At 39.5% G+C, this 72,089-nt stretch overlaps 1 protein-coding gene across 3 annotated transcripts; it reads left to right on the top strand.

Annotated features, from left to right (window-relative positions):
• The first annotated feature begins 13,045 nt into the window (after window positions 1-13,045).
• On the top strand, window positions 13,046-44,988 carry TIPARP (TCDD inducible poly(ADP-ribose) polymerase). 3 transcript variants are annotated; one of them, XM_069473051.1, is made up of 6 exons: window positions 13,046-13,252; window positions 16,075-17,033; window positions 32,787-32,955; window positions 34,325-34,485; window positions 41,963-42,241; window positions 42,911-44,988. In XM_069473051.1, exons 2-6 carry the CDS (start codon window positions 16,114-16,116, stop codon window positions 43,356-43,358), a joined length of 1,977 nt encoding a protein of 658 aa, XP_069329152.1. In that variant the 5' UTR covers window positions 13,046-13,252; window positions 16,075-16,113; the 3' UTR covers window positions 43,359-44,988. The 3 variants fall into 3 exon arrangements, with proteins under 3 accessions (XP_069329152.1, XP_069329153.1, XP_069329154.1); XM_069473052.1 differs by lacking the exon at window positions 13,046-13,252 and adding an exon at window positions 13,370-13,836; XM_069473053.1 differs by lacking the exon at window positions 13,046-13,252 and adding an exon at window positions 15,066-15,089.
• The last annotated feature ends 27,101 nt before the right edge of the window (window positions 44,989-72,089 follow it).

Here is a 72,089-nt window from a genome sequence, read left to right as displayed (position 1 = left end):
TACCCTCTATATCCCCTTTTTGAGTATTTTTATAGACTCATGGATTTCCTTTTAATTTGCAATTTTATAATGAATTACCATCATTATTCTTTTTATCATTCAAATTGCCCTATTTTGGCCAGTAGGAGGACCTTCAATCTGTTTTCTATATCCCTAGAAGCCAATAACTTGTCCCATCAGTTTGTGAATGTTTACCTGGTCCTTTTTTTTTTTTAATTCTTTTTATTTATTTATTTATTTATTTTTAATAAAATTTGTTTCATTTCTATTTCTTTTTTCTTTTCTTATTTTTCTTTCTCAACTGCTAACGGATGCATACCTGGTCCTTTTTCATTGAGGGCCAGATATTGCATTTGGATCATTGAATAGTTTGATACCAAGAAGTATGTTATCTTTCTCCAAAGAGTATTTACATTTGCTTTTGGCAAAAGTTTAAGGCCAATAGCAATCCTACATCACCTTAATCCAATCCAATTGGAATTTGGCTTATTCTTAGTTTACCCGTATTCTCAATGTAATCCTCACTGCCCTTGAGCTTCCTTGAATTTCAGTTTTATACTCCTATCCCTGCTAGTCTATCAAAAATTCTGTTAAGCTTCTCAGCCACCTCTTTAGGAAAAGTGGTTCTAAATGCTCTTCTCACTTCTCCAAGTTTTCTTCTTCCAGATCTTGTTCATTGTCATGTTAGCTCTCAGAGTGATTTTAAAAATATTTTGTCCAATTTTTGTGGTTGTTCTTGGTAGGAGTGTTAGCCTGCATCACCTAATCCATTACTGGAAGCGAAAGTTCCCCTTACTACAGATTGACCATTTTTTGTTTTTGTTTTGCGTGTGTGTGTGTGTGTGTGTGTGTGTTTTCCAGAATATTATGGGGTACAAACGCTTTGGTTACATATATTGCCTTTGTACCACTTGAGTCAGAGCTACAAGTGTGCCTATCCCCCAGACAGTGCACATTATACCCTTTAGGGGTGAATTTACCCATCAGCTTCTCCCCACCTCCCACCTGCCCAACACCCAATGAACGTTACTTCCTTATGTGAACATAAGTGTTGATCAATTGGTGCCAATTTAGTAGTGAGTACATGTGGTGCTTGTTTTTCCATTCTTGTGATACTTCACTTTGAAGAATGGGCTGCAGCTCCATCCAGGATAATACAAGAGTCATTAGTTCACCATTGTCTTTTATGGCTGAGTAGTACTCTATGGTATACATATACCACATTTTATTAACCCACTTATGTATTGATGGGCACTTGGGTTGTTTCCACATCTTTGCAATTGTGAATTGTGCTGCTATGAACATTTGAGTGCAGATGTCTTTTTAAAAGAATGTCTTTTTTTCCTTTGGGTAAATACCGAGTAGTAGGATTCCTGGATCAAATGGTAGCTCTACTTTAGTTCTTTGAGGTCTCTCCATACTACTTTCCATAGAGATTGTATTAGTTTGCAGTCCCACCAGCAGTGTATGAGTGTTCCTATCTCTCTGCATCCACACCAATATTTGTTGTTTTGGGACTTTTTGATAACAGCCATTCTCACTGGAGTTAAGTGGTATCTCATTGTGGTTTTGATTTGCATTTCTTTGATGATTAGAGATGTTGAGCATTTTTTACAGATTGACTTTTAACAATCAAAATATGGTCATATTGTTTTCCTAATTAAAATACTTCAATGATTTTCATTTTTCTTTAGAATCCTTAATTAGACCTGAAGGTCTACATTCTCAAATCAACTCTAGCCACTCTCCTTCTCACCTTCTATTTTCCAGACACACTGGCTCTCTTTTGCACACTGCAGCTTCACAATTCTGGCTTTACACTTGCCATTCTATCCCCTGACCACTATTAACTGCTTCCACCAATCTCCCTTTGATCTAGTTGATACTTATTTAATCATCAGAGCTCAGCCAAATGTTTCTTCACCAGAAAAGCCTTCCATGGCTCCCCCAGTCTAGGTCAGTCTCAGTCATGGCACCCTGCACCTCTTCAAAGTGCTTATTAAAGATTATAATTATATGTTGATTTGAGTGGTTATTTGAGTAAAACGTCTTCTATATGCTACATGAAGATAGGAATCATGTTCATTCTGCTCGCCAATGTATTCCCAGCAACTACTTGTAGCAGGCATTCAACAAAATAGGGCAATAAATAAAAAAGATGTTGATCAACAAGTTCTTTTTGGAGTCACTTATCTGTGCTACTACCCCATTTGTTTCCTCCAACAGGTCTGTACCCAGGGTTCTGTCGATGCAGCCAAAAAGTCCTGGCTTTTAACTTTGAAGTCTGATAAAACAGTTTTGGTTTCCATTTTTCTCATGTTCACATTGATTTCATTTCAAGAGAAAGTTATTTTTAACCAAAGAAACATTGCTTTTTGGTGACTTTGCAAAACTTTCAAATCAAGAGGTTACCTTAGTTTCGATGTAAACACACTGATAATTGAGAAAAAGCCATTCGGATCCTTGATTTCTAATTTAGCCAACTCTTTAGAAAGTAAAAAAATAAAAGGCAAGAGACTCAGCCAGGTGATGAAGTCAAATTAATGCATGCAGTACATAACATTGCAAATATTTTCTTTTGCTTAATGTAGATTTTCTTGGTAAATTTCCATCTGTTTTGCATTGGAAAATAAAAGACAGCTGCTTTTTTCTTTAAAGTCTGTAAGCCAGAAGCCAATAAATAATGGGAACTCTAATCAATACTATAAGTTTTAGTTTTAAGGCCAAATTTAGACTTACATTACTAGAAACTTGCACGAGCCTATACCAATTCATTATTTTCATATTTCAATATGCTTGACCTGGCTGTTTTTCTTTCTTTAGACTTATACAAATGTCAACTGTTTCACTTCTTTAGCCTCAAAGTCATTTCTTATTCAGTCAACTTCCCCGAATGGAGTCATCCAGTCACAGTTGGGTAATGGGAATTTTAAATTAGCTCTTGTTTATAAGGATTACAATTTGTCTCTGAGGGACACTCTACTTGGCAACACCTCACTTCCAGACTTTGTGAAAATAAATCTCCCTCCTCTGCAAATGTGGAATACAGCCCACTACTCCTCTTTTAAAAGACACAACTTTAAGACTTCCTGACTAACCTACATGGCAAATGGAGGAACCAATGTGTTTGCTATGTAGCTTTAGAAATGGAGACAGCAGCTCCAATGTCCCCCCTAAACTCTAGACTTCATCATGCAATTGTCTACCAACCTTTCCACTTGGATATCCAATAGGTCTCAATCTTAACTTGTCCAAAACTACATTCTTGTTTCTCTTTGCTCCCAAAAGCCTTTTCCTCCCACAGTCTTCACCATCTCAATGAAGGACAACTTCCTTCTCCCAGTTGCTCAAGCTAAAAACTGAGGAGTCATCCCTGGCTCTTCAGCTTCCCTCATGATCTTTATTCAATTCAACAGCAAATCCCCTCAGCTCTACCCTCAGCATGTGTCTGGAATCTAACTACTTACCATTGTCACAGTCCAAGCCACCATAAACTCTTGCCTCCACTGTCAACTAATCTTCCTGTTTTCACTCTTTCCATTCTATAAGGCTCTTCTAAACACAGCGGCCAGAAGTGATCCTTTTAAAACATAAAGTGCATAGATTTCTGTCTCAAGGTAAAGTTTTACTAAAGGCCTTACTATGGGCCTAAAGGATCTTACCAGATCTGACCTCCGGCCACCTCTTCAACCTCATCAGCAGCACTCTTCTGTTCATTCCACTCCAATCAAACCAGCTTCTGTGATTTCCCTCTAACGTGCCAAACTTGCCCCTACCTCAGGGGCCTTGCATGTGCTATTCTATCTACCTGGAATGTTCTTACCCTAATATCCTCATGACATGCTCCTTCATTTTCCTCCAGGCTTCTGCTTATACGTTTACTTTTTAGAAAGGTCTTCCCTGAACAGCACATCATTTTTTTTTTTTTTAAAGCACCTCATTGCCTTTCCCACTGCACTCTCTAACACCTTATGTGGAGTGACCACACATCTTGCTTTATCCAGGACAGTCCTGGTTTCATCTGTATTGTTCTGACGTAATTGTGAATGATTATTCTCAAAGTGTCCTTGTTTAATAAAGTATGTGGTTGTCCTATCCTTACCATGTTTATTTTATAGCTTTCATTGCCACCTGACAACACCTGTCTTCTCCCATTAGAATGTTGGTAAGAGTTGACCATTTATTTTATTCTCTGCTGTATCCCTAGCACTTAGAAGAATCTAGAACACAAATGCTCAATAAATATGTGTTGAATGAATAAAAGGAATCATTGATTATCTGATATATGTCAAGGGCTCTACTAGGAACTGAGGAGGAGAAGACAAATAAGACACAGTTCCTATTCAATGCACAGCTGCCACCTGAGAAATTCTGATTTGATTGCTCCTGTGTGTAAGGCTGGTGGCAGGCACCCCTCCCTTCCCTAATGAGAAAAGGAGAAGCCCCTCCTATCCCTCAATACCTGCCCCCAAACTGAAACAAAGAAATTCCTTACTCCTCCAGCGCGGACATCTCCTGGCCGAAGAAACTCCCATCTCCCAGCCCTAAAAACCTATATAAACCCACTCAGACTTCTGGGCAGGGCGGCTTCTCTAGTTCCACTTGTGGGACTGTGAGGCTTGCCCGGGTCCCTCTCTCGGGGACTTGTTAACCCCACCCGGGAGCACTACAATAAAGCCTCTTTACTTATCCCTTTCAACTCTGCTCGTCTTTCTTTCTCTGGCGCCGACTACTTCAAAAAAATCTTACACTGTGTAGAGACTGAAATGTATATATTCATATATTTAAAGTCTCATGTACGGACCAATTTAAAAACCTGTAGTTTAGGAGCTATCTATCTAGTGGCGGAATCAGAGATGAAAGGCAGGTAAGCATCAGAACAATCTCTCCTCCGTGAATGACTAGGACATCAAGTCTGCCAAAATCACCATATTGAATTAGGACATCAACATGAAAATGCATGCTGTGTACACAGCCTGGGCCGTGTGGCTGGCCAGTGCTGGGAATAAATATCTTTACTATAGAGTATTGGCTTTGTAGAGCATGAACAGCAAAAATGGGAACTATTTATGGTCCAGAAGGTTTCATGACAGTCTGAGAAGCAGGAAAAGGAAAGCTGTCCCACAGAGAACTGGGTCTGGGCCTGGATGAAAATGTGCACTCAGACACAATTTATTTGCTTTAGGGAAGAGCTTTGTAACCAAACCTGTGCACATAAACTCTAATTATATCCTTCAGCTAAATTCACACAAGTAGAAGTGCTGTTAACTCTATGATCTCTGCATGTGATTATCAAGATCTTTAATTTTACTTGGGAATTGACTTTTTTCAAAGTAGAGTTTTTAAATTTTTTGTTTATTTGTTTTTTTTCTGCCAGATCAGAAGTAAAGGTTTCACTGAAGAGGTTTTTAATTTTTGAAGGTTTTTCAAAACCTTAAATTTTAGACATACTCCAAGGAGAAACCACTGAGTTTCTTAACATTCTAAGCAATAATACTTCTAGATACTTTAAGAAGTCTGCTACCAGTAATCCTCTCCTCTGATAATATACTTAGGCTTACTTCCCTCTCACTATACAATGATCCCTTGGTATTCTCAGGGGATTAGTTCCAGGAGCCCTCAGGATACCAAAATCCATGAATACTCAAGTCCCTTATATAAAATGGTGTGGTATTTGCCTATAACCTACATACATCCTCCTGTATATTTTAAATCGTCGCTAGATTACTTATACTTCTTAAAACAATGTAGATGCTATGTAAATAGCTGTTATACTGCATTTTTTATTTGTGTTACTTATTATTGTTGTATTGTTATTTTTTATTGTTTTCTCCCCAAATATTTTCGATCCATGGTTGGTTGAATCCATGGATGGACAGAACCCTTGGAAACTGAGAGCTGACTGTATTCTTAGCACCTTGTATGTATATTTCTATTTGGGCACTTACCACATTAGGGTGTTTTTATTGTTTCCTATTTGGCCACACCCTTAAGCCACCTCCCCCACCTCAAGTGTTTTAAAAGACTGAGCTCTTAAAGCAGTAGTACTTAGGGAATTTCTTCAAAGTACAGAATCCCCTGCCCTGTTCTTTGAGATGCTGATTCAAGAGGCCTAGCGGGGGCTGGGGAATCTGCAGCAGACTTTCCTGGGTGATTCTGGGTGGCCAGTTCACAGACTTCACCACAAGATACTGACAGAGAATGGAAACTGTCTTAGTCACCATTGCATAACTAGTGCTAGATAAATGGGTGTTGAATCAGTTGAATGAATGATCAGGAAAACATCTCGGGACTTCTCTGAGGGAATCATCTTATATAGGCCCTAAACCAGTTAGATCAGACAGCACTTTCAGTATGTGTTATGAGAATTATTCAATAGTTTTAAAGCTGAAGGGGATTAAAGAGGCTACTTGGCTGTCATGGATTCTGTGAAAACAAGAACAGTCCAGCAGACAATTAGGAAATTTACAAATGCAAATCTTAGCTAACTGGAATAGCTTGTGATCTTGTTTAAGCATTTTAGAAGTTATATCCTCTTCATACTTTGTCTGTTTCATTTTCTCCTAGGCCTCATACCCTCACCTTTCCCAGAGGCACTCTGCTGCTACCTCATGACAGGCAGAGAAAAAAATGAGTTTCAAGAGGGAGGCGATTATAACTCAGAAATATTTTTTAAACTTGGAAATAGTCTGCAAAGTGAATATTACATCACTTTATGAAAATATGAATTTTAAGTTTACATTTATCAAAGTCTGTTCATGACAAGCTCTAAACCAACCTACCTCTGAGCATTGAATTAATTTATCCTTAATTCATGCTGATTAAATTCCCTACCTTTAGTTGCTCTGACACATTTTCCAGTAGCATTTTCCAATCTTTTCCCACCAACACCATATTTAAAACCCCACTTGAGGTAAATAAATTACAGCCCAAATCTTATCTAGCTCTAGAATCCCAAGAGTGCAGAACTCCCTCTCAGGGAAATAAGAGATCTTCCTTCAGGTTAGCTCCAGGAGTTGGCTCATTAGTAACAACATCAAGACAGTATTTTCTTTCTTTTTTTTTTTTTTTTTGGAAACAGAGTGTCACTCTGTTGCCCAGGCTAGAGTGCTATGGCGTCAGCCTAGCTCACAGTAACCTCAAACTCCTGGGCTCAAGTGATCCTTCTGCCTCAGCCTCCCGAGTAGCCGGGACTACAGGCATGCACCACCATGCCCGGCTAATTTTTTCTATATATATTTTCAGTTGTCCACATAATTTCTTTCCATTTTTAGTAGAGACGGGGTCTCGCTCTTGCTCAGGCTGGTCTCAAACTACTGAGCTCAAATGATCCACCCGCCTCAGCCTTCCAGAGTGCTAGGATTACAAGACAGTATTTTCAATAACAGATTCTATATGATTAAAAACAGCAGTAATTCAGTTGCCTAATAACAGTTTGACTTTTCTTTCACTTTAGATATATTAGATACATACATATATGAACTTTGGAGTTAAAGAATAAATTACCCTTACGTACACATTATAGCTCAGCCTTAGTGCTCATAGATAAGGACTTCTCAATCTGCCATTTATGCAAGCTGGTTGGATTCCCCACATAATTTCAGTACAGTATTGCTAAAAGACAAAGCCTCTATTTTCAAATCTCAGGTCTTTCATTGTGGCCTCTGAATTACGTGAGTCACTGTTTTCTTCTTGGTGTAGAAACCAAAAATGATTATCTTTTTACCAAAAGGATGTTGGGGAATTAACTAATAATTATGAATATAGAAAGCAACAGAATATGATATTTACAATTGATATCATTTACTGTTAATGAAAATGAAAACTGGAGGCGTTGGGTCACTTGAAATTAATGTAACAAGTCTTAGCTTTGTTTTTTTTTTTTTTTTTTTAGAGAAACAAGGTCTTGCTCTGTGACCCAGGCTGAAGTAGCTCTATCATAGCTCATTGTAACCTCGAACTGGCTTTTATTATATACTAATAAATTATTCATTCAAAGTATTTTGCTGATCAGTCATGCTAAGGCAAATCCATCAGACAAGAATAACAGAAATTAGGAATAAATGGATTATTTGGAACTTAAAATATTTCTCTCTTATAGGCATATTTAAAAAGAATAAAATGGCTTAGGGCCACATATAAGAAGTATATACATATATGCTGTATATACTGAATGTATAATGTATGTGGTCTTTTGTAGTTTTGAAGAGTGTTCAGGCAGGAGCCACATCTTTATTTACAGATGTGTATTTATATATTTAATTCAGTGACTTTTTTTTTTTTTTAAGAGACACAGCCTCACTCTGTCACCTGGGCAGGAGTGCAGTAGCTCACTGTAGCCTTGAACTTCTGGGCTTAAGTGATCCTCCTGCCTTAGCCTCCAGAGTAGCTGGAATTACAGGCTTGAACCACCACACCCGGCTTAATCCAGTGACTTGAATGTGTAAAAGCAGATATTCAGTGAATAAACTATGAAAAAAAAGTGAACTGAGATGTTCAATGACAATGAACCAGATAAGCAAAATATAGTTATTTGGAATATTAAACAGCTATTTGAGGCCAGGTGTAGTGGCTCACACTGGTAATCCTGGTACTTTGGGAAACTGAGGTGGAGGGATTGCTGAGGCCAGGAGTTCAAGACTAGCCTGGGCAACACAGCAAGACCCCATTTCTACAAAAAAAATTTTTAAAAAATTAGCCAGACATGGTGGCATGTACTGTACTCCCAGTTACCTGGTAGGCTGAGGTAGGAGGATTGTTTAAGCCCAGGAGTTTGAGGCTTCACTGAGCTACGATTGTGCCACTGCACTCCAATCTGGGCAATGTGGCAAGACCCTGTCTCTCCCTAAAAAAAAAAAAACAAAAAAAAAACACCCCCCCCCAGCTATTTATTTAAAAGACTATGTTAACATGGAAAGCTGTTTATAATATAATGTTAAGTAAAATAATATGAAAGTAACGTTATAATGATAGGAAAAAAACATTAAATAATATAAGACTGAATATAACTATATCTGTTGAACCATATCTATTAACTACATAATGTTAGAATGATACTTTAGAAGGTTCAACTATGGGTGTTATTTCTTCTCTCTACTTTCCATTTTTTCTTTAATAAACATGTTTTTAAATCTTCTAATAATTTGGTATACCTATGGAACTACCAGGAAACGCTGTAAAAATTGATATATTGCTTTGTGACAGCTCTTGTATTTCCAACATACCAAGTCATGTTAGTTGTTAAAGCCTACAAGTAAGAAGACTAGTTAGGAAATAACTTATGATACTTTATGTATTACCCAAGAACAGGTTCAGCTACACATAACAGAAAACAGTTTAACAAAATTGGGGAGTTTTCTTAGACATAATAAGTCCAGAGGTAGCCAGTCTAGGACTGCTGCAGCAGCTTCAAGATGTCATGAATGACCCAGGTTCCTTCTATCTTTATGCCCCAACATCATTAGCTTGTGGCTTCCATCTTCATATTTTCCACATCATGTTCAACTTCATTTTTGTCATGAGATTCTATCTCCATCCTCATGTTAGTATTCTAGAAGGAAAAAGGGATAAAGGAAAGGGGTGGCTCTATATTATGAAAGGAAATGCTTTTCTAGAAATCTTGAGCATATATCTAGAACTATATCCCATGGCCACCATAACTGCATGGGATCTAGGGAAATGAATTTTTCAGTTAGGTACACTGCCACCTTTCCTTCAAAAAAAAAGATGGGTCACATCTGATGTGGACAGTATGGAGGATACCTTTTCTGCAGCAATAAAACTTTGGCAGTCTGAGGAGCCTAAATCCAAGAATGTTGAGCCCAGAATTTGGTGCCATTTTTCCCTTTGAGGCAATTAACACTCGAAAGCAGTAGTGGAGAGGGTTGAGAAACTAGCTAGATTTTTTGATTGCCTCAAGGGGAGTGGGTGAGAGGTAAAAAATTTGAGTTCTGGATCTGAAGAGGAAAGATTTTAAGGTGGAACTCCAAAGAGCTACCCTGTGGAAGTAAACTTTTCACTATTCCCTGGTTGCATTAAAGTGATATGCCCCTAATCTAAGCAACCTCCCAATGAACCACAACTCCCAATATTCACAGTCTTGTGTAATCCCCTCCCATATTGACTCTGAGCTTGGCCATGTGACTTGCTTTGGCCAGTAACATGTCAGTAGTTATGATGCAAATAAAGGCTTGCACATTGAAGCTTGTCCTCTTGGAATGTCCCCTCTTGCAACTCTAAGATCACCATGTTGTCAGGAAGCCTAAATTAGCCATGTGGAGAAGCCATGCAGCCAACAGCTTTCTCTCTTTCTGCTCCAGCACGCTTAGCTTGTGGCTTTCATCTTCATATTTTCCACAGCATCTTCACCTTCATTTTGTCATGAAACTCCATCTACATCCTTAAGTCCCAAGATATAGGGCCCTAGCTGAGCCATCCCAGCCAGACCCCATCCATCTGATCCACCCTAATTGAAGCTCCAAATATCATGCAGCAGAGATGAGCCATCTCTACTATGCTTTGACTGAATACCTGAGACACAGAACCTGGAATCATGAGCAAATAAAAGAATTATTGTTTTAAGTCATTATATTTTGAGGTGTTATGTACACAGCAATAAATAACTGAAACACTACTAAAAGAATAAACAACGTATAACAAATAATTGTTGGAAGAGAGTGGAATTAAAAAATAATCTAAGGCCAGGTGTGGTGGCTCACGCCTGTAATCCTAGCACTTAGGGAGGCTGAGGCAGGAGGATTGCTTGAGGCCAGGAGTTTGAGACCAGCCTGAGCAAGACCTCATCTCTACTAAAAGTAGAAAAATTAGCAAGGTGTGGTGGTGGGTGCCTTTAGTCCCAGCTACTCAGGAGGCTGAGGCAGGAGGATTGCTTGAGCCCAGGAGTTTGAGGTTGCTGTAAGCTATGATCAGCCACTGTACTCTAGCCCAGGCGACAGAGCTAGACTCTGTTTCCAAAAAAAAAAAGAAAAGAAAAGAAGAAATTCTGGCCGGGCAAGGTGGCTCACGCCTGTAATCCTACCACTCTGGGAGGCTGAGGCAGGCGGATCGTTTGAGCTCAGGAGTGCGAGACAAGCCTGAGTAAGAGCAAGACCCCATTTCTACTTAAAAAAAAAAAGAAAGAAAGAAAGAAAGAAAGAAAGAAAGAAAGAAAGAAAGAAAGATAGATAGATTAGCTGGACAGCTAAAAATATATAGAAAAATTAGCCGGGCATGGTGGTGCTTGCCTGTAGTCCCAGCTACTTGGGAGGCTGAGGCAGGAGGATTGCTTGATCCCTGCAGTTTGAGGTTGCTGTGAGCTGACCCCATTGCACTCTAGCCGGGGCAACAGAATGAGACTCTGTCTCAAAAAAAAAAAAAATTCTAAAAGGAGGAAAAGGAACGTAGAACAGATGAGACAAATAGAAAGCAAACAGTAAGACGGTAGATTTAAACTCAAATATTTACTTCTAGGCAATTCTATGTGTGAGTAGACACAGACCAAGATCTTGTCTCAATATAATTTCTTTTCTTTTCTTTCTTTCTTTCTTTTTTTTTTTTGAGACAGAGTCTCACTCTGTTCCCCGGGCTAGAGTGCCGTGATGTCAGCCTAACTCTCACAGCAACCTCAAACTCCTGGGCTCAAGCAATCCTACTGCCTCAGCCTCCCGAATAGCTGGGACTACAGGCATTCGCCACCATGCCCAGCTAATTTTTTCTATATATTTTTAGCTGTCCAGCTAATTTCTTTCTATTTTTAGTAGAGACAGGGTGTCCCTCTTGCTCAGGCTGGTCTCGAACCCCTGAGCTCAAACAATCCACCCGCCTAGGCCTCCCAGAGTGCTAGGATTATAGGCGTGAGCCATCCCGCCTGGCCCCTCAATATAATTTTTTAAATGTAAAGATTCTTGTCTTTAACTATTGTCTCCTGAATTCCACCCATATCATTCCCACCTTAGTTTAATGGCCCTGCCTTGATGAAATTTGAAATGATAAGCCTCCTGGGGATATACCACCCTTAACCTATTCTTTGCTGGTGTGCTCACCTAGTCTGGTTTAAAACGTTCAATAGAGGCTTAGAACCGCAATGTCTATTACTGTCTCCTCTTCTCTATTTTTACAGGCTTCCATGTCCGGAATTACCAGTACCTCCCCCCTCCCCATATGTAGGGATTATATGAGCCACTGAAAATCTATTCAACATATGGAGTTACAATTCAAGGCATTTTACATTCCAGAAAATATGTCTATTTCATATGTGGTGTATATTTTAGAGAAGAGTACATGGTGCTCTGCGAGCTCCATCAGGACAGGTATGAGGTCTGGGCTGATAGAAGTTGTAGCTCTAAGCCTAGTACATGCCTGGCACGTAACAGGCGCTCTGATATATTTGCTGAATGAATACATTTAGTCACTACCGTGTCTGTGGTCTTTAAATCCCATATATAGGCGCTTCTATCATCAAACCCGCTAAGCTACGTTTCCCTTAAGCAAGGCGGCCTACGCGGCCGGATACAGAGGCGTCGGCGCAGGTGAGCACTGTCCCGCCCGTCCGGCGCGGGGCAGGCGACCCCGTCTGGCGGTAGCGACGGAGGCAGCCGTTTGCCTTCTCTCAGGGACCGGCGGCCTCAGGGGCTGAAGGCGTCTGTAAGGAGGCAAATAAACAAAGCCAACCGCACCGAAACGGGTCGTTCCGTTTCACAACCTCCCTCGAGTGCCAGGGTCTCCTCGGAACAAAGTGACCCTCCATCTGTCCGCAGGCAGATGGAGCCCGCCCCACACAGCGCGCGCTCCCAGACGCGCGTAGACGCGGACCCTCGGGGACCGGCCGGCCGCGAAAGGACACGCCCCCTCGCGGGAGCGCAAGGCCACCGCACGCACGCCCCTTGCACCTCCCCGAGAGCGAGCGCGCACGCGCGCGAGGAAGGCGGGGCTCCTTCCCGGCACCCACTGAGCGTCCGGCCTCCTCACCCCACCCCACCCCCTGGCGCCCAGGCTCCGCCTCCGCGACGGGCTCGTAGGGAGGAGGCGACCGGAAGCCACTTAAAGCAGAGCTCGAGGTGACAGGCGAGCGAGCTGGACCCGGAGCGCTGTTGAGGCTTTCTGCGCTCGCGGCTGCTGAATGGCCCGTGCGCGGCTAGCCGCGTCGCCGGCCTGCGACCCCTAGACGCCAGCGCCCTCCTTCGGCGCCGAGCCCCGGCGCGGACGCTGCCCGCAACGCGGCTCTTGTGGTCCGGTCTCTCAGGCTCTGGTTCAGGTAAACGGCTCCGAGTGGGCGCTGAGGGGCCGAGGGACCCTAGCCGGGATGGCGGGAGCCGGCCTCGCGGCGCCGGCCCCGCGCCGGGAGTGTGCCGGGCTCTTGCAGATCAGGGCGATTGATTTTTAGACTAACGTTTTGTACCAAATTCATCCGGATCCCATCAATAGAAAGAGGGAATTAGTGCACACTCCTTAGTCACTTAGAGCCTCCGGCAGGTGTATAAGTCAGACCAAGACGCTCAAGGACTTAGTTGGGGTCGCTGGCGCCCGCCCCTTCCCTCTTCGTCAGGGCGGGGGCATGCCTATGCGGCCTCCCCCCCGGGCAGACCCCGGGCGCTCCTGAGGCGCGGAGCAGCCCTTCACAGACCCGGGAGGAGGGCAGGGCAGTCGCGGGAGACTTCCGGCCGGCCCCGCGTTGCGGGCTGCAGCCGAGAAGTTTGCGGGCTGTTTTCACATTAACTTTGAGGGCGCACAAGTCTTCGCCTTCCTCCCGGCCGCCGCGAGGAGCGCCCGCCGCCGTTCCCCGGCGCTTCGCGGCTCAGTTCTGCGAGCCTCCCAGACGCGCCAGACGCTCCTCAGGAGGTGAGCTAAGGAGGTGAAGAAGAAATGTAGAGCCGCGACTGGGAAGCCGGGGGTCGTTAGTCAGGAGAAGGCCGGATCGTCGGTTTGAGGGGCGCCCGGCGCCTGCGGAGGGGGCAGGGATGCCCGGGAACACTCGGAATTGTCCGGCCGGGCGGCGCCTGGGCCGCTCTTGGCCAAGTTGGCGCGGCCCGGGGTTCGGAGCTGCGTAAACCGCCGCGGCCGGCAGGAGGCGTCACTCGGACCCGGGTCGGCGCCCGGGTGTCGCGCGGCGGCGGGCGCGCAGTGTGTGGAGCGGGCGGTTTCCTTGGAATGTGCAATTGTCCGGGAGTGTCGGTGATCCCTGGAGTCCCTCGGCGAGCGATCTCTCGGGGTTGCCTGCAGCCAGGGACCGGAGGAAGTGTCCTTCCAATCTTTATTTTTCTGTTATGCAAACTAATTGGGGAAGTAGGTTCTAGTGGCTTAGCCACTTCTCTAGTTCTCTGCTTCTTCCTCCCAGTTTTGTTTCCGAGTTTGATGAAAGGCAATAATAGGAAAAGTTGCACGCGCTTGTATGTGTGTACACACACGTATAAATAAAATTGGTTTAGTGTCTGTTTTTCCTTGATAAGGGGTGATAGGAGTGGTTGGTGTGTATGTGCGTAGGGGAAGGCATAGGCCGGTTTGGTGTGGTGGAGAGGGAATACCACAATCTGTGCCAATTCTGCCTTGAGGCAATAGCACTGAATGATGAATAATAACGCCTGGCTTGGCTGCTTTCCACTTGATTTATGTCTCATGTCAGGTCCCTCCTTCTTCGTGAAGCTTTCCCTAACAATGCCAGCTCAAACTGAACTCCCCTGTTTCTACCTTTTCCTTTTGTGCTTACATATATACTAACACTTTGCTATATACTATGCTTTGTATTTTATTTTTCTGAGTGATTACTATGCACTTTTTACACATCGATTATGATTTTCTCCAGTTGTATTTTTAATATTGATTTTTGGAGAGGCACTTAGTTTTATCTTTTTTTGTTGACTTTGACCCATAAACAACAAAGAACTAAACATTTAATGTGTGCCTTCAGTCATTCAGGCAACAAAATATTTGTGGAACACCTGCAGTATGCATTGTGCTAGGCACTGTACTGGGCATCTAGGATGCATACTTGATTAAATCATAGCCTCTTGCTTCAAGGATCTCTTTTGGTTTGTTGGACGAGAGAAAAGGGTTAATTGCTTATTACTGTCCCTTTCTCACCTGGCACAATCTGAGTAAATATTTTTTAGTTTCAATTTTTTTCAAGGGGTCTGATTCTTGAAAGAAAGCACGTTTTTAAAATCTCTTTCAGTATTTCATTAGGAATCTGACATTTGGAGTATGTTTTGTATTCTTGTGTTAATTTTCTATATATGCCTTCATTTGCCTCTTTAAAAATGCATATATATAACTTTTGAAGACAGGGACTTAGAGGCCCTTTCTGTGTTATGAAGTTGTGTTTGGTTTCTAACACAGTGTGCAGTGGTTGCTGCTGATGTGGCTTCTGTTGCTAAACACACCCAGCCTGGTGTTCCTTCGGTAGTGGTAATGCTTCTGGAGATTTCAAAAGTAGACCCTTAACATTCTTCAGGAATATGTTAGAACTTTCTGAATATAGGAATGATTAACAGGCTTCTCCTGGCATTCTCCCATATAATATTTCAATTGAGAAGTCCTGTTTCCTGGGTATATTCTTACACCCCAAATTCACTCAGTATTTAACTTTGAAGTTTAACCTTCGTTTGTGGAACTTTTTTTCCCCACAAAGAAACTTAAGTTTTTGTCAACTCATGAGACAGGTGGTACATAAACAACTGTGAAGAGAACCACAAAGCTAAGTAGAGATGTGGCTTCCCTGCTGTTATCATCTAGACACAGTTATTTCTACCTCCCATCTCCTACCCTACTCTAGCCGTAGTAAAAATTCATACCCCAGCAAAATTACAGACTCATATGTTAGGTCCACAAATAAGTGCCAAAGGCCTATTGAAAGACTCTCTCTCTCTTCTACCTTTACCTGCTGTAGGCTTTTGGATAGCCTTGGTTACTTTGGAGCCTTGATTTCTCAATAAAATTTAAAATTGACCTAGAAAGGCTAAATATAGTATAAGAGGAAATGATTTCAGGGCCTCTATCACAGACCAAAACAAAACATTTTAATGAATGAATGTGATCCAGTTGTCAGTGTGTAAATGATCATCTTCCTTCCTTTCCTGGTAGGATTTTTAGACTGAGGAGCAATTGGAGCTAATCCACATCATGGAAATGGAAACCACAGAATCTGAGCCAGACTGTGTAGTGCAGCCTCCCTCTCCTCCTGATGACTTTTCATGCCAAATGAGACTTTCTGAGAAGATCACTCCATTGAAGACTTGTTTTAAGAAAAAGCAGGATCAGAAAAGGTTGGGAACTGGAACCCTGAGGTCTTTGAGGCCAATATTAAATACTTTACTAGAGTCTGGCTCACTTGATGGGGTTTTTAGACCTAGGAACCAGAGTGCAGATGAGAACAGCTTACACGAACCTATGGTGAAAAAAACCCTGGAAATGAATACATCATGCCCACCAGCAGAAAACAGTATGTCTGTCCTGATTCCTGATGGAACAAATGTCGGGGGCCAGATACCAGAAGCCCATCCTTCCACTGATGCTCCAGAGCAAGTGGTTCCAATCCAGGATCACAGCTTTTCACCAGAAACCATCAGTGGGACAGTGGCAGATTCTACATCAGGGCACTTCCAGACTGACCTTTTGCACCCAGTTTCAGGTGATGTTCCTACTAGTCCTGACTGCATAGACAAAGTCTTGGATTATGTTCCAGGGGTTTTCCAAGATAACAGTTTTACAATCCAGTACATTTTGGACACCAGTGATAAGTTGAGTACTAAGCTTTTCCAGGACAAAAGTGAGGAGGCTTCCCTTGACCTCGTGTTTGAGCTGGTGAACCAGCTACAGTACCACACTCACCAAGAAAACGGAATTGAAATCTGCATGGACTTTCTGCAAGGCACTTGTATTTATGGCAGGGATTGTTTGAAGCACCACACAGTCTTGCCATATCATTGGCAGATCAAAAGGACAACTACTCAAAAGTGGCAGAGTATATCCAATGATTCTCAGGAGCACTTGGAAAGATTTTACTGTAACCCAGAAAATGATAGAATGAGAATGAAGTATGGGTATGTATTTATAACAATTTGTAAAACTTTTTAAATGCTATAGAGAAGGTAAAGAAGCTAAAAGCTTAGTGTGGAGTAGTTTCTTACAGTAGTAATAGGTTTTATTCTTTTTTCCACTGTTATTCTTTGGGCTTTACGCTATCCTGATTTTTCATGGTGGTTGAATGCAGGCTACTTACCCAACCAAACAATGAAGGTTTTATGATTTGAACAATTCAGATGTCACTCTGTTCAATATGTGTGTCACTGGGAAGTTGCATATACATTGAATATGGTGAATCAAATATTATTTTAGTCACACAGGAGAGCTTTTTAAAAGAAAGTCCGTGGTGAATCTTATTATAAATAATGAATACCTAATTTGTCTAAATTTAAAGTTCTACATATTGAGTAGCTGCTATTTTTTTAAAAGAAAGTAATATTGTTGGGAGATTTTTGTGGCCCTTTTCATTTTAAATGGTTTAAACACTTTTTTTGTGAGTGATTCACAAGTTCCTCCCATACTTCTCAATCTTTTATTAGTTTCCTTGAAGCTTTTTACCATTAAGTTTATCTTATAGATAAATAGTTGCACAATTCAGAGTATTTTTTAAACCTGGAAGAATTTTAACAATGAGTGAAGGGAGGATTTATGTAAATGGATATGTTTATTCACAAAAAAACTATCCTCAACTTTTGATATGCAAAATATATATAACTCAGTTCTCTTAGTATGGATGTCTATAAGCAATATTTACTGACAGAGAACCTGATATTTCCACATCCTAATTCTTCTTTAATTGAACTTTAAAATGAAAATGATAGTTGCCACGTGTAAAGTTGCTAGTGCAAAAATGGCTATATAGTAAGCATCAATCTCTATATTTCTCCTATAACGTAGGAGGAGTTAAAATGTGTGGTGTTAATAGCTATTTATGTAAGACAAAGAGTAAGGATTAAGATTATATGGAAGAGAAGAGCACTTCTTTCCTTGCTACCTGACTTGGGAGACCATGAAGGCAACCTGACAGCTTCACAGATAATGAATGGCCTGGCATAGTATTGAGAGATATGACCTATATATGAGGGAAAATGCAGACTGTACCAACTCAGAAAAACTTCCTTGAGAGTCATCTTTGTTCATAGATAGTTTACACTACCCAGATGTCTGGAGAGTCAGCAAATGGTGGCTATAAACCAATTTTAAGTTGTTTTATTCTGTTAGTCTTGATGTTGGCCTTCTGTATTCTGATTAGTGCCAGACCATCCATTGTTGGCATTACAGAAACCTGATTTTTTTTTTTTCAAACTTCTCTTGCACCCTTTTAGTGTTGGGTTAGTGGTTTTCTTCCAGTATTTCAATATTTCAGTTGTAGTACATAGGTCCATGTGTCTTTTTAACACCTGGAGTGTCTTGCTCTGTTGCCCAGGCTAGAGTGCCGTGGCATCAGCCTAGCTCACAGCAACCTCAAACTCCTGGGCTCAAGCGATCCTTCTGCCTCAGCCTCCTGAGCAGCTGGGATTACAGGCATGCGCCACCATGCCCAGCTAATTTTTTCTATATATTTTTAGTTGTCTGGTTAATTTCTTTGTATTTTTAGTAGAGACGGGGGTCTTGCTCTTGCTCAGGCTGGTCTTGAACTCCTGACCTTGAGCAATCCTCCCGCGTCGGCCTCCCAGAGTGCTAGGATTACAGGCGTGAGCCACCAGCCTGGCTGAGACTAGAACTTTGCATATTGTGTTTCAAAGGGGAAGTGTGGAACATGAAGAGAAACAATATAAAGCCTAAGTTCAAGGGTACTACATAGGGAACCCCCTGGGATAAAAGTAAGGCCATATCAAGAATGTAGTTTTCCTGGCTATAAATGTATTATCTTGATAATATAATGCATTCAAGATTCTACCTTGCTTGGGTAGCACAACTCTTACAGTAAAACTGAGTACTTTTTTAAAACAGCCTTGGAAGAAAGAAAAATGTTTTACATTTTACTTTAAACATTTTCTTAATAAGGTATTGTCCAAAATCTCTCTTGCCCATGAGCTAGCAATTCTAATTGCTATGTCAAGGGTAATTAATTTTATATACTCTCAAAGCCACTCTAATCCTTCCAACTCCAGATTGCAAAACTCTGCAGAACAGTGGCCTTCCATTTTACTGTGAAGCAAATTTCCAGTCTGCTGAGTACTTCAGCATCTTGGTACATTAAGTTTCTATCTGTTTGAATTGGTCAGGAAGAAACTAGCAGGATTATTGTTCAACACATATTCTGTTACTATGAGCAAGGAAAAATAGTTATTTTGATCCTAGAAAATCCAAGAACTCTTAGGTCAGCAGCATATAGGGTATTTTATCCTTTGGTATGATTATTTTGCTGAAGAATAAACAGATAAAAGCTCATAAGCATACATTGTTGGATCAGTTATAAAGTAGTTGCAGTGGGTGTTTGATTTCCATATCAATTTTAATGAAGTAAACTAATGTTTACCTGACATTTGGGAGAGGAAAAGTATGAGTGAATTATTATTATAATTACTATTGCTTCCACTACATTGTTAGTGGTAGTAAGTGGCCCTGCCCTGATAAAATAGCAAAAAGTATTAACTGTTAAATTACTAGTAAAGTGAACTTCTCTCAGCACTACAGGAAGAAATTTTGCAATATTGTAGATAGCTAAGTGTCACAAATTAGGCTCTTGGGAAGTTGACCTGTGGTCATTGCAACCTGGTTTTCCTTGTATTCCAAAGCGATGTTGTGTTTCCTGGCAACAAGATGCAGATAACGGCATGTTGAGCCTTGCTGAGAGATTCACAAACAAGCTGGAGCAGCCCAGGTTCACATGGTTACCACATTATTTGGCTAAAGCGATTAATCTCTGTGGTCAGGCCTGTAAAGCTGGTCTATCTGTTCAGATTGCATATAACCAGGAAGTGTGTGTTCAGCTGTGTATATGTCCAAGTCAGACCTGGCAGTCTTTGGATTCAGGAATAATGAATAATGAATGACAGTTGTTTATCGCAGTGTTTTCATTAGTTTATATGACTTGGTAAATCATTATATTCCATACCCATAACATCTTCATTGTGTGCAACTTGGAAAAAGTTCATAGTTCTAGGTCCGTAGGAGAGGCAAAAGCATAGTTTCAAACTTCGCTTTGCAAGTGTATTGGATTTACCAACTAAATCTAAATTAGATGTGTAGTGTTCATTTTGTTCTCAGGAATGGAATTGGAAAGGAAGTTGAGCTAGATAAGTTCACAGGTCCTTTCCAACTTTTTAGTCATGATGCTTAGACCCTAAAAACATTTAAAAATGATTTCAATAATAAATGCTTACTTGATTCATTGTAATGAAATTATGATATAATCCTACTTTGCTTTCTCATTCTGCTTTTGTACATCTATAAATGTTTATTGCCAACGTCGACTGTATACGAGTTGTGTGTATGAACTCTCCAGATACAGATACTGAGGCTTCTTTTCTGTACATGAGATGGGCCTTGGAGAATTTCCAAATTCCAAATATGCAGTTGAGAAAACAACATTGAATGTTGTGTTTTCGATTAAGAAAACACAGTCTCTAACATTAGGCACTCATCCTTAGTAGATATAATGATATTGGATAGCAGAACTAAGCAGTTTTAAAAGAGCCTCACTCACTGTGTGGAATACTGTTGTGGGTAATTGAAATTATAGAGGCTGTGCATATCTCTTTTTAGCTTCCACGATCACCATTGGTTTCCCATTACATTCATTTTAAAGTGTGCCAGAATAGTATTCTAGTTATTGCCACCCATCCAGAAAGGACACTCTGCAAACCTTATTTTGTTACTACAGATGAAAATATGACTTATGATTATTTCTAATTCTGAATGTATCGAAAGAGGATGGAGTTGAAAAAGAAAGTTCCAAACCCTGAATCTATGGTTAATTTTTTCCAGAGGACAGTGTTCTTTCCTCTTTTGGAATTAATCCTTACTGATAAAAGAGGGAGTTTTACTTGCTTAAGGTTGAAGCCTAAAATATTGTCCTAGTCTTAGTTGCTGAGTGGTTTTGATTGCCAATTGCTGTAAGAAGTCTTTTTTTAAATTTGTCCACTGGACAATACTATTAGATGACTTCACGGAAACTCTTACGTAAGAAGGAAAGGAGAAATGCATATTCATGATAATAAAAAGCATATAGTGTTATATTCTATATGACTTGCCGAGTGAATTATCTTAACTAGAACAAGCTCCTGACTGAACTCTACTGGAATAGTTAAATTAGCCAAGTTAACTCTGGCCTGCACAGCTGTGATGATGTATGAACTAACTCATTATGTGTTATTGATAACACTGGAGAGAGGAGAACAGCTGAAACTTACTATGCCTTGTGACTTTTTGGTATTTCTTGAATATACACAGCTGGATGAGTTTGAATTTATTTTAAAAATTCCTGCCTAAGAGAAAGAGAGAGCTCCATAAGCAAGAACTGTGTTTGAAGTGACTTTTAAAATGTGTGCCTTGTGCTTTAGGATAAAGCAATCCAATGAATTTTTTTTTTTGGTACTTCTTTATGCTGCCATTTACATATGAAATAAAACTAATTGGCTTCCATCTATACTAATCCAGGGAAGTTACTGTGTCTGTGTAGAGCTGTCATGGAAATCAATGGCAATCATTCATTTATTCTCTTTCTGGGTTTTTATCAATAAGCAGAATAGACTTTTTGAAGCATCTGTCACCTAGCTTCAGGTTGGGGTCAGTCTTTTCCTGTTGTATTTATGGTAATGAAAATGAACCTTGCCAAAAAGCACAGATTTATAACTTTTAAATTAGACAGTTGGAGGAAATAGCTTATAAGGTTATCTGGCAATCCCTGAAACTAATTGCATTATACATTATGTCTTTTTATTGTTGAATTGAAAACAAAACTCTTTTTATTATAAATAAGAAAAAGAAAAGAAATACAGGTTGAGTATTATCCAAAGTGTTTTCAGGACTAGAAGTATTTCAGATTTCAAGTTTATTTTTCAGATTTTGGAATATTTGAATTATACCAGTCAAACCTCCAAAATCCAAAATCTGAAATGCTCCAAAGAGCACTTCCTTTGAGCATCATCTTGGTGCTCAAAAAAGTTTTGGATTTTGGAGCATTTTGGGTTTTCGGATTAATGATGCTCAACCTATAGTCATAACTCCATTCAGCATTTAAAACTTCTACACATAATGGGCATGCAAAAAAATGCTGCTTTTGACAGGATAACTCTGCTGTGTCCCTGTAAATCTATTTCCTATTTTTGCACTAGAATTTTTAGATTCTAATTTTATAGTCTTCCATAAAGCAAAGGTAAATTTCATAAATTCTTCTGTGTATTTTTAATATGGTCAATGATTCTCAGTTTTATTCTGGGTTTGGGGGCTATTTCTAAAGGGTAATGCAGTATGTAGACCATTCAAGCATTGACTACTCAAGGAATGCTACTAAAATCCAGACCTTTGAGATTATGACTGTTTTCCTATGGCCTTTTTTATTTCTTACCTCCCGATTTGATGATGATTCTGGATTGCATTTAAATGAGGACCTCAGGTCCTCTTAACCTTGGTCAACAACCTTTAATAATTACCATTCTCCCATTTGTGAGTTGTGGTTACCTTTTTGTGGAAGGAAACCTAAGTATATGTGTATATCATTTTTGCAAAGGAAAAAACAAATACATTTTGTATTGCAAAGTGATTATTCTGGCACAACTTTCTGTAAGGCCGATTCAAATTGAACACTAAGTGAAAGAAACTTTGTAAAAGTAGTAGAGTTTCTCTTTTATAAGTCTGGGAGTCTTAAGATAATGTGAGTGTGAATGATTTTGTGTCTTTGAAAGACACCAGAGTGCTGAAGGTTGAGCCATTTTCTGTTTCATTCTAGGTTTAAAATTGTTATGTACTAGGCTGAGATTTTGGGTTGAACTCTACTTTGTAGTACCATAACCACAAACTGTACAAAGAAATAAAATACTTCTGAAGTTCACTATTTCTAGGAGCAAACAAGCCATATTTTAGATGTGAAGGAATTTCTTCAGCAAAACTAAGTATTCCTTATTTTTATATTTATAGATTATTCATGGCTATGCTTTCTAGAGACCAGGAATTATACTGCACACAAACTCACCCCTATTTAAAATTTCTCCCTGCAAGTGCTAAAACTAATATAGCCCAGTTTGACGCATGAACTGAAAGCCTCACATCATTAATATAGATAATTTCTTGTTAATCGGGGAATTTGCAATTGCAAGTGGTAGGTTCTGAAATACATTTTGAAATTTTTGAAAATTAAGGATTTTATGTAAATTCCACTTACTCAACTTGGTGTCTTGTAACGATTTATATTCAATCTGTGCAAAACAGTATTGTACACTTGATGTAAATATAATGAATTCTGATCAGGAACTCAAATTTTAAAAGTTGATATTAATAAACTTTTAACTGTCATGTATTAAACTTCCAGTTTTCCTCGCTGACCTACCCAGTTACTGTTGCTAAGACAAGCATTAAAAGAGTGTTAACTAAGCATTTCTATTTGCCGTTTCCACACAACGAAATGTATCTGTCTCCTTGATCTTTCTCTGTGGTGTTTACTTACTGGTAACACCCACTTGACCAGTAAAGAACCTTTACATGGTCATCACAATGAAAGTAAGCACTTACAAGAGTGAGCATACTAGAGTGACTGTTCCCTTTCACGTTCTACAGAAACCAGTGGTATATGTACCACAAAAAATTGTGTAAGGAATGTATTAGAATCTCCCATGACTAAGTTGTCTGAGAAAGAGTTCAGTAAATTTGTATTCTTTATGCAAATAGAAGTCCTGTTTTGGTTCTGTTGCTTCTGAGCATAAGGAAGGATTTGTGAATAGTCTTATGTTGAAACATAGCACTTCTCGTAGTGATTGGAAAATGTTTAATTTAGGCTACACTTACAGGAATTTCTATTACATTAGCTTTTTTCTTTTTGGATTAATTAATGGTTTCTTAAACTCTCCCTTCTCACTTGATGTATAGCCACAGAGTTTGGGGGACCTTCTTTGGTCTAAATTTTTACCAGCACTGAATCATCAGTGAAAAATGGCATGGGTTGGGGCCCAAGGGTGAACTTTGCTTTCAGTAGTGCATTGCTTTCAGAATATTGCCTACACCCTGTGATCTTCACAGTTCCTGCAGCTGATCAGGGTGTAGAGAGGGCAAACGGCACAAAATATTCTAAATAATTTCCTGCTGTGGTTGGTCCTTGGTTTCTGACTGTCACCTGGCTTAGCTCTTTCATTTCCAGGCATTTAGAGAGTAAAAATAAGCACGAGAGAAATACTAGGTTTGCCTTCCAGGGTTTAATTACTCATCCTAATGAAAGAAAGACATCTTTGAATCTGGATAGAGTATGTGAAACAGGAGGAAATTTGCTTGCTTGCTTTTTGACATTTGGATTATCCTAATGCTGCCAGACAGCAGAAGCATTGTGTAAAGTGTTCTACAATTTATTTGTTACTAAAAAATAATTTAGACTGTCTTAACTAATTGATAAAATTGAATCTATCAGAGAAACTTGGCTTTGTAGAATCCATCTCCCCCAGAAAAAGTTACTGATTTAAGACTGTTGATAGATTTTGTGATCATGGTTTATAAAATTTTAGACAATAAAAAACTTTTAATATCTTTTCTGTAGAAAATCTTTTTTCCAGAAATTTGTTTAAAGAACTATCAGGTTGATCAATTCCCCATGTAGTTTGTATGCATTCAAATCTCTAGTCTGCTTGAAAGCTGCTTACTCATCTCGGGGTTCTTAGCACCAAATACATCATAAGCCATCAATGAGTATATTTCTAACTCTCTTATTGATTAGTTAGATCATCTGGACTAATTGGGGGGGAAGCCAAGGCTAAATAAAAGAAAATGCTGAATAAAAACCTTTTTAAGGGAGTCATTTATAATTTAAAAGTCTAAACAGCAATGAAGCTAATAGATTATAGCTTACTAGAGATTATTAGAGAGTATTTTTAAAAGTATTTATAATTAATATTTCATTTGTGTACAAATGAGTCCTGAATTGTTTGAGGTTATTTGAAAGCAACTTATTTTTAAGTAATTTTAGGTTTTACGTATGTGTATTGACTTTATGTAGAAAAGTTTTATGAACAAATTTATTTTATCCGTCTTTAAACGCTGCCAAGTTTATATCCAAAAAATTGAATTAACCAGTATTTATGCCTTGACTACATGGCAGACATTTTTTTATTGTCTACTTTGAGGTAAGATAGAAACCTTAGTTTTAAAAGTATTTCACTCAACAGAGGGGATATCTACTCATCTTCATAAAAATCAGTAATTGCATAATTTAAGGCAATATATAAGGCATGCTACACAATTTTTAAAAACTAGTCTGTGCTTTCTATCTCAGCTGTTCTCATAAAAATTAAGTTTCCATTCCTTATCAGGCCGTGATTGAGAAGTATGTCTCACTTATAGTTACCTTCTGCGAGTCTCAGGACACGTGACTGAACTTGGATCAAAGTTAAGGCAGTGTGACATTTTTGGTACCTTCAGGGTGCAAAATTTAACTTCATGCCTCCATAAATAGATAACAGTGAGATCTTCTGATCTCATAAGTGTAGTTTTTATTTATGAAAGATTTTAGACTTATCCACATCTTACTAGGAAGTTTTATTGTGTTTTTTGCTTTGATCTGTAGTGTGTAATAAAAACCAAAAATGTCAGCATAGCAGTATTTTAGTAGATTCTTTTCCTTAAGTGAATATTATAATTTGCTTTTAGTGGTTGCATTGGGGCAGGGAACTTCAATGTATGGTATTATTTATTAGGGGTTTAGCAAACATGTAGATGTATTCAAATGGCCATGTCTTAGTATCAAAGCTTTTTGAGGATAAGCTGTGGTATGTATGGGTTTTAGTTCCCCACAAACTTTTGGAGAATATACAATTAAAAAAGCTTAAAAATGGTATCTTTTCATTTAGACAACTTACCTGCCACCCATTCCTCTCCTATCTCTTATTCTCTTTGTCATTTCACCATGTTTAGCTGTAGAATGACTTTAAGACCACAGATTAAGATGTCTAATAATTTGTAACTCAGACATGGGGTTTGGCCCAAGATAAACATGATTCCAGACAGCATCTCTCTAACTTGCTGCCTTCTCAGAAATTCACCTTTTTCCAAGCTGTTTTAGGAGAGACCAAAGGAGGAGCACGCACAGAATTTTGCCTGGTGATCACTTTTGAAAGAATTGATTCCAAGAAATGCATTGTGTCTTAAAATGGGGAACATTTTTACCTACCCAAAACTCTTTTGAAGTATTTGGAACCATTAGATATATCTGTGATCCAAGTTTTATATTGATAGTTTTACAGAGTGATCTAAGTCTCAGTAATCCTGCCTTGATTGGGTCAGGATCTCTTTAGAGGTGGGCAAATTTAATTTAGAGTCAACATTTGGTTCTTAGTCTTTGCATAACTACTGAGCACCATATGCATAATAATGTAAACTCTCACTTTTGATTTGTGGGTATGTCCTTGTCTATAGCTACTTCTGGATACAAAGCGAAAAATCAGTTGTTACCATGACCGATGTCATAGTCTAGAAATTAAGTACAGCATTTTAACTTCTGGTGAATATTAAAAGATGTTGCTTTGATTGTAAGCATTTATAGATAAGTTTTATTGCCTCCCCCAATAGTTCTATGCTATTTATTTGAGGAAGTGTTAGCACAAATCTTAATTAGGAACAGAATAAACGACAGTTACTGTGCTACTAAAGCAGAAAGTTACTAGTATATAGTTCTCTGAAGTTTAATAACTACACTACTTTCACAAAATAATGTTGGTGTTGTGTATGCCATGGCTTTGATTCTCATCACCTTGTAACATATTCGAAGGGTTATAAGCTGTCAGATACTCAGCATTGCTAAATGAGTTCCTGGAAACATCAAAGCCAGGTATCAAAAGCCAGCTATATTTTGTGTGCCTGTGAAATTTCTTTAGCAGCAGCAAACATATCCTATCTGTCATGCCTGTCTCAAGCCAGTAGCAGAAGAGCCTAAATACTCTCTCAGATGCATTTAATCTTTATCCTTCTATCATTATGACCATCACTTTGGGAGTTATTTTCACTTTACATCATAATAATAAAATAAGAGAGCCTACTAATTATGTGTGGTTTGTCTAGCCAGTTAGGGTTGGTGTTAATTAGTTTTGAGGTCACAGGTTTATCCTTGCAGAAACCAGTTAACTCTTAAAGGCAGGAAGCCAAGGTTCCAAAGTATATTTGATCTGGTTAAAACTGTACAGAGTAGGGTTCAGAAAACTTGAATTGACTTTGCTAAAGTCTGAGTTTATATTTTATTTACATCCTCTTCCCACTTAAAGATGTTCCACCTCTTATAATTTCTTTCTCTTTAATGGCACCATGATCCAATCACCCAGATCAAAAACATGGGACATATCCTGCGCTCTTTCTACTTTCTTCTGATCCACACGTAATCATCCTTCATACAATTAGATTCTGATTCTTAAATACCTCTCAAATCATCCCTAGTTTGCTTCCTTAGTCCTCTGTCATCATTTGTGTTGTGCAGTTCTAATAGCTGTAGATGGTTAATCATAGAATAATAAATATTGATAAATATGCTAATAAATATTTAGCAAATGAGTGCTTGTCTCTACCTCTCCCCCACCTTTCCCCACCCTCCTCTGCCCAAAATAAATAAGTAAATTATTCTTCTATACAAGTACTATTGAAGTGACCTTTATAGAGGCAAGTCTGGACCTTGTTGAAAATCCTCTGGTGATTCCTATTGCCCTACTGCAGAATCAAGTCCTAACCTCTTAACCCAGCATACAAAGCACTTTATTATCTGGCCCCAGCCAGCCTATCCAGTCCAGTCTTATCCCTTATCATCTCTCCCTGACTTCCCACATGAACCACATGTGCTTCTTGCACACTCTCCTCGTGCCTTGCTTGTTTAGCTTCTACACATGCAGTCAGTCTGCATGTGGTGTCTTGCCTCCCGTTGTCTGCCTGGTGGCTGACTGGACTTGGCTCACATTTCATCCACTCTGGGACACCTCCCTTGACCACTTTTCCTGACACCTTTCCCAGCAGAGGTAGGCCATCTGCTTCTGAGTTGTTCCCAGACCACCTTTGTGCCACATTTCACACTGCCACAAGGTTTACTGCCCCCGCTAGATTGGTTCTCTGTGGCATTTTGTCTTTTTCATATTATCCCCAAATCAGAGCCCAATACTTAATCAGTGTGCCTACTTAAGATTACTTTTTCCTTTTTTGTCACATTTCTTTCTTGGTTTCAAACCTTTTATAGTAGAGAAATTGCCTAAAATGGTTGTGCTCTTTACTAAGCTCTCAAATACATAAACTGAAAAGCTATTTATCTGAGAAAGAAGTCATGTTCTTACTAATTTCTATTTCATTTAGCATCTGTTTCTATATTAGTTTTGGTTTTTATTCCAGCTCTGTTTATTGCTCATGCCGTAGTTATTTTTTACTTTCTTTTTAGTATCTGAAATATACTAAGACAATAGTCAGTTTATAATATAGAGGAAATGATGTGTAGGGCATATTTCCTGACTTAGTGTGGGTGTTGGTGCTCTATGCATTGCTAATATGTGTCAGAAAATGTTGGCTTAATTGGTATGTACAGATACTTGTTAAGAAGAGAACCATTGTTATAAAACATCTAAATTATGAGAATGGGTATCCTTTTCAGAATTTTAAATTAGTTTTATATCTGGATTCTTATACTGGTATGTGTGGTGTTGTGTTTGTTGGCAAAACATGCGAAGCAGAATTGTTAATATTTCAGCAGTTAAAGTTCATTCTTCCTTTTATAACAAAAATCAGCAACCTGCTCACAAGTTTTTTATTTTTCTGGCTCATGATAAGGTTATATCTTAGATAACACAATACTGACGGATCTAGCCATGTGATATGTTTAGCAAAATATAAATCCTGAAACACAGTGACCACCTCTCATACTTCTTTTTTTTTTTTTTTGAGACAGAGTCTCGCTTTGTTGCCCAGGCTAGAGTGAGTGCCGTGGCGTCAGCCTAGCTCACAGCAACCTCAAACTCCTGAGCTCAAGGGATCCTCCTGTCTCAGCCTCCCGAGTAGCTGGGACTACAGGCATGCACCACCATGCCCGGCTAATTTTTTTTTTCTATACATATTTTTAGCTGTCCATATAATTTCTTTCTATTTTTAGTAGAGATGGGGTCTCGCTCTTGCTCAGGCTGGTCTCGAACTCCTGAGCTCAAACGATCCGCCCACCTCGGCCTCCCAGAGTGCTAGGATTACAGGCGTGAGCCACCACGCCCGGCCTCATACTTCTTTCTGGCCATCCCTCAGTAGGGATGCCCTTAGGCCAGATAGGATTCTCATCCACAAGGATTATAGTACTCTACTTTTACAAAGACACTCCCTCCCCCAAAGTCCCATGTCTCTAGCACTGTCTCTCTTGCTCAGTTTTCACACATCTACTATTTACTACTTTGACTCTTTATCCTCATCTGCTCGGTACTCTAAATTCCCACCCTTATACCTTAAGGCTCTGAGACCCTGGATTATTTACATCCTTAGCTCATGGCCTGACATCTCTCATGTTGCCTCTTACCCCCTGGTTCACATTTCCTCATCTCTCATATACCCCTGTTTTGAAGGTCTCCGTTTCCAACTACTTGTACCACTTCTGTCTCCACCCTTCTTCTAGAATTGAAGTGTTGGAGACCTCTTTTTCCTTTTTCTTACACACAGCTCTTTGCTGATATTTCCTATTATTTAAACTCCTAAAATTCTTTCTCTTACAGGAAGCTATCTTGGCTTGATAAAATAAAACCTCTTTTCCTGACCTTTATCTAATCCTAGATGCCAATAACCACCTCCTCTTCATAATGCTGCATGTCTATTCTTTGTCCTCTTACTTCTTGAATGTACTTGCCACTGTTGAATTTAGATAGGCAGATGTCCTGCTTCTTTCGTTCTAAGTTTTGTTAGTTATTCCTCTCTTGAAGCCCCTGGAAGACAGGGACTACATCTGTTTAATTCTTTGTGTATTGCCTAATGCAGCCCACCATCACCATTACCACACACAGATGACTCATAACTGCTTTCTGATAATAGGAAACAATGGTTTGATAAAGAAGAGTGGTGGATGTTGAACATTTGGCAACTGTTTTGCACACATTCATACTGATGCAGATTGTAGAGGAAAAAAACTCTTGGCTTTGGATTTTTAAAGCATTCCCTGTTTAAGGGAGAGCAGGTGGTAAAATTAATCTTATAAAAAGATAATTTAATGTTTTTCAAATTTGTTATTTTGTCTCTGTCAAGTCTAGAAAAGCATATTGAAAATCAAATAGAGCTAAAACAGTACTTTGATACATCAATCCAAAGAACAGTTGATTGTAGTAAATTAGAATTTGTCATAGAAATTTCATAATGCCCCAAGGACTGAAATGCACAGAGAATGTAGCAAAAGCTGAGCTGCAGTTGTAGATGTCTTTCTCATGCAAATCATTATCTATAAAGTCTCAGTAATAAAGCTTAAACAGAAATTGCTAGAGTGATGTCCAGAATAAAATCTGACACTTAAACAGCAAAAAGCATTAGCTGTTTATATTATAATGCGTGATAACATAATGACTGCTGTTCTAAGAACTCCTTAAAGGAAATACTGGGGATTTGTTAACTCATAATTGGGAACAGTTGTTGGGAGATAAGCTTAAAGGGGGGAAAATATGTTTAGAAACTTGAAATAGTCTAGGTTTATATCTCTCTTCCCAATCATAGCATCAGAATTTCCTAAAGTTAAGTGAAAATTCTTTAAAGCAACTTGATAGGAAGTTTAACTTAGGCATAGAAGTTCTAATTTTCTGGGGTTTTTTTCCCCCAGGGATTTCCCAGAAACATTTTTCCTCTTGAATTAAATATTTCTATTTACCATACATTATTTTAAACAAAACAGTAACCAAATGTGATTTTAAACTATGTCTTATTGTCTTATCCCCATTTCATGCCTAATTAAAATTATGTTATTTTTAAGACCACATCCCACTGCTAGTTATTATTCTTTCTAAGCAAGAAATTTGGATTTGAGGGAAGGATCTTTTGGAAATTTTAAGAGAACATAGTGCTTTTTACAAGTTGTATGCTTGCTTCTTGGCACCAGCCATTGGGTATATAACTTGAGTTTTTTTTGAAGAGTAGAACCTGATTCACAAATTGGCAGACATCAGGGTGGAAGATGGGGAGTAGATTTTTCTTCCTTGACATTTGCCAGAGGTGTATTGCGAGGTGTTACGTGGTATTCGTGGGGGTAGGGGAGGGAGAGCGCTGTCATAGATTTAGAAGGATATTTTAAAGCCCTCATCAAGGTACTTCAGTATCTACCTTAGTATATTAAAAGGACTGCAGAAAGGCTATAGTGAGTAAGTTGTTCAACTTTGTATGACCAATTTTTCAAACATTTGACTGCAAAATCCTTTGTGCACAGAATACTTTTTAACAGTTCTTGAAGCAAGTGTTCCAAGAGCAGAGTTTGGAAAATGTTGCACTAACCAACAAAACCCATAAAGCAAAATTAATAGCCTTTTCAAAATCCTCATTTACAGCAAGGAAATAAGTTGGTTATTGGGAAAATCTGTCCCAGTCTCTGGATTTCACATGTACCAGTCTTTCTGAATGCCACTGGATCTGGAATATCCCATGTGTTGTAGACATCCATTTAGAAATCCATTGTGATAGAAAAGATGGGAAGTATTGAGTAATGTATTCAGGAACCTGTTACTCTGCAACATATATTATATTATTTTATGATATATTTCATTTTTTGTATTTTCTTAGGGAAATTTTCAAACATAACACAAAAAAGAAAAAGGAGAGAAAAGTACAATGAATGTTATACCAGTTACTTAAAATAATAATTCATATGTTTCAAACACTAGATGATGTTCTATTGAAAAGGAAACATAAATGTTCTAATTGGACCACAAATGAGTCTGATTCACATAGTGGGATTCTTCCCCACCCCGACCCCCACCCCCAACAGTATGGAGATGTTTGTAAAGTGCTGTTTCAGCAATAGTAGACCAGGTAACAAAATGACAAAAATATTCTCACAGGTAAACCTCACCATAATCCAAACTACTTTTCTCTTCATGTTTTGCCATTTTTTCACCCACAGGATAAAAGACTATTGATTTGGGGTGGATTAGTACTGGCATTGTCTGAGGTCATTGTATTTTTCCTTTTTTTTCTTTTTTCCTGTCTTTCATCAGGCAATACAGTGTATTCCTGTATTGGCCCAGGTAAACTGATGCCTCTGAAAAAGGGGCAAGCTTCAAGAGAACTTTTCTTTGGTTTCTCTGTCTGGTTTCTATTATCAGCTTCATTCTAAAACTGACTCCCTGATTGGCTGAGACCAGAGTGTGTGTTAGCCCACTGTGGAATGGAGATTGGGATTATGTTGACTGGGTTAGGCCAGTGGTGCTATGTATGGGGTTAAATCAATCCTACCATAACACAATGGCCTGGAAATTTTGGTCTTGGCAAGAAAGGGCACATAGGGAATGGATGCTGTGAAAATAACCAGTAATATCCTGTACTCCAAGTAAAGCAAGTTTTCTACAACAAGCTATACTAGATATTTTTAATGTCTGATGAGATGTTTAGATATTTTTATTTTGTGAATATATTAACAGGGTTTTTTGGGGGGGTCTTTTCAGAGGACAAGAATTTTGGGCAGATTTGAATGCCATGAACGTGTATGAAACAACTGAATTTGACCAACTACGAAGGCTGTCCACACCACCCTCTAGCAATGTCAACTCTATTTACCACACAGTCTGGAAATTCTTCTGTAGGGACCACTTCGGATGGAGAGAGTATCCTGAGGTATTTACAGGTTTTTATTTTTTTTCTTTTGGCAAGTTAACTTTTCAAATGTACTTTTTCTTTTTTGAAAAAGTATATTTAAAATTTTTTTCTCTGTTCTTTTGTTCTACTTTTCCAACAATGACTAGGCAGAACTACTAATATTATCAAAGAGCTTATGAATAGAAAATTGAATCTTGTTGATACAAGTAAAATTTTTCTCTTTATTTTTCTGAAAATTTATTTTTTTCCATTAATTTGAAATCCATAAATAGAATACCAGTATTATCAGAGAAATAAAATGCTTTCCCCAGAATCCTACCTTATAGAGATGAAATACTTAAACCTGTTGCCACCTTTGGAATAATTTTAATGAGATGAGAACTGGTATAACTTGGTTTTTATCTGTCTCCTGGGCTTGTGGAGATTGAGATCGTGTGTTACTCTTAGCATTTCAGAAGCCTAATGAAAACAGTCACTCTCAGGGGCCTGGGAAGGAGTACCTGAAAATGTTTATTGAGCTGTGATCAGACAAATCAGTTATTTAAAATTTTGTCATATGTGCACTTGCATCCTTAGCCTGAGATAGCAAGAATAGGTCATCAATCACAAAGCAAGATTTTTAAAATGATGATGGTTTACTTTGCCTCTGAATGACAATCTTGAGTCAAGTTTAAACACCCTGAAAATGGACTTTAGAGATTAATTTCACATTCCAAAGAGATTAGATTTCTTCAATTTGATTAAATTCATTTCTAGCATTACGAAAAGGGATAACTAACTTATCTACCTTACTTTGACTTAAGACAGTAGCAAAAGAAGACAACCAGTATGTTAATTGCTATAAAATACAATATTAAACTAAAACTTCTTGCTTTCTTTTAAGTGATCACTAGTATCTACCTTCCAAAGAAAATAAGAGGCTGTCCAAAATGTATTCTCAGGATACTTGGACTGTTCTGTGTTTTTCCTCTGAGAAGTTTCTTGGGTTTGGGGAACTTAATTGGTTTATTTGAACTTTATACACCACCATCTTTAATTCCTCTTCTGAAAATTCCCTTAAGAAATATAACCCTCACCCCCCAAAAAAATCTCTAGGACAACGTTAAGGCTCAAAATAGAATAGAGTAATTCCCTGGGCCTCACATGTTTCGTAAGGTGGAAATCCATGTTCTTCTGAACAGGGAGCTGCTTCTCTGCATCTTCAGAGGGGAAAAAAATTTAACACATAAAAGGAATTAATTTGACTTACTGTATTTTATTGAAATTCCTCTGATGTTAACAGTGAGATTAACTATTTTTGCCTTTACATTTTCATATTTCATAGTGATGATTATTATTAACTTGCTTTTTTAAAAAACTTTTTTTCTTTCTGTTTTCTACTCCATAGTCTGTCATTCGATTGATTGAAGAAGCCAACTCTCGGGGTCTGAAAGAGGTTCGATTTATGATGTGGAATAACCACTACATCCTCCACAATTCATTCTTCAGGAGAGAAATAAAAAGGAGATCCCTTTTCCGTTCCTGTTTTATACTGCTTCCATATTTACAGTAAGTGTCCATTGGAAAGTCTCTTCTTTACTCTTTTTAATATAAATGTACTACTGAATACCAGAGAGAAGAAGATTTTAAATTAAGAGGCTGTCTTGGTTATTACCTCTAGCATGTGAAATTCTGACTTATTCTATGGATTTAATTCTTCAACAAATGAGTTCAAATAAGCTACAATTAACATTAAAAGAGTGAGTATCTTGGATTTTTTGAACTGAAAAGCAGAGTTAACATTTTTCCACAGCTAAAAGTAATTGTGTCTGGAACGAGGCACAGAGTTTGTATTTGCCTCCTTTATGGAAAATATAGTAATTTTTCCCTTTCCATGAGATGGACTTCAAAAGGAGACCAATCTGGGTTATGGGACTATTTCCCAGCCCAGGTAAACTGCCATGGCAAGTGAAGAAAAGTTATACAAGGTAGTGTTCTTCATTCTTTTTCCTTGAGTGAATGTGAATGGGAAAAATTCACCTTTTCAAATACTTTATATTCTCATTTGCTAAGTAAGGCACATCATCTTGTGATATTCACTAAAATTACTTGTCATACTTATTAGGGATACAGTTTCTTAATAAAAGGTTAAGACTGAACTCACCCTTCTGAATTATAGGTGAGTTCTTTCATTGTCCCAAGAAGCATTTCTTCCTTCCCTCTCCAGGTAATCACTGGCACATCTTTATAGATACTAAACGGTGGGGCACATTACCATTAAAGTTAGTATCTTTGGGGAAATTACTATATACTCTAGTCAGATATCCCATTTTTAGAGCCTAATCTTGAAAATACTAGGTTTACTTGGTTTAATGAACTTGGGAGGTCTAGTGTGATGGTCTCTTCTGCTTTGAGGTGAAAATACTGTTTTTATAATATTTTCCTACTGTTTTTATATTTCTTCTGTTTTTATTTTAAGCCCAAACCCATGTTTTCCCAAGTCATTATGACAGAATCTTCATGATTCTAATTCTGGAATTGTAAGGGAAACATTAAAAACAAAATACAAATAAAAGTCTCTGAAATGATCAGTATCCAAAAGAAATTTGTAGTAAGGCCAATTTTAGAAATATATATTGGCCTGAGTTAAGTGTGTATTTTCTTCCAAGTCCAAGTGTTAGTGTAAAAAGTTTTACCTTCTAAGGTTTTTTTAAAATTAGAACTAATAAAAATACCATTTCTGTGATTTCACTAGCCTAGCTGGAGATAGTGTCAGCATCCAACAGTTAGAGGAATATATTTTCCTCCTGGTGAGACAGTGGAACTCGTTAGTGAGACCACCAGCTCGACATGCTGAGTTAATCAAGCAAGATGTAGCTTCTGTGTGAAGATAAGAATGCTCATTTGAATGCTACATTGTTGGAAAAGTTTTAATGAATGGTGAAAATCAGTTGGTTTCAATCCTAAAACAAATATGGAATACCCTCTCCTCTTCTTTTCCTTTTTAAACTTAGGTTTGTTTTCTAAAAGTAGGAACTGTAAAAATAATATAAGCAGTAGTAGAGTTAATGCCTTACTACGCAGGCATGCCTCATTTTATTGTGCTTTGCTTTATTGCAATTGACAGATACTGCGTTGTTTTGTTTGGTGGTGTTTTTTTTTTGTTGTTTTTATTTTTTTTTTTTTACAAATTTGAAGGTTTGTGGCAACCCTACTTTGAGCAAGTCTGTCAGCACCATTTTTCCAACAACATGTATTTACTTGGTGTCTCTGTGTCACATTTTGGTAATTTTCACAATATTTCAAACTTTTTCATTATATCTGCTGTGGTGATCTGTGATCAGTGATCTTTGTTACTATTGTAATTGTTTTGGGGTGTGATGAACCATGCCCATATAAGATGACAAACTTAATAAATGTTGTATGTGTTCTGACTGCTTAACTGGCCATTTCCCTGTCTTTCTCCCTTTCTTCGGGCCTCCCTGTTCCCTAAGACACAACAGATTTGAAATTAGGCCAATTAATATCCCTACAACAACCTCAAAGTGTTCACATGAAAGGAAGAGTCACACATCTCTCATTTTAAATCAAAAAGCTAGAAATGATAAAGCTTAGTAAGGAAAACATGTTGAAAGTTGAGTTGAACCTAAAGATAGATCTCTTGTGCCAAACACTTAACCAAGTTGTGAATGCAAAGGAAAAGTTCTTAAAGAAAATTAAAAGTACTACTCCAGTGAACACAAGTAATAAGAAAGTAAAACAGCCTTATTGCTGATACGGAGAAAGTTTGAGTGGTCTGGATAGAAGGTCAAACCAGCCATAATATTGCCTTAAACCAAAGCCTAATCCAGAACAAGGCCCTAACTCTCTTCAATTCTATGAAAGCTGAGAGAGGTGAGGAAGCTGCAGAAGGAAAGTTTGAAGCTAGCAGAGATTGTTTCATGAAATTTAAGGAAAGAAGCCATCTCCGTAATAGAAAAGTATAAGATGAAGCAGCAGATGCAAGCTGCAGCAAGTTATCCAGAAGATCTAGCTAAGATAATTGATAAAGGTGGCTACACTAAAAAACAGATTTTCAGTGTAGTTGAAACAGCCTTCTCTTGGAAGAAGATGCCATTTAGGACTTTCATAGCTAGAGAGAAGTCAATGCCTGGCTTCAAAGGATGGCTGACTCTCTTGGTAGGGACTAATGCAGCTGGTGACTTTTAAGTTGAAGCCAGTGCTCATTTGCCATTACAGAAATTCTAGGATCCTTAAATTATGCTAAATCTACTCTGCCTATACTCTAAGAAATGGAACAACAAAACCTGGATGACAGCAGATCTGTTTACAGCATGGTTTACTGAATATTTTAAGCCTACTGTTGAGACCTACTGCTCAGAAAAAGTCCTTTCAAAATATTGACCTACTGCTCATTGACAATGCACCTGGCCACCAAGGAACTCTGATACAGATATGCAAGGAGATTAAGGTTGTTTTCATGCTTGCTAACAAAACATTCATTCTGCTGCCCATGGATCAAGGAGTAATTTTGATTTTCAGGTATTATTATTTAAACAATGTATTTTGTAAGGCTATAGCTGCCATAGTTATTCCTCTGATGAATCTGGGCAAAGCGAACTGAAAATCTTCTGGGAAGGATCCATCATTCTACATGCCATTAAGAACATATGTGATTCATGGGAGAAGGTCAGAATATCAACATTAACAGGAGTTTAGAAAAAGCTGATTCCAACTCTCCTGGATGACTTTGAGGGATTTAAGACTTGAGTGGAGGAAGTAACTGCAGATATGGTAGAAGTAGTGAGACAACTAAAATTAGATGTGGAGCCTGAAGATATGAGTGAATTGCTTCAATCTCATTATAAAACTTGAACAGATTAGGAGTTGCTTCTTATGGATGAGCCAAGGAAGTAGTTTCTTGAGATGGAATCTGTTGCTGGTAAAGATGCTATGAACATTGTTGAAATGACAACAAAGGGTTTAGAATATTATGTAAACTTAATTGATAAAGCAGCGGCAGGATTTGACAGGATTGATTCCAATTTTGAAAGAGGTTCTATTGTGGGTAAAATGCTATCAAACAGCATCGCATGCTACAGAGAAATCTTTTGTTAAAGAAAGAGTCAGTTGCAGTGGCAAACTTCATTGTTGTCTTATTTTAAGAAATTGCAACAGCAACCCCAACCTTCAGCAACCACCACCCTGATCAGTCAGCAGCCATCAACACACAGCCATCAACACACAGCCATCCAGCAAAAAAATTACAACTGGATAAAGGCTCAGATGATCATTAGCATTTTTTAGCAATAAAGCATTTTTTAATTAAGGTATGAATATAGGTTTTTTAGACGTAATGCTGTAACAACTTTAATGTGTAGTATAAACAGCTTTTATGTGCACTGGGAAATGAAAAAATTTACATGACTTGCTTTATTGAGATACTTGCTTTATTGCGGTGGTCTGGTATTGAAGCCGTAATATCTACAAGGTTTGCCTATGTTTATAATATAGGCTTATAAGAGAACAAAAATCCTCTAATTTCCCTTTTTTTTTAAAATTTAGATTTATTTATTTTTGCAGAGATGGGGTCTCGCTGTGTTGCCCAGGCTGGTCTCGAAACTCCTGGCTTCAAGCGATCTCCTACCTTGGCTTCCCACAGTGCTGGGATTACAGGTGTGAGCCACTGTACCCGGCCCCTTTTTCTTTTTAAAATTTTCTATTTTAGTCTTCCTATTTGGAACTAATAATGAGGTATAAAGTAAGAAGTCAGCAAATTAAAGAGAATTAGGCAAATACTTAAATGAGAAAAGAGCAGAGAAAAAGCCAGTTCACCAAGGTGGAATGGGTAAATGGAGCCATCCCATCTACCCTAGAGTCTGAGGCTGAAGGCCCACTCTGGTGGGCCTAGTGAGGAGAAAGAGGAAGGGGATTGGTTTCGAAAAGCACATTTCCAAGGTAGATTCCATAGACCATGACCTTAGCCAGGGAGTAAGTTTTGTTTTGTTTTTAAGTGTTATTAAATGCAAAGGTCAAAGAAAAACATAGGTGTCAAGGAAGCCACAATTCTCAGGGAATCAGAAATATCTTAGAATTGGGAATGCTGAGGTGGAGGTTGGGGGTGAGCCTGACTTAATTCATGAATTTCCTGCAAATTCAGCTGTTTTTAAACGGTTTTCCCTGCTTTTTAATGGAGCTGATAAAAAGGAGCTTATTCTTTAGTCTTTGAATACTCAAGCTAAGGCTGCATAAGCAAACAAATCTCAGATTTAGGGGTTTGAGGGTTCATTTCTTTCAGCTAAAAGGACATCTCTAACATGTAATCATCTCATGGCCATGCAAAGGCCTAACACAGTTTCTTTGACTCCTCCCCCAAAAGGATAAAATGAATTTCTATTTCATTACTGAAGTTGGGTTAGGAAATATTTTTCAGAATGGTAAGGGGAGGGAAAGGAGAGTGATAAAAAGTAACCTTGGATTCTGAAAATCCATTCTTTAGAGATCCTTGAGTAACAACTAGCTTGATACCTCTTGACTTGCCTCTCTAAAGAAGGCTGGTACAGCACTATGAAACATGCAGTATGTCACTGGAATACCCATGAGCTGAATATAAACTCAGCGTTCTCAGAAAATAAAGGCACAACTGTAACTGTACTTGGAATAAATATATTAATATTAACCCATGGCAAATAGAATGTTGAAGTCCACCAGACAGATATATATATGCACTTTTATGTTTTAGTCCAGTTAGAATGTTGGCTTGTTAAAAGTAAGCATCTATCGGTGGGAATGGATGCTAACCATATATATAATCTAATTTAACATCTTAGAATGAATAAGATTTACTTACCTAGGCTCATCTTCAAGCACATGTGAATAAGTAACAGACCTCCACCCCCTGCTAAGAAGGAAAGGATATATTAGAAGCTTTCATTTTATAGAACTGGTTCTCAGCCAGGAGTGGTGTCAGGAAGAAAAGGAGCAGAATCTTATCTGTTGTCAGTGCCAGGTATTCAATACAGGGTGAGGCAGTCTAAAACCTGTTTTTGGCGGCGTGTTTGGGGAGAATCTCAGCTTCCTTTCTCAACCCAGGAGCCCTTGTTGGTAACATCAATCCCTGATAATAATGGAAAATCTGGTGGATTGGTACTTAACCCTTTTTCTTTGCAGAGCAGGGATAGAGGGAAGGGCTAAAAATAAAGGACTTATATTCTTCACTTCCCTGCCATTCTTCCAGAATTAGTGATGGCTTTTTAAGGAGTTACAGACCTTTGAGAATCTGATTAAAGAAGTGAGGCCTCTCTTCAGAACAATGTACCAGTACTGAGGCTCCAAAGGAATCTGTCAGGGCTCTGAGAAAATGCTCCAGAGGACAAGAACTGTTGTGCCTTCTGTTGTGAAGGTTGGAGAAACAAGTACCACTTCAGATCTGCCCCTGACCTTAAAAACAACTGGGAGATTTAGTAAGCCCTGGATCCACCCACCCAGGACTCTGTCTCACAAAGGGACTTTGAGGCACATTAAATTGAAGGCACAGCCACTTGAAGGAGGTGGGATGAGAGAAAGCAGTTGCCCCTCCATAGCTTTTTAGCTTCTTATCAAACTATCTCTTGAAAGGGAAAAGACTTTTATACTGTTGTTGGAGGAGGAGGAGGAGGAGGAGGGAGAGTCAGGTAAACCTGGCTTGGAATCCTTATATCCCATCTATCACTTTCTAGCCTTGTTTAAAAAAAAAAAAAAAAAAAAAAGTATAAATTGTAAAATATACAGAAATGGAAAGAGTGTGAGTTTAGAAACTTACCTAGATGGGCCTGTATTTAAATCCTGTGTCTCTAGTCTTTGCTAGCTGTGGTAGGACAGATTATTTAATCTCTCTGAACCTCAGTTTCTTTATTGGAAAAGTGGAGATAGCCAAGCCATCTTAAAGGGTTATTGTGACAGTTAGTGCTACTGTGTGTAAAATGCCTAGCCCACAGTATGTGCATGGTATTAGGTGGCTATGATTAGGATGAGGGCAATGGTAAAATATGTTCTTTGGAGATTAGATGCACGTTCACACATAGTTACAGCCTATGTGACACAAAGCTCTTTTGAAAATTTCAGTTTCCTAATCCATTTTGGCAGACATCATTATTATTTCCTTGTGACTACTATGTGCCAATGAGTGTTACAGTATCCTAGTACTAAAACTGGGTCTCAAGGTCAGGATTTCCCTATTCTCTGCTTCTTCCCTTTTTCTCCATTTAGAAAATGGCCAAGAAATATAATTTAAGTGTAAGTATTTAACCAGGCAGGAATAAGTAACTTCTCGAATCTGCTGCTTATCTAAATTCATCCTTTATAACAGACCTGAATTTAAAAGCTCAAGGATGTGCCTTCTGGTGTCTAGAGTTTATAATAATTAGCTCCATTTTTAACACACTCAAATTTATAAAAATTAATAGTATCAGTGGTTTTGTTATTATATGTGATCTTGGGAAATGAAGTAAATGTCAAATACTTGTCAGCTTTCAATGCCTGCTCCATTATTTTTGTTTGTTTTTGTACAGAAATGAAAGTAAGCTTTTTTATTCCCCCTCCTCCATAAGCTCCCTCTTTGCTGGCTGCTCTACTTTGGCTCCCACGCCACATAGCCTTATAGTGACAACATCTTTTCTGCTTAGTATCAGCAAAGATTGAAGAGAGAAAGCATATAAATGATCATTGCTCCCTTGAAACAAAGTTTCTTTAACTACATAGGTAAAAGAGGAGTCTAGGATTCGAAAGTAGAGGTATTTATGAATTGGCTCTTGCTTGTTTGCCTTGCAGCAATACATTCCAGAGTTTTCTCCACAGGAAGGAGGCCAGGAGGAAGCTAATAATAGGTTATCTGTGTACAGACTGTGTTTGCTCTAACACTTTTTTTTTCTTAAATAGCATTTTTCATTTTTTAAATAAGCATTTAAGCTATACAAATTATATTAGACACTGCTCTGTAGAGCACTATAATGTGAGATGTACTTACTTCTGAGTGTTTCATGTTGATGTTCCTTCCTCTCCATTTTAGGACACTTGGTGGGGTTCCCACACAGGCTCCTTCACCTCTTGAAGCAACTTCATCATCACAAATCATCTGCCCAGATGGGGTCACCTCGGCAAACTTTTACCCTGAAACTTGGATTTATATGCATCCATCTCAGGACTTCATCCAAGTGCCTGTTTCTGCAGAGGACAAAAGTTACCGGATCATTTACAATCTTTTTCATAAGACTGTACCTGAGTTTAAATATAGAATTTTGCAAATACTGAGAGTCCAAAACCAGTTTCTTTGGGAGAAATACAAAAGGTGAGTCAGAGGTATAAAAAGCTCGAGAGCTTTTCTTAAAGTAGCTAATGTCAAATGCAGAACATAATAGTAAACACTTGTGTAGGATTTAATATGTTCCTATTTTTCCATATAATAATTTACATGTAATACTCAGACCTATGAATAGTATTATTCCAGCATTTCACAGGGAGGAAACTCAGTCACAGAAAACTTTGCTTGCTTGCCACAGGTCATGCAGCTAATAAGATAATGGTGCTAGAATTTGAACTCAGACAGTCTAGCACCAGAGGCCTTGCTCATAATCACTCTGCTATGCTGCCTGTCAAGTCAACAAACTAATGTAATACAAAGGGAATACCTGCAGAGTTGAAAAATCTCAAAAATAACGGACACTCAGATTGGAGGAATTAGACAAGGAAGGGATCCTGAAGAAGACAAGAAATGAGAACTAGATTTAAGATGAAAGAGAAAGCAAGTAAATGGTTGAAAGAGAAAGAAGGAAAAGGGCTTTTCTGCAGTGGAAAAGATTTTAAACTTTTAATATGATCTTTGATGGCCTTTTGCCCTTGATAGCTACTATAATATTTCCTCCCCCCACTGAAACCATAAAGATAAGTTTATGACTACATCATGCCGTTACGTTGATCTGTATGTCCTTCTGAATTTCTTTCCCACTCTTTGCATTAGGAAAAAGGAATATATGAACAGGAAAATGTTTGGCCGTGACAGGATAATAAATGAGAGACATTTATTTCATGGAACATCCCAGGATGTGGTAGATGGAATCTGCAAGCACAACTTTGACCCTCGAGTCTGTGGAAAGCATGCTACAATGTTTGGACAAGGCAGTTATTTTGCAAAGAAGGCAAGCTACTCTCATAACTTTTCTAAGAAGTCCTCCAAGGGAGTCCATTTCATGTTTCTGGCCAAAGTGCTGACCGGCAGATATACAATGGGCAGTCATGGCATGAGAAGGCCCCCTCCAGTCAATCCTGGTAGTGTCACGAGTGACCTCTATGACTCTTGTGTGGATAATTTCTTTGAGCCTCAGATTTTTGTCATTTTTAATGATGATCAGAGTTACCCTTATTTTGTTATTCAATATGAAGAAGTCAGTAACACTGTTTCCATTTGAAAAATCTTGGTATTGCTAAATTATTTGATATGAACTCAATCCAGCATTTGTAGCAGGTTTTGAATGGGTGGGACTGGGTGGGGAACAGCATTGGACATTAATAGGGCACTTTTGAGACCCATTTTTTACAGTGCTAGAAAGCATAAATTTTTTTTAAGAAAAATACAAGTTTTGAAATGACCACTTATTCTTTATTTACTAATTGTTTTTAGTGTACTCAGTGTGGAAAAGACTACGGATTGCAAACTCTTTTCATTCACACTGTACATATAGGCAGCAATGTTATTAGAAGCATTAAAAAAAACACAAAAAACTGAACAGCCTAACTAATTAAATATGGCTTGGGCCTGGTAGAAGTTTGGCCAGACAGAATGAAGGGTATGAGCAAAGTGAGAATTATATTTATTTATATACATTGATAAAACTGACTGGAACTGGTACTACCATGCTTATTCCCTGTCCAAAGCATTACTGCTTTGGCATAGTATAAGTTCATGAAATTCTGATAGGTGGAAAGAAATTATTTCTATCAGCAGGACTGAAATATATCACCCAACCAGAGAACCTCAATAACTTTAACTGTTCTGCAGAGTTTGCCTGAGGAAGTTTAAAAAAAAAAGTTAGAGGAAGTTTAAAAAAAAAAAAAAAATTTGAAAAAATTTTGTCACCAGCAAAATTTTTCACTACCTAGTTATAGTTATATTCTTGTGTTAATTTTCAGCTTTGGAAAACTCAGTCTCTTCCATTATCATACACACCAACTTGAAGGCATTGAGCAGCTAATTTGCTTGAAGCCAGACTTGAGGATTTAGAAATATTACTTTCTTTTGGGGTTCCAGACGTAGCCCATGACTGATAGTTTTAGAGAAAGGAAGAACATCTACAGCCAGAGTGATAAGGTTTATTACCATGCTTTGCACAAAGTAGATTCTCAAAAATACTTGCTGGAATTATTGGTAGATGGCGATCCCACCCCTATACCTGCTTTGCCAGATTTAGCTGGGTTCCCTGGCTGAATGTACCTTACTTACACTACTTAATAGAAACACAAACTTGGAAATTGTGCCACTGGCCCAGCTGGAGTACCAGTAGATGAGTATGCTGTGCCTCAGTTCAGAGAGGTAGCAGCTAGGTATCTTCTCCTTAAGCAAAGCAAATATCTGGATTTACAGAAGTGGAAGTGGTTGTTCACAAGAGAATGCACCATAGAATTCCTTCAGATATCAAGCTCTCCTGATATGTTTGTGGTTGTTTCATTTACACAAAACTTTTCAGGAACTTCTGTGTTGTTTAAAGCAAGATATATCCATACTGATGTCTCCAGTGAATCAGTCTGTTTAAGCACTTATCAGGGCTTCCACACAGTTATTTATTTTGCCCTAGTTGATCCTGTTGTTTGCTGCCATTGTCATGAAACGGCCAACTGTGGCTGTTACAGCTCTTTCATTCAATTATAACTTGTAAACCAGTGATTCCCAATCTTTTTCAAGTTAAGACACCATACCATTGCCTATTTGATTTTATGAAACTTGTTCCTTTTTTCTCCCTAAAGAAAAAGAAAGCTTTATGACATATTTATTTTTTTAATAAAACTAAGCAAAAATAAAAGTTATGGTAATACTTTAAAAAATACTTCTGTTGTTTTGGTTCCATTTAAGATAACTGAAGTCAACACATAGTATGATATATAATCTATAAATGGTGGCTGGTTGGTTGGATGAATGTATGATAGAATGACTGACTGAACAGATCTAACCAGAACATGCTGCTTAAACTTCAGTACCCAGGGAATCCACAGAAAGTACATTATCTAGCATTCAACTTTAAGTCACAAGAGTAGAGTGAATATTTTATTTTGCAGGTAAGTATTTGGAGGGAAGGGACAAGTTTTATACAGATTGAGTATCCCTAATCTGAAAATCCAAAATGCTCCAAAATCTGACACTTTTTCAGCGCCAACATGGTGCTCAAAGGACATGCTCATTGGAGCATTTCAGATTTCAGATTTTTGAATTAGGGGTACTCAACTGATACATATAATGCAAATATTCCAAAATCTGAAAAAGTCCAAAATCTGAAATTCTTCTGGTCCCAACTGTTTCCCATAAGGGATACTCAGCCTATATTAGCAAACATATAAAGAAATAGAGAAAAAACATGAGCAGGTTGTCACAGGTGTGAAGGAAATATAAAAAGGGAATTGTAGTATTCTTGTTAGCAATCAAGCACCTTAGATTGCAGCCAACTGAAAGTCATCTTGGTATATATGAGCATCTCTAACAGTTCTTTGCCCCTAGTGTAATAATTTTTAAATCCCTGTAATAGTATATTGTTTTAACTAAGCAATAACTATATAGTCAGTCTAAAATTTGTAATAGTTACATCTATTTAAAAGATACTAAAAGACGTTCAATAGCTTTCTTCCTATAGCTGTCATGTACACCATTTCATGAAGCTGGAACTTACTCTTTTAAACTATGGTTAAGATTTCCAGGAAAAGAGAGTCTGTAGACTCCCTGAGATATTTCAGTATCATATAATCCTATAGACAGGAAGATTTTTTTTATGTGTGCAAAGTTTATAAATATTGGATCCCTTAGAATTATGAATCTAATCCTTTGTATCTTTTGTTATAAACCTGTGTTAGTAAACAATTATTTAGTTAAAAATAATCACTAGGGCCTGAAATACTAAACTTGAAAGAAGAAAATTTTTTATATGAGATCTGAATTAAAAAGAATACATTCAACAATACTGTCTGATTAAATCAGAGATTTTTTTTCTCGTTCATTTAAGGAAAGTAAAATGACTAGAAAATATTTCCAGTTTTCTTTAATCAGAATCCCACAGTCAAAATGCATTTTAGAAAATTCTGCATAGCATTTTTCTAGACTCTAATCCACACCACGTACATTGTTGCTATTGCAGTGTGATGTTTTAAGAAAATAAGCTTTTCTTTTATAACTGTAATCTTGGACAAATCACTTAACCTTTCACACGGTTAAGTTTTCTCATCTTTGAAATAGTTGTTTTCTAAAGAGTACAAATAAGAATACTTCAACTTTGAAACCCAATGCAAAAATTTTTTGTAGAGTGCTGTACAAACAACTTACAGCATTTACTTAAAAATTAAAAGCCATTGGCTGGGCATGGTGGCTCATGCCTGTAATCTTAGCACTCTGGGAGGCCAAGGTGGGAGGATCGCTTGAGGTCAGGAGTTCAAGACCAGCCTTAGCAAGAGCAAGACCCTGTCTCTACTAAAAAATAGAAATAAATTAGTCAGGCAACTAAAAATATAAAAAGTTAGCTGGGCATGGTGGCCCACGCCTGTAGTCCCAGCTACTCAGGAGGCTGACGCAAGAGGATTGCTTGAGCCGAGGAGTTTGTTTGAGGTTGCTGTGAGCTAAGCTGATGCCAGGGCACTCTAGCTTGGGCAACAGAGTGAGGCTCTGTCTAAAAAAACAAACCATATACATTTTCCTTAGAAAAAACTAGTGTTGGGTTTTTAAAACACTCCGTCTGGTTTATTGATTTAAGTACCCTTATTGCAGAAAAGTTAGAGAAATGAAATTAAACAGTGCTTTCTACCTTCTTTAACTTACTTTACTCATAAGCTATCATTGTAGAAAGAAAAACATGCTATTGAAAGGTTTCATTAGCATTAATTAGTTGGTCTTATTGCTTAACTCACTGCGTCACATATCTTCTGGAAGACTTTAATCTTACGTGAAGGGAAGGATTTGTGTGTTAGAAGTGTTTCATGGACACTTGCTAAATTCTTCAAGCTAGAGGGAGTGGTGCCCAACCATATTAAGTATGTCAGAATTTCATGGACTCTTCATGATAGTATTTAATTGTACTTAAGTACCTAATGATTTATAAAATGCAGAATGACCAAAAACTAGGAATTCAATGATTCTTTTAAAGCAAACTTACATTACTCATCATTACCATATATATCTGTATTTGATATGTAGGATATATTAATATTTAGTCTACAGAGATGTATATTTGGTGCTCAAATGAATTAATGGATTCCTTATGATGATTCTCATATGCTGTTGGGTTTCATAGTAGTCTGGGAACCACTGGGCTGGACTATTTCTATATTCAAGTTTAAATAATTTCCTTTTATAATTAGGTGTATCTCCTTAGTTATATCCAATCTTAAAATAGCCTTAATCAAGTCAGCCAACAGGCTCTTGAACACTACAACAGGCTCTTGAACACTAGGTTCAGGCTAGTGTTCAAGAGCTTCTAACCCTTCTAATGCTTATCAAGTCTTAGGTATCAAATTGTCATTTGGTGGGCCTCAAGTTAGATACATCAGAGCTGCATTGTATAGTACGTTAAGGACTGCATTTGACAGATTTGAGTGGCAAGTGTACACTAAACAGGTGCTTCTCAACCAGATGATAATGTGATAATCTTCCATGTTATAAGAAATTCTTATGCAACCATCAGTTTATAAATTGTTTTTTGTGCAGCAGTGATGGCTTTTGGGCATTAACCCACACTTTGCTGACAAAGGTCAGGAAAAGTTACACATTTTGTATCACCTTGGTCAAGGATTTAAGTCAGTTTCTAAGCTGTGTACAATTAATTGTTTCATTTAGGGGCAGCAACCATAAATCTCCAATTAGCATTGGTCTCAGTGATCTAAGGTAATTGGACCCAGTTTTTACAAGCTGTAGTCCCAGTCACTCATAAATGTAGCTGGATTTCTTCTAAATGCAGGTGTCTATCCAGAGGACTATAGATTTATGACTATATTTTTCTAAAGTTACAAGTTTGCAAGCTTAGCTTGTAGGCATATGCAAGTCAGTGCTCGACAGGAGTGAGAATGCAGCAATATTGTGAATTATTACTCAAATTAGTGATAAATTATTGTTATTTACTTATCAGAAAGCAGTGGCTTAGTCACAAGTCTGTCTGCTGTTCTCTACACTATTTTAGTATGTGGCTTTCAGACTAATTGACATAAAGAGCATAAAGCAGTTAGAATGGTGCCTGGCTCATACAAAATCAAATTTTAGCCAGTGGTAGTAGTGGTAGTAGTAGTAGCAGCAGCAGCAAGAGTAGGAAGTTGTGTGGTAGGCTGAATAACAGCCCCTAAAGGTATCCTAATCCCAAGAACCTGTCAATATATTACCTTATATGGCAAGAAGGACTTTACATTCTGATTAAATTAAGAATCCTAAGAAAGGGTGGTTATCCTGGATCATGCTAGTGGGCTGAATGTAATCATGAGAGTCCTTATTGGACAGAAAGGGGGACAGAAAGGTCAGAGAGATTGGAAGATGTTATATTGCTGGCTTTGAAGATGGAGGTTGAGGCCATAAGCCAAGGAATGCAGGTGGCCTCTAGAAGCTAGGAGAGAGAGGTAAGGAAACAGATTCTCCCCTGGAGCCTCCAGAAGGAACACAGCCCTGCATTGGTTTGATTTTAGGACTTTGACCTCCAGAACTGTAAGAATAAATTTGTGTTGTTTTAAGTCACTACATTTGTGGTAATTTGTACCAATAGCAATAGGAAACTAATACAAGTAGTAAAAATAGTAGTAATGATATTAGAGATTCATCAGAGAACTGTACCAATATAAATTAGTAGTTAAAAAGAGTACTCCAAAAGTGAAAAATTCCAAATGCTTGTTGAAAATTTAAAAAGTTATGTGAAATTCCAAAAGAGTGAAATACCAGTGGCTTTCCAAGAGTGGTGTATCTACATGCTAAAGACAAACAACTTAAAATAAGTTTTCTTCAAAGAGGTATTTAAATACTGAATAATGGCAAGCACTACAGTTAGATAGCCCAGTTCAATGGATCTCTCATTAAAAATGGGGGAGAAGGCAAATTGCTTAAGAAAACTTGCTGATGAAAAAGATGTAGGATGGAAAATTTTAACATTGAGGTTGTCTAATGGTAGATTTACGATGCAGATTCAAGCTTCCTTTAGGTGATCTTTTGTTTTTAGCTAGGGAAAGGTACCAAGCTATTTAGAAAAGCATTTATTGATTAGCTTCTAGAACCCAGTGAATTCCTTCTTGAAAGGGCATTGTGTTCCAGGTTATAAAATAGCTTCCTTAAGCTTAGCAAAGTACAGGGTTTTCTTTAGCCCCTTGTTAAAGAACATTGTCTTTTGTAGAGATCTTGTTAATTTCTCAAATCTTACTAAAAGTCACTCCAGCCCTAAGCAGCTTCTTATTGTTCATAATCAGGAACTTCTTACTAGAAGACCTCATCTGGAGCTTTGCTTTGAAGGATTGGACATCCACTCAGCTTTGTTCACTATTGTACCTTCCTCCAAAGAGTCTTGTGGAGAGGGTCAAGGTGATAAGATAGTTTTGGTAAAGATACATAGAAGTGTCTTAAATCATAATATAATGAATTCTTGCTCTCTCATAACAGAAATCCAGATGAAGTTATTCCGAGATTGAGTAATTCAAAGGTGCAGCATTTCCAAGGATTCTGTATGGTTCTCTTGGTTCCCCCTCATGATTGCAAGATGACTGCTCTGGCACAAAATTTCTCATATCATCTGCAGCATCCAAATGTAGAAAGGGATGATCCTTATGTAGTACTTTTTTTTTTTTTTCTGATAAGAATTAGCTAAACCTTATAATAGCACCCTAGTGGATTTCCATTTATGTTTTACTGTCCTGGGTTGCATAATGAGACTGTGCCTAAATCAATCCCTGGCCAGGGGGACAGAATCATTATGAATGCTTTGAACTAAACAACATTCACTACCTAGGGCACAGGGGTGATCCATTAAGCAAGTGTTCACCCATACCTGGCAAAATTGGGGTTCTGTTAGCAAGGGGAAAAGAAAGGACCGTACAATTTGGCCTATGAGCCATTATTTGCCAACTCCTAACTTCCCTGAGCTGCCTTATGACCACCTGGGAGTGTGTGAAAACAGATTCCCGACCCTTTCTCAAACCTGAATTTTGACAAACATCTCAGATAATTCTTAGAGCAGGCAAATTAAGGACCCTGTCCCCTATATGGCCCTATACAAGTCTCTCAGAATGTATGAAGAAAAGGCTAGAGGCACCCTCGACAACCAAGTAGATGTTTGGGCTCTTTCTTACCCAGACATGGACTCATGAGAACATTACTGTTATGATTGTATCTAAAAAGACAAGTGACATAACAAAGAATTTTTTGGATAACAGAATTCATAGGTGCCAGAGACTGTTCTAAGTACTGTTCATTCATTAACTACTTTAAGCCTTATAACTTTGTGTACTGTTATTATCCCCACTTTACAGATGGAAAAATTAAGGCTCCAAGCGGTTAAGTAACATAACCAAGGTCACACAATAAGTAAATAGGGGAACCAAGTTTAAACCCACGCAGTTTGGTTCCAGAATTTATACTTATTATCACTATTGCTGGCTGCCACTTACATTATTAATATACACCACTCTCATTCAATCTGTATTATCAAACCAAAAGTTAGTTTATTTGATTTACTTGAGATGTACAGGTACTGTGTCAAATTTTTTCTTCTAGTTCCTACTATAGGGGTGCTCCTAACTCCAGGGAAAGCATTTTTACTTTTTAACATATGATTTCTCTTCCCTCTCTGTTCTATATTAGACCCTATACAGTTCAAAAGAAAATTAAGTCCAGGCGCAGTGGCTCACGCCTGTAATCCTAGCACTTGGGAGGCCGAGGCGGGTGGATGGTTTGAGCTCAGGAGTTTGAGACCAGCCTGAGCAAGAGCGAGACCCCATCTCTACTAAAAAAATAGAAAGAAATTAGCTGGATAACTAAAAAATATATAGAAAAAATTAGCTGGGCATGGTGGCGCATGACAGTAGTCCCAGCTACTCAGGAGGCTGAGGCAGTAGGATTGCTTGAGCCCAGGAGTTTGAGGTTGCTGTGAGCTAGGCTGACACCTTGGCACGCTAGCCCGGGCAACAGAATGAGACTCTGTCTCAAAAAAAAAAAAAAAAGAAAGAAAATTAAAAGCCTTTAGGAAGTCTGTGCCTTCGTGGCCAATGTTACTTGTGAAGATGTGCCACAGTGGTTATATTTTCCACGCTGGGGGCAGTGGTGGATCATGAAGCTACTGTGAAAAAGCTGCTACCATTGCACTGACACACCCTCCAGTTGAAGGGCAATCCCATCCCTGCTGTTCTGGTTTAATAGAAACCTACCATCAGGGAGTAGAGTATATGGGAAGCAAGCTGGCTCCAAGAGTGGCAGATGGCCAGTCTCTTATGGGGGTGCCAAGTGAATGGAAAACGTCTGACTTTGGTGTTTTTTGTCCCAGGATAGCCAAGGAGCTAAAGGAGCTGATAAAGGCAAGGGGTCACTTAACATAATTGCCATGTCCTTTTTCTAGAGTTAGAGTTGTGTGGATAGGGCTAGATCCAGGAAATAGAGCAGGGAGTTTGTTTTCTCTGGAGACAAAGGGAGACAACAGGATGAAGGGGATAGAAACAATATTACAGAACCATGACCACATACGCTTAACAAGGCTCAGGAACAGTCGCAAATCTGAGAGGTCACTGTCAGAGCCTGTAGTTAGGCTGTGTGGAAGCAATAGATCAGGGCTAGGATGTGGGTTTAGTTCTATAATTCTCTCCAGAAATGAGGGAAAGGGCATCTGGTGAGCAAAAAAAAAAAAAAAAAAAAAAAAAAAAAAACAAAAGAAAAGAAAAGAAAGAAGTTGGAAGTAGACAGCTGGCAAACATGCCTATAGAATTCCCAAGATAAAGAACTCTAGAGTGCTTTGGCAGCTTTTCACAGACTTGCCACAGGGCCTCAGAAAAGCCAGCGAGGAGGTAGTGATAGCTATGGTGTTGGTGATCTCAATTACTGGGGGTGATGATGGTGGTCCTTTATGTTGATGGTGATTGTGATGATGATGGTAGTGATGATGATACAGTTGACTCTTGAAGAACATGAGGAATAGGAGCACCAATCCCCTGTGCAAAGATCCACATGTAACTTTTGACTACCCAAAAATTTAACTAATAGCCTATTGTTGACCAGAGCCTTACTGATAACAGTTGAGTAACACATATTTTGTTTGTTATATATATTATATATTGTATTCTTACAGTAAGCTAGAGAAAAGAAAATGTTACTAAGAAAATCATAAAGAAGAAGAAATATGTTTACTATTCATTAAGTGGAAGTGGACCACCGTAAAACTCTTCATCCTTGTAATCTTCATATTGAGTAGGCTGAGGAGGAAGAGGAGGGGTTGGTCTTGCTGTATCAGGGTAGCAGAGGTAGAAGAAAATCTGCATATAAGTGGACCTATGCTGTTCAAACCTGTGTTGTTCAAAGGTCAACTGTACAATGGTGATGGAGATGGTGTTGTGGTGATGGTTATGGTGGTAATAGGGATGGTGATGTTTGTGGTCAAGGTGGTCATGTAGGTCATGACGGTGATAATAGTATTATTGCTATTGGTAGTGGTGGTGGTAGAAAGGGGAAGAAATAAAGACTGCTAGGGCTTGATATAGAAAGAGAAAGTGGGGGTAATCTTTTATTTTCACCCCAGCTCCATCTTAGAGACTCTTAAAGGAGAAAAGAAGTTCAAAAAATTTTGACCTTGATTTCTACCTAAAAACTCAATCTGATAACTTTGGAGTCAGTACAGAAAAACAGTAAATTTGAAAGCTATTAATTATTAGGGAGAGAGAGAAAGAAAGAGAGAGAGAGAGCTCACGTGCCACCTATGGTGGATGGTTTTTTCTTTAGGAAGCCCTGTTAATAGGCTACTTGATTTTGAAAATGAAGTGTTTGCATTCACCCCCCCACTCTTGATGAAAGGATCAGGGCTACCTTACTGTACAACTCCAGGCAGCATTATTCACTTGTCAGTGTGAATGGCACTCCTGGAGAAGTTTAGTGCCTAGACTACAGCTGTACTTAGGGCCCTGGCATAACAGAGTAGCCTGTAGTGGTCTGAGAAACTGGAGTTGGACCTTGAATACCGGGAAGATCTAAGAAAGCAGAAAGTTTTCTGAATGAAAAGAATAGTGCCAACAGCAGGAAGACAGGCCAGGCCCAAAACTGGACAGAATCAGTAAGATGTTACTAGCAATGGGCAGCAGTCCATAAACTTAGGAAGAGTATTGTCTTATGCCTAAACTTTAAGTTCTTTCCAGTTCTCAACTGTATTTACTCTGTATTATCCACAGTCTTAAGTAATGTCTTACTATAGCCACTCTTGGGATCATTCAGATAAAAGATCAAGCTGAAGCCTGCAGGTAATAGAGAACTGAGTCCGGAGAGGGAGGTCAGGCAACCACCAGGAAAATGTAACTACCAGCAGAATTTAAACACTGCTCTGGACTGCATGTTTATGCTCTTCCCAAATTCATGTGTTGAAACCTAAACCCCAGTATGATGGTATTTGGAGGTAGGGCCTTGGGAGGTGATTAGGTCATGAAGGCAGAGCACTCATTAGTGGGATTAGCACCCTTACAAAAGAGACCCCAGAGAGCTCCTTTGTCTCTTCTGCCACGTGAGGACACAGAAGGACTATGGCTGTCCTATGAACTAGGAAGTAGGCCATCACCAAATCTGCTAGCACTTTGATCTTTTATTTCCCAACCTCCAGAACTGTGAGAAATAAATTTCTGTTGTTTATAAGCCACCAGTCTATGGTAATTTGTTATAGCAGCTTGAATGGACTATGACAGCACCTTCCTCAAAAATTCAGGAACATATACTGGTCTTCCCATAAATAGGTGGGATGGGAGGAGTTGAGTTATTTCATTGAAATGTGAAAAAAATAGGGTGACCTTAGAAGGCTGGAGAACTTGGAGCTATTTAGGTACAGTAGTAATATTTACTGAGATTTATTGAACATTTACTATGTGCCAGGCTCTGTACTAAGTGCTTTATGTGCCTTATCTCAATTTATAGTTAAGAAAATAAGGCATACAGTAAATTATTTTAATCAAGAAAATGTAGCCAATAAATGACAGAGCCCTGTTTAAACCTATGTCTGCTAAAGTCCAAGTTCACACTCCAAATCACTGGTCTCTGAACATTATGATATTACATTCCTATCTTTAAGAACTTCAGGAGTATCCACCCCAATGTATGTTTATTTATTCATAAATTATATATATATCTTCCCTACTAATAAATTATATACATTATAAAACAAATAAAATGAGTAAGAAAAAGATGACTAAATAATATAAAATAAAAGATAAAAAGATTTTTAAAATATTAGTTTTTTAAATTGTTAAATATACACAAAATATTTTTTAGTTTCACTAAAAAATAATAGTAGCTGGAAAAATAACATCACAAAGATACATATAAAGTAAAGAAGTCCATCATTGGCTGAGCCTACTAAATCATGATACTCATTTTTCATTTTTAACTTTTTTAAGGAAAGATTTCTATTGAAATAGAGCTAGCAAATATTCATATTTCCAGATGTCAATCAGTTCATTTTTGCAGACTGATAGAAAAGAGTACTTTTATATTTTTAATATATGGCTTTAAATTCCACTGAAACTCTTCATTTAGATAGTTTTTAAACAGGAAAATTCTTCTTCCAAGTGTTTCTAAGAATGCAGATGTGAACATTTTTGTGTGATAACATTTAATATTTTTTAGAAACAGAATCACATAAATGGAAACATATCAAAATATTATTTTTCAAAATACTCCATAGCGAGTTTCTCGTGAAATATATAAGCATTTCTCATTCATTGTTTAAAAATGTCCTTTTGGCTGGGCGCAGTGGCTCATGCCTGAATCCTAGCACTCTGGGAGGCCAAGGCAGGAAGATTGCTCGAGGTCAGGAGTTCGAGACCAGCCTGAGTAAGAGCGAGATCCCGTCTCTACTAAAAATAGAAAGAAATTAGCTGGACAACTAAAAATATACATTAAAGAATTAGCCGGGCATGGTGGCACATGCCTGTAGTCCCAGCTACTTGGGAGGCTGAGGTAGGAGGATCGCTTGAGTCCAGGAGTTTGAGGTTGCTGTGAGCTATGCTAACACCATGGCAACAGAGCAAGACTCTGTCTCCAAAAAAAAAAAAAAAAAAAAAAAAAAATGTCATTTTACCTGGAAAAGACAGTTTAAATTGTGGATCTCAATTTTTTTCCAAAAATATCTTATAGTTCACTAGAGTCAGCTACTTATCATCAGAAAAAACAAGTCAGCAACTTTGAGATGTGTGTTTTCATAAAATAAAAAGCAGATTCATCTTTAAACTCTACCATTCTTTTAAGAACTTTGTCATGAACCAACCAGTCAACTTAGGTGTGATACAAAGAGTTTTTCAAGGTTATGATCCTCCCTCCCCCTAATCTTATAAAATTTTTCAAAAATTGAACTATTTAGGACAGGGTTTGGCAAATGTTTTCTGCAATGAGTTTAACTGTAAGTATTTTAGGTTTTTCAGAACATACAGTCTCCGTCACAACTACTCAGCTCAGCCATTGTTGTCTGAAAGCAGCCATAGACAATATGAAAATAAATGAGTGTGGCCGTGTTCCAGCAAAACTTTATTTGCAAAAATATGCAGCAGGCCAGATTTGGCTCATGGGCCATAGTTTGCCAACCCCCAATTTAGGATGGTATAATCCTAAATCCACTCAACCAAGTACCAGTAAACTGCAATATGCTACAATACCCTGGCAGGAGAAAGTGCATGGCTACCTCCCTCTGCTCTGGGGACCTCGCATTCCTTCCTGAGTGTACCATGCCTACTGTAGTTGATACATGCCAATCCAACAGACAGTCCTAATGAGGGTGCCAATGGTAAAAGCTGAGAAACAATATTTTTTCTTAATTTTTTAGATAAAAATGAATGCAAATAGATGTTCCGATATTTCTGTCCTTCATCTCAATTGATCGTTATGTGCACCCCATTTTTGAGATATTGGCTTAAAGCTACTGCAATACCTGCCTGCAAAAGTAGGTCATTGGGGTAAAAATGGAGGAGCGGGTATGTGTGCTGAACACTAGCCAACTTTAAGACGTGGGGCACCCATGTGATGGCTGTCTTCAAGAGTGAAGTTCAACGGCCACAGAGATGAATTAATGAAAGAAGAAATGGAACAGGACTTACAGCTCTTGGACAGACTTTCTAATTTATCCAGACAAAGTCCATCATGTTCTTACCACACACCACATTGTCATTATTTATTTAAAGGTAGGTCTTTATGACTAGACTGTGAGCTCCTTGAGGGTATCTTTGTGTCTTCGGTGTCGTTTTTAGAAACCAGATGTTTCTAAAAAAATAATAAATAACGTTTCCTGAGTGAATGACTGCAGAGCCCACAGCAAGGTATAGAAGATTTGGGACTCATTCTTAAGGAGTAAGGTTAACTTAAGATTAACTAAGACACATAGGAACAAGGCAATATATATCCCCCAAAGTGTCACTGTGCATCACAGACCCACTCCACGGAGGGAGGGAATCGCTCTGACTCAGCAGAACAGTTTCTTTCACCATCACCAGGAGATGTGTTACACAAAGAGATGTGAGTTAAAGCCCCAGATTTTTTTAATTGTGTTTTTTCACAGATAGTTGGTTTGATCAAGATACACTGCCAAACTGGAAAATTCTGGTAAAACATGATCTACTTCATGCCAAATTATATGGTTTGTTTAGACTTATTGAACTGGAAAATGCCAAATTTCTTTTCCCTTGGCATTGCATGAGTATTGCCTACAGTGATTAAGTGCAGAATCCCGGAGCAAATCAAAACATCAGCCAGCAAATGAACCATAGTCCTTAAGCAGCCATGGCTCTCCCTGAAGACAGAGGTTCACTCTAATCTCTATTTCATATCTTTGAGCTGAAGTCAGTTTATGTCTCAAGTGTTTGTGAATCTGAACATTATTTGTCAATTAAGATTTCTTTGATTTTAATTGACAAATAATGTAAGCCCTTATATACAGTCTCTCTCTCTCTCTCTCTGTCTCCCCTTGCCCGCCTCTCCTACTCTCTCTCTTCTCTGGAAATTCCTGCTGAATCAACATATTCAGTTCTCTTTGGGACAGGGAAATAGACCACACAGTTTGAAACAAAATGAATAGAAATGTGAGCAGCATATAAAAATGGGAAATTAATATTACTTCTCAAGTAGCAATGGACTCTGCTTGGAGAAAGAAAGCTTCAATTCTAGTCCCAGCTTTTCTGAGACCATGAACCAAGTCACTTAACCCCTCTAGGTCTCAGTTTCCTCATCTGTAAAATAAATGGGTCAGATCTTTACTGTTCCTTCTAACTCTATGATTCTAAGACAAATTAAGAAATAATAAATCTATAGCTTGAATCATTAATAGTATGACCTTAGAGACATAACAAGCTTCACGAAGAAAGTCATCTGATTCCAACTGAGTGACTCCAAAGAGGAATCTCAAAAATAGAAGATGGAAAATACAAGTCAAAATCCAAGATTATTCACACTTGTCACATTGATCTTCAACATATTTTCTGCCTGTAACAGAGAGCTTCCCCCCTGGAATGGAGCTCCTTTCAGAGTCTTGAGTTCCAGAGTTCCATCTGAGTTATTCTCTCCCTCTCTCTGGCTCTCTCAGGTTTTTCTCTCCCCTCCCCTACTACCCAGTACTCACACCGCACCCCTTTCCCCCTCCCCTAAGAATACGAGAGAGAGTGTGTGTTGTCAAGGGCCACAAAAACAAAAGCCTTTCTTGAAACCTGATCATGAAGACAAGGGACCCTGATGTGGAGTTAGCCCAGCCCTCTCCAATGACCCACTTTTTAATAACTTCCTTCCCTAAGATCTTTCTGTTGGCACAGATACAGGCCTGAACCTGGAAATGCCTCCTGCAATATTGACTCTGGGTTTCTCCCCTGGGGCACATGCTGCAGTGCAAGACCAATGGCCCATGAGTTGGGTTCGGAAATATCTTTCATCTGTACCCGGATTCGCAGACTGGGTAGACTCTGCCAACAATTGAAGGCATTCAGTTCTTGAATGGAGCATTCAAAGTTGCTGTCCACGTGCTGGTGATGAGCAGTTTCTGTCCTCTTTGCCCCTCCTTGATCAGGTTGTGCTCTCTGACTCAGCTCCACATGCAGCTGTTCTCTGGAGTGTTACCACGGCGTTGTCTAATGAGCCATCTCTCCTTCCTGTAGCCTCACTGGGACTCAACCCGCAGGCCACTCTGCCGATTCCTAAAGCTCTGCCCCTGCATGAATTCTCACATCCACCTTATAGCTTATGGAAATTTTGACTACAAGCAAGTTAATTCCCCACAATTCCACTAGATATATATTTAATGCATTTTAAAAATAGATACTGAATATCATTTCCATGGCTATTTCAGACTGTTGATGGCAAATGTTCTTTTAAATAAAGTTTTTATATGCATAAATACTTTATTTAACATGGGACAGATTTTATTCTCATGAGGAATAGAGGTTATAAGCATTATTTGCTGTCCTTCCCTGGCCCAACGTTGTAGGAAACCACAGAGATTGTGCTTAAAATACAGACATCTGAAACACATTTGATTTCCATCATATTTCTTAAAATTTTACTGGTAGCGAAAGGCTCTTATCAGTCCATAATCGTAAATGGTCCAAGACATGAAATAGCTGTGAGAGCTGAGAAAAACATTTCCGCTGGAACAAATTCATTCTTAGAAACCAAGGCCTATTCCAACTGAGAAGGGGGAAAATTATATTAATAATATTGTATATGCATTGGAAAGTATTTTTCAAGAAAAGTCATCAATTCTCTATCTGAACATTGGTCATGGTGTTGTTCAAATCTTTCAGTGGATTAGAAATGAGTTCACCGTCTTCCAAAGAGGATATCCATCCTAAGAGAAAATGCCTTTCCTGAAATGTTTCCTAAACTCCATCTTATAAAGACCATACTGAAGCCCTGGCTGAAAAATGCCTACTGGTCCAGCCAAGAAGGTGACTGCACAACTGATTTTAGGAGCTTTTCTACTTTTAATATTTAACATTCATTCTAACTGGAACTGTGATGTATAAGTATGCATGAAAATAACTTTGTATGAAAGTTACACATATAATTATTTATACAACAATGCTTTCTTTTTCAAAACATTTGTTGGGAATATTTAAGTAGCTAATACATACAAGTACAAATAAAGAACTTACAAAAGAATATATAGAGTTTTTCTAATTCTCCCTTCATCCCCACTGATTTAAAAACTGTTATCAGTTTTTATATATTCTTCCAAAGATAATACATGTGTATGTATATTTTCAAAGATGATAGCATATTAAACATATAGTTCTTGCACCTTGATTTTTTTCACTTAATTTATCTTGGAGCTCTACCTCATTCTTTTTAACAGCTTCAAAGTGTTCTCTCATATGCATGTTCCATAATTTACTTAACCAATCCCCTACTGATGAATTTTTGGGTTGTTCCTAGTATATGGCTATGGTGAATATCTTTATACATATATCTTCATGCAAATGTACCATTATTGCTACAGATCAGATTCCTAGAGGTAGGTTGTTGGATCAAAGGATTGTGCATTTTAAATTGGTAGATATTGCAATGTTACCCACCTTAAGGTCTGAACAAATTTATCAGCATTCCCTGAATATCTCTGCCCCACACCAAAAAAAAAAAAAAATAGTATGAGAGGACAATGGTCTCCTAGTCGATCTCTTTGCTTTATTTGAGTTTATGTCCTTGTAAGATTGCTTTAAAAATACAAAAGTATATCTAACAGGATGTGACACAATTAGCATAATATTATTTATTATTCAGGTCTCAACTCAAATGCGAAGCTCCCCTGACCACCTCAACACACACATCCCAGTCACTCTCTAGGCCGTTATCCTCTGTGTTGTCCTAATATCACTTGTCACTATCAGCAATTACTTTGGTTCTTTGTTTATTAGTTATTTTCTCCCCCTACCCAGCCACCCCCCACTAGAAGGTAAGCCTTGGGAAAGCAGGAAGCATCTCTGTTGTTCACCCAGCATTTTGAACAATACTTGGCATTAATCTGCGCTCAATAAATGTGTGTTGAATGACACCCTGGGTCCAAAGGTCACCCTGGTACCCAAAGATGTGAGTTTGCTCTGTAGTAACTTTCGAGGGCCCTCCAAGGAAGGCACGAAGCTGTGGGCTCAGAGGAGTTTCTAGTACATTCTGGAAGGATTCTGCAGGCTTTGGGGAGAAAATGAGGCTCACATAAATTTCAAGGAAAACAAATGGGGCTGGTAGAAACTCTCCAGTCCTTTTATTTGGGCCCGAAGAAAAATAAACTGCATTGTTCTTGGTCTGAACAAACTGTGGGTCAAAATGAAATATAAATTAATATTTGTAAAGTGGTTTGAAGAGCAACATTTTTAAATGAAAAATAAAGCAGAGATCTTTAACTTTTAGTCTAGGAAGCACTGTGTTTTGAGGAAGTTCTGTGTGGTGGTATCTGTAGCAGGGTGATTCACTGAATACAGGTAGTAATAAATGAGTGTTTGTCGAAGGGGTGTTTCTAAATCCTGGGAGGGTTATTCGGCGGCTGGGTCCCGGGTGTGGCTGGCAGGTTTGGCTAGGCCTAATTAATTGGATTCAGCCCTGTGAGAAACTTTAGTAATGACTGTTGCTATAAACATTTCATGCTGCCCATTCACTGGCTTGGCACCCAGGAAGACATGAAAATGTCATTTGAGCTTTCTAGGCGTTATATATTCTAGGAGATACAGGTGACACCATGTGACTTTTCCCATTGGAAAATATTTCTCAATCTTGATTAAGTACCCGAAGCAGATTCCTCTTAATTGCCAAAGAATGTGCATTTTTCAGAATTGTTGGAGGAGTCTGCTGCTCAAGTTGTTTTGTAGGAATTGCCTCTAGGATTTTATGCACCAGTGCCATGCCAAGGGGTGGCTTTTGGGACTTTAGACCTGCTTTATCCTCATCAGGGTCACCTTCTCCAATTCTTCATATAAAGAATTGGAGTGTTGGTGTGTTCTCAGCTTCCTGCTTCCAGTTGTATTGCTCTTCCTAAACACCCCTATAGAGAAATTCTCAAGTCCCTGGGCACGGCCATCTAGATTTGAAGACACAGGAGAAAGCAGCCCACACAGGGCTGTCTTTCTAGAGACAGCGTCATTGTCAGTGCTCTGCTTCCTCCTGTCAGACATACCACCTGTAGGGAATTCATTCTGAGTAGCCTTTCATAGAGTTTTCTGCTGTAACCTGGCCAGGCCTGGGACCTAAGTGAACTTCTGACTCTGTGGAAGAATGTGGCGGGACTGGGTTGTCCTGTACGGTGCAGACCAGCAGCTCAAGAGAACTTCCCAGAGTCTGCTCAGTTGCTTCTTCTCAGATCCAGGCTCTGCAAGTAGAAACTTCCAAATATTAACACTTAACAGAAGGGCCTGGTAGTCACTCTAAGGGCTAGGCAAAGCTCTGACCACTCTAGACCCGGGCCCTTGAGCAGGTGCACTTTCCTAAACTGGGAAGAAAAGATAGTGCAGAATTGGGGGTGACCAGAGGCATCCAGGGTTGGTTTGAATCACAGGATTTCTAAGCTGTAAGGACTAGAGTTGATCTGAAGGGTTCCAGATATTCCTCCTTCACACAGCATATATTTTCCAGTCCTTTTGTAAAATACCCTTCAAAGAAAAATGGGCTACCTATTTGCATTTAAGACATGTACAAGACTTTGAAAAGAGGTGATGCTAGAATTCTGTCCCCTGGGAGTTTCCCCAATATAGTTCCTCACAGGTAATCAAACATCCATCTGCCTGCCTTAGATTTTCTACCCAGGAAATAAGAATTTTCCCACAACTAACTGAAGTTTCCTGAAGGAAGATAAGGAGAAACATATACTTCCCGGCATGTGGAGTGGGGAGTGCTGTTATGATTCCCATTCATACAGTCCACCAAGATTGTTTCTGAAACAAAATGCCCTCTAATTAAGAGAGCTGCTCCTTAGAAAGGCTCATTTTGCCAAGCCTGGCTTAGAGTCTGCACAATGCCTGCCCTTCACATGAATGCCTAACAGGAAGCTGTGTAGCAACTCAGTTTTCCAGGGCTGAGGGCACAATGGTGAGGACAGGGCTTTCTCTGTAGTTTCTAAATCCTCTACATAACTGTTCAGTCCGGGACCTGTGGACAGCCAGCGTGGCTACAGCTGCAGCCTGACCCCGAGGCAAAGCTGCACTAGAAAAGCCAGTGTGGGGTATCAAGTCAGGAGATCTGAGATCTTGTCCCAGCTAAGAGAGCGTGAACAAATCAGCTGACCTCTATATATTTGTATTTCCTTGTCTGTGGCACAGAGGCCATTCTAGATCTGATCTTCTGTGATTTCTTCAGAGAAGCTCAATTTAGAAGCCCATTTCCTCACTGAGGTGTGTGAGAGGAGTGCAGGGCGTTCTACGGCACCAGCTGGCAAGGCCCAGCAGTCAGCCCAGAGCCTAACAAAATGCAGTCGAGATCCCGTCATCATTTACCTAGAACTTATGAGTCCCTACTGGCCTGAGCCAGCCACAGGTCTAGCCACTGGGATGCAGCAGCCAAGAAAACATGAACACTCCCCACCTGCATGAAGCTCTATTTGCATATTGCCCTGAAAGGCTAGTCCTCAATGATTCTGATGCAGAGCTAGAGCCTTTGGAAAGCTGAGTTGCTAGCACTTAAGCAGTGCTGCATTTTTTCAAACGTATATTAATGTTTTTCCCCTGTCAAGCTTGCAAGATATCCCAAGAGTACGTGCTGTCCATAGGAAGCGGAGCCACCCAGGGCGAGAGCAGAACATGAGCCGAGCCCCAAGAGTACTGGTTGGCCCTGTGACTGACACACCTGGTTGTGTGGCCCTGGACCAGGAGCTTCCGCCTTGTGCCCATTTCTTTGTTGACAAAGTAGGGATGTGTGTGAGTCACCCACCAGTTAGTGTTTGCAAAGTCCATTTCAGATGGAAGCGCAAGTAAATGAAATGAGCTTTGCAACCTGCCTCCACGACAGGGCTGCTAACTTTCTGCTCACCTTTCAGGAGACCCGACTGTAAACACAGGACTGTGTAATTAACCTGATGTCAACACTAGCTGTACAAAGGCATGAGGCTAAGGGGAGCCAGGTGGCCCAGGAGCAAGACAATTGGCAGGCTTTAGGAGAAAAGGAGCCCTTTTCTCAGGCTTTTTATTCAGATCCCTCCAAGGGAGGAAGCCCTACCAAATGTGGGCAAGCAGTTTCTAGGACTGGTGAGTTTCATTCACACAGAAGGGAACAAAAAGTTACCCCTGGGAGGCATTTCTTTTCCGAGAAGCCTCCGGCAGCCAGGGGCTGTGGGCACTTTTCCAGGTACTTCAGGTGGAAGCCTGACTTGTCCCCAGCAAATTATTTGATACGTGAAGTGACGTCCGCTGGGCTAAGCTGGGCTAAGTAGGGCATGGAAGACGCACTGTGTTGGGGCCTGGTGGCTGCTGACGGAGTTGGGGGGAGAGGTGGCATTTAAGGGATCCCCCATTTTGCCTAACATTTTTCTTCACTTGGGAAAAACTTAGATATTTCAGTGGGATGATTTATAATGAATAGAGCAATTTTAAAATTGAAGGAGTGAGAGAAAGCCACGTTGTCATTATAGTAACAAAATATATAAAGGTGAATTCAGCGTAAGGTTAAGACACAAAGAGCCTTGAAGACTATCAGGGCGGGGTGTGGCATTGCTGAGGGATTCTCCTTTCCGCCATCTAAAGGAAAACTCTTTTTTTAAGTCAATTTGTTACTCCTCCTCAGAAGGAATGAAAAGCTTATCCTAAGAAAGGTAAAACATCCTAGGGAAGGAGGAAATGTTTTCCGTTCCAGCTAGCAGAGATTAGGAGCTGGGCCTCCTGTTTACTGGTGACTATGGCCCTATGCCCACCCTCCCACCTTCCGTCCTCCTCTCCTCTTCTCCTTTCTTTCCTCCCTTTCCCCTGCTCCCAGCCTCTAATTGCCATTAACAGGTTTTAGTCGGTTAAGTAAAATTTGACACCTTTTTGACCTCTCTGCCCAGCATGCCTGAAATGTGCCAAGACAGAGTTCCAGGTCCAGCCCTGGGAGATAAGTCTCAAGCTTTGCAGTCACAGGGCATTGTTGCAGGGATTACCGACGTCCAGGGAGGGAGCTGGGCGCAGGCAAGTGACCTGGCAGGAATGCGAGTGTGTGGCTGCGGTGCTCTGGGTTGGTTCCACAGCAGGCGCCTGGCCTGTGGGAAAGCCACCCCTTCCGCAGGCCTGGGGCGTGGGGTCAGCGGGGATCAGTGCTGCCCTAGCCGCTTGGGACCCGGTGTCTGACTGCCAGGGTGAAATTTCCTTAGAAGTTTCCTGGTGAATTCCTGAAGGCAACAACAAAACAATGAAACCAAACACTGCTGCCATGAATTTGAGCTCTCGTGCCACCCTTTCGTCTTTTTGCCAGTCCCAGACCTCCCTGGACTTCAGCGGTCTCAGGGCCCTGCAACATGCCATTCCCAGCAGCGCAGCCCCACAAGGGTCTTTGGCCCTGGATTCATAGGCTAAGAACTAGATGATGATGAATCCTGATTTCTGCTCCAAACAGTCAGCAGAGCTGAACTCTGAACTTCACCAGGCAGTTGTGTGGGTTTTTTTCTTCCTTTTCCTATTTTGTTTTTTCAGGCTGCAGTCATTATTTTTTTTTTTTCAGTTTATTATGAGGGTACATATGTTTGGTTACGTATATTGCCCTTGCCCCCACCACCCCCTCAGTCAGAGCTCCAAGCGTGTCCATCCCCCAGACGGTGCACATCAAACTCATTATGTATGTATATACCCATCCCCTCCTCCCTCTCCCATCTGCCCGACGCCCGGTAAATATTATTCCTATATGTGCACTTAGGTGATGATCAGTGAAACCAATTTGATGGTGAGTACATGTGGTGCTTATTTTTCCATTCTTGGGACACTTCACTTAGGAGAATGAGCTCCAGTTCTATCCAGGAAAACACAAGAGGTGTGCAGTCATTCCTTATGAGGCTGATCTGTTTTCCATTCAATGGTTAACTTATGAATAAACACTGGGAGCTGTGAGTTCTCACTGGGGTTATTAGTACATCACAGTGATGATTTAAAAACAATGAGCCTTAGAAATAGCTAAAGACAAGGACCACATGTCACCTTGTCAATGTGCTAACACTCAGAGGTCTGTTGGGAAGGGAGAAAGGAAGGGATAAGTCACAAATGAATGTCCTTCACACTCTGCAACGGCAGACCTTTGAGCACATCAGGCTGGGGATTTCAGCCTCATCAGCACTTTCGTCACTCTGAGGGGAGCTTCTCCAACACACAGGTTTCTGCACACAACGTGCAGTCGTGCAGTCGGCTGGAGGGATGGCTGGGCGTGAATCCACCATATGGTTTTTCCAGTTATCACACCGTTCCTGTGCCCAGACCAGCAAGGTCCCTCTGCTGTTTTTGAAAACACATCTGTTGGAGTTGGAGTTAACCCTACAATGCCACTGACAGCACGTTGTCACAGCCATTAAGAGCTCTGGTCCAGGAAGTGGACTTGTTTGCGGACACCCTGTGTGTACCTGAGGGACCGAGTTGGGATGAATTTTGTACAGTCAGAACTTTCTCAAGGAGAAATACACTACCGTTTGTTAGGGTGCTGACTTACACTGAGTTTTTTTAGGGTATTTTTGCCCTTCCCCAAAAAGGTAGCATCATCTTTCAGAAGGCTTAAAAAATTACCAAGCATAGATTACCACAGGAATTGTTACATTTCTTACCATTTTAAAAAAATTGAACAGAATTGCAAGAAGGCAGGGCAGTCTGTTGATCCTCGTGGAAGCTAGGTAATAGCTATGCGGAGGGCCATTGCACTATCTTCTATACCAGCGGGCCCCAACCTTTTTGGCACCAGGGACCGGTTTCATGGAAGACAATTTTTCCATAGACTGAGGAAGGGATAGGTTTGGCTTCAGGATGATTCAAGCACATTACACTTATTGTGCACTTTATTTCTATTATTATTACATAGTAATATATAATGAAATAATTATACAACTCGCCATAATGCAGAATCTAATGCCGCCACTGATCTGACAGGAGGCAGAGCTCAGGCGGTGATGTGAGCGGTGGGAAACAGCTGTAAATACAGATGAAGCTTCGCTCACTCACCTGCCACTCACCTCCTGCTGTGCGGCCCAGTTCCTAACAGGCCCCGGACCTGTACCAGTTTGCTGCCCCGGGTTTAGGGACCACAGTTCTATATTTTTATGTATGTTTGAAACCATTTAAATAAGTTTTTTTCTAAACAAAAGACTCTGAACACTCATGTGAAATGATATAAAAAGAATTTTTTTATTCAACTCAACTATTAAGAATTGTCAGGCCTGGTGTGGTAGCGTGCCCCTGTAGCCCCAGCTACCCAGGAGGCTGAGGTGGGAGGATCGCTTGAGGTCAGGAGTTTGAGGCTGCAGTGAGCTATGATGGCGCCTGTAAATAGTTACTGCACTCACTGGGCAACATAGTGAGACCCTCATCTGAAAAGAAAAATTAAAGAATTATCATTAACTGAGTACTTGGTGCCAGGCCTTTATATGCATGATTTCTAAGCCTCACAACAACCCTACAAAAACAGGGTAATTAATCCCATTTACAGGCAACATTCATGGAAGCTAAATGATTAGCTCAAGCTACTTTTCTAGTAGCAGAGTCAAGACTGAAACCCAGATCTGTCTTTCTAGAAGAAGCACAACTTTCCACAACTCTACACTACCTTCAGCCTTGTGTGGATGCGGAGTAAGTGATCATCCAAACCAGTGATTCTCAAGCTCAGCTGGTACAAGAATGATGCAGAACACAGCCTTCTAGGTCCCTCTCCTAGAAAGCAAAGGTCAGGGGCAGGCCTGGGGAGCAGAAAACTTAGGAAATACATGTACTCCAATTCTCCTTGATTTGCTGGCTCTCGGATGTCCCCTCCCCCTACCAAAAAAGAAACCTGTTCCTGCAAAGTGTCCCACTCTTTAGAGGTTGTCTTTTAAAATATATTGCTTCTGGGCAACATAAAACATTACAACACAGTCCTACTTCTTTTCCTTTGAATTAATTTATTACATAGCTTTTTTTTCCCTGTTGGGAGAGGATGTTCTAAGAGCATGGAACATCTGGTTCAGGGGAATCATTAAAAGGTAGTAAAAGGTTGCAAAAAAGGAGGGTGGGGAAATCCAAGGTCCTTTCCTTTGCAATTTCAGCTAGGACTAGCCAGCACCACATGCTTATGGGTGTATATTTGATCTTTATACATTGCAGTCTGAAAATAAATCTCTTTGAAATAGAACATTATGCCCTCAGTTCGCATGGAGGTTTGGAATCTGGTTAATCAATTCTATTATTTTTTTTCTTTGAGATAGAGTCTCGCTCTGTCACCCCGGGTAGAGTGCAGTGACGTCATCACAGCTCACCACAGCCTCAAACTCCTGGGCTCAAGGGATCCTCCTGCCTCAGCCTTCTGAGTGGCTGGGACTACAGGCACATGCCAGGATGCCCAGCTAAATTTTCTATTTTTAGCAGAGATGGGGTTTTGCTTTTGCTCAGGCTGGTCTCAAACTCCTGAACTCAAGCAGTCCTCCCGCCTCCCAGAGTGCTAGGATTACAGGTATGAGCCACCTCGCCCGGCCCCAATCAATTCTATTTTTTAAAGGCCAATTTTGATATATGGGTTTTCTTCCTCACAGCCTCTTCCTTGCCTAGCACAGTGCTTGCTGAATGTATCAGTCTCAGGCTGGAAAGAACAATGAATGTATTAGAATTGCCAAGGGTCAGAAACTGAAGCATTTCATATCATAGGTCTAAGTTCCAGAAAACCATGAAATTCCTGAGCTCTTTGGAGACACTGGCATTCAAAGAGGATTGGATCATCTCAGCTTCCTTTCAGGTCTGGGGAGACTGCATTGTATTGTAAAAATCTGCAAGAATGAACACACTCACACACCCCACCTATGAAAACCACGCATTCTCAGTGCCTTCTGCCAGTATCCTTCACAATACCATACCCACTCCACTGAGAGGGACCCAGAAGGGCCTCTTAATACACCACTGTGAGAGAAGAAAACACACACTGGTTTTTTTCCCATTTGTTTGCTTGTCAAGGCTAAGAAAACATTCAAGCTGATGGCTTCTCTCAACCAGTTGAACCAAGGGCAGGATGACAGCAAATAAGATCTGCATTGACCTCAAGTCAAAAGACGAGGCCCTTCTTCAAACAAATACTTATTTGGATGTGTCTGTATAATCTTGAGATAGGGGATGAGGGCATCTGAGGCCTGTGGGCACCCACAGCTGAAGCAGGTCTCGTGTTCTTCCAGCCAGGACGCCAGGTTGGCTGCAGAAATGCACCTGTAGGAATCACACATACCACAGAGATGCTGGGGCCATATCAGCAATCACCCTGAGACTGCAAGGTCCGCTGCTGCCACACACTTCCCCTCCTGGGCCCCGATGGGACTCTGGAGGCATCCAACAGGAACAGTGGCTGTTCCACTAGACACCCCCCTCAGAACCATTTATAAAGTTATCTGACCTTGGAGGCCCAGTCCTCCAGGCATACAGTCTCTTAGGCCTGGAAAGCACCCCAAAGCCACTTCATTGTTGTGCCTGGTCATAGGAAAAGACAGACTTCATAAGCGAAACTTCCACTTATCCCTTTAAGCTCTAAAATGCCTCTGGTAAGCTATTTTTGAAGGAAGTCTTTCTAAACTGTGTTATCTACTAACCCTTTTTATTAAACAGATGTTCACATAATTCAATTGTTTCTTAATAAACCTAATACCATCCTCAAGCTTCAGTTTTCCCTCCATCTCTATGAAATGAAGAAAACAATAGCCCTGACCTTATAGAGTTATTTGTCAGGATTGAATGAGACATGACATATAAGGTGCTCCGCACAGTGCCTTACCCACCATCAGTGTTAAATAAATAGCAGCAGGAACCAGAACGCCATCAGATGTTATCTCTGCTGGCAACACGGTGACAGTCTCCAACAGCTCTCTGCCAAACTCCCATTTATATTGGTGTTTCTTATCCGCTGTGTACTGGGGGAAAATCAAACTTGTCCAGAACTATGTTTATATGCTCAATTAGAAACAATGCAAGTCCAAGGGAACACTTAAGTGTATAGCTGTGTGTGTTTTAACTGATCTGCAGAGACTCCCCACCCAGGAATAGAGTTTGTGTTTTGAAGGGATGAATATATTTTAAATCAGCTCTCCAGGGTCTAGATGAGTAAGCTGTTGCTGTACTTATTATTCCCTGCATATACAAGGTCATATTTCTCTTTAATAAAGTACTTTTAATCACATATCTTTAAGATCTTGCTGGGAAGTTACTCTTTCCACCTCCTGGCTGAGAAACACACTAGGGGACACTGGAAGTGATGTCATCAACATAAACCAAAGCCGTGGCTCCTTGGAGGACCATCCAGACATGGAGATACCAGATGCGTGTCAAGGCAGGAGAAATCTCTAGTCTTAGCTACGCAAAACAAATCTCACAGGGGAATAAATTTACCGCTGGCTCTGTAAGAAGAGTGATGGAAAACAATGATGTGTTTCTGGGTTGGACGTTTGGCATTGGCTGCCTTCATCCTAAGGGAATCACTGTGATATCATGTAAGGGTCTGTTATGAAACAAGACAGATATGGATGTGCTTTTGTAGTGAACTGTGGTTGATTTTTTTCCACCTTAGGACCATTCGCCCTTCTTTTGGTAACAGTACTCCAGTTCAGAAATGGGCATGTGACTTAAGCCTGGCCAATCAGAGCAACATATCCTAAAGGGATCCGAGCAACATATTCTGAAGGGACCACAGTGATTAGTTCAGATATAAATATTTTGGTCGATGAAAGCCCTTTGGTGCTAACAGGAGAGAGTCTCTTTCTAAAATGAAGAGGCAAGCCTGGAGCTACTGGTGGCCATCTTGCTACCACAAAAAGAAAGTAGGTTTGAGCCCAAGACAGAACCCTGAGGACCTCATTTAAGGCCTTTTATCCAACAATATCAAGACTTTTCAGTTATATATGCTAGTTCTCTTTTATTTGACTTTTTCTTGAACCAGTTTCAGTTGGGTTTTGGTCACTTGCAACTGACAGATTTCTGATAATACAGTTTGATGATATGCAGTTCTTAGCTCTGTGTGACCTCATGGTAGCCAGCCTCCAAGATGACCCCAAATGAACTTTGCCTGCTAGTATTCATATGCTTGAGTAGTTCCCTCCCACAGACTTAGGGCTGATCTGTGTGACTATAGAATACAGAAGCAGTAATGGTGTGTGACTTCCAACGGTGGGTCAAAAAATGCATTGCAGTTTGCACCTTGGCCACTTGAATGGCTCATCCTGGGTGAAGTTAGTCACAGTGTTGTGAGAACACTCAAGAGGCCCATGTGAAGAAGTCCATATTGGGAGAATTAAGGCCTCCTACCAATAGCCAATGTCAACTAGCCAGCCATAGGAGTGAGCCGCCTTGGAAGTGGATCCTCCAGCCCCAGCCAACCTTTGCAAACAACCTTGCAGTCATGACTGCAACCTCATGAGACAGCCTGAGCCGGAAAAACTCTACCAATTCAATTCCAAATTCCTGACCCACTGTGAGAGACAATAAATCATTATTATTTTAAGCCACTAAGTTTTGGAGTAATTTGTTACTGGTTAGATAACAAACAGACTCCTGCTACTTCTCATCTCCTGCCCCTGGTGGGAAAAACAGGACACCATAATGTGTATTCCCCAGGCTCTTGTCCCTCAGAGTCTCACTCAGTTTGAGAGTTCCCAGAAGGGAGGTGGTGGCCACAGTGGAATCCCTCCCACCACGTGCCATCACCTTCTCTGAGTATCGCCAGCCCCTCTCCAGGCACCGCCATCACTTCCCCAGGGTCAGTGCCTCTGCCCAGGCACTGGGCTGCCCCCTTGGCCCCAAAGCCGCCTCCATGGCAGCCCTCAGGTTCCCAAAGCAGAGTTAAGGGCTCACCATGGCTCCCTGCAGAAATGGGCTGCTTCTCTCTCTCTTTCTGTTACATCACTTTAACCTTTGACCTGCCCATAAAGCTTGGAATGTTTAATTTTGTGCATACCAAATGATATCCCAGAAGTCCAGCTGGGCCATTTTCTCTTCCATCATTGGAACAAATAGCTTTTTCTTTGAAATAGAGTTGCCTAATAGAATTTTTTTGTAAAGATGGAAATGTTCTATATCTTCACCATTCAATACAGTAACCACTAGCCCCATGTGATTACTGAGCACTTGTAATGTGACCAGTGTGATATAAGAATTGAATTTTCGATTATACTTAAGTAGCCACATGTGACTAGTGGCCTCTGCATTAGACAGCCCAGCTTTAAATGCAGTGGTTGGCAAGAGAAAGACATTTTCTCTTGACCAGAGAGTTTGTGCTAAGATAAATGTGACTTAAGAGCAATGCTTTAACACCGGTGTCTTATCCAAGTTTAGTGGAAGTATCTCTCCTCGTTTTTACCTTTGGTGCCTCTTCCAGTCTTCCCCTCAGGACTCAGACAGGAGCCCGGAGCTGACCAATCCCACCATCCTCCCAACTTGCCCGTACACAACTGAACCCCAGGGATGGGTGCGGCCCTCTGTCAAAGGGTTACCTGCTCTGATCAAACCTGGAACCTCAGGGAGGGAAAGGATGTGGAAGCTTATCTAGTCCAAACGTCCACGGGCTCCTCACTGCTTATGGTTACGTAAGTGTTTACTAAGCAGTCCCAACTCACTGGGGTATAAACATAAAATGACTTTGGTGT

The sequence above is a fragment of the Eulemur rufifrons genome, chromosome 7 (genome assembly GCF_041146395.1).
Source record: "Eulemur rufifrons isolate Redbay chromosome 7, OSU_ERuf_1, whole genome shotgun sequence".
Taxonomy (NCBI): domain Eukaryota; kingdom Metazoa; phylum Chordata; class Mammalia; order Primates; family Lemuridae; genus Eulemur; species Eulemur rufifrons.
The sequence above is the reverse complement of the archived record's forward strand: the minus strand, read 5'-3'. Positions and strand labels throughout refer to the sequence as shown.

Coding starts and splice junctions, on each gene's coding strand:
- TIPARP (XM_069473051.1), top strand. CDS start 16,114: ATGGAAATGGAAACCACAGAATCTGAGCCAGACTGTGTAGTGCAGCCT. Junction 32,956..34,324: donor GATGGAGAGAGTATCCTGAG/GTATTTACAGGT, acceptor TCTACTCCATAG/TCTGTCATTCGATTGATTGA. Junction 34,486..41,962: donor ATACTGCTTCCATATTTACA/GTAAGTGTCCAT, acceptor TCTCCATTTTAG/GACACTTGGTGGGGTTCCCA.